The sequence below is a fragment of the Lactuca saligna genome, chromosome 4 (assembly GCF_052625555.1).
Source record: "Lactuca saligna cultivar CGN05327 chromosome 4, ASM5262555v1, whole genome shotgun sequence".
In the NCBI taxonomy this organism is placed as follows: Eukaryota; Viridiplantae; Streptophyta; class Magnoliopsida; order Asterales; family Asteraceae; genus Lactuca; species Lactuca saligna.
Window position 1 is genome coordinate 259,395,329 of NC_136420.1, and position 72,089 is coordinate 259,467,417.

Sequence of the window (72,089 nt, forward strand, 5' to 3'; positions counted from 1 at the left end):
ATCTGTTAAGGATGATGTGAGGAAAATTTGGGGTATAAATAGAAGGAATAGGAGTGATAAGGGTAATGATGATAGTGGAAATCAAAGGTAGTTTGGGGTTTTTTTTATTGGATGAGACTTGGGGAGACTGTGAATCAGATGCAGTGGGATAATTGGGTTATTCTTTGGAGAAATAAGTTGGTTGGCAATTATATTATCAATGGAATTTACGGAATATGTTACTTATTTGGAAGCTTGCTTCTGAATTTAGTGACTTGTACCAATGGGAGTTTTTATTTGACTATGATCATTTTTGAGATTATTCAAGTAAGGAGTCATGGACGCGTGATTGATGTCGTGTCTAGTAGGCAACTTTATGAGTTCATGTTATGGTTAACTAGTTGGTTTATCTCTGTTTGGCTTTGTTTGCTGTATAAGTTCACTTTGCATCTTTTTCAGGTATGGGATTGGTTTTTGTCTCAACTGGTTAGCTTGTGGAGTATCGGTGGTGGAATGTGTGACGCCTGTGTTTCTGGGCTTGCCATTTTTAGCAATGTAATAGTCTAGGTTAACCTTTGTAACCCGTTTTGAAATAATAGAAGTGTATTATTTGAGTATTATGTGTTTTGTTCTTAATTGCTTAATTATGTGGTTTGATTAATTAAGAATAAAAATAAGCGTCAAAATTTAAGTGTAAAATAAACTTGATATCTTTAGATAATGTTGTAGTGGTTGAAACTAGGTTTCCGAAGATATAAAGAAAGCCGAAATCCGAGTTATAACGAAGAAGTTATGACCTGTCGAAGTTTTGCGACAGAACCGACAATGCTGAATGACGTAAAAAGTGAAATTTATGTTAGAGCGATATTTAGCCTTAGTGATCTAAACGAGAATCAAAGATCTCGTTGTTAGTATCGAAGCGGTAAAAAGTTAGGCGAGAACGGACGTCAAACGAAGAAGTTATGAATTTATAACGAAATTTTCAGTCCCGGTCTATTAAAAATATATAATAAAAATAAAGTCAAAATTAGCCGACGGAGTCTAAACGAAAGTTGTAGAGCGTAGTCTCACCTTCGCGTGGATATAAAGAACGTCAAAAACGGAGTTCGTATGAAGGAGAATATGAATTTTTCGAAGTTTATTAAATAATTAATAATTAAATTTAATTATTAAATCCGGCATTATCCGAAGAGGAGTCACCGGACTCATCCGAAGTACGCCCCGCGTACCCAAGATATGTCGACATTCGCACTCGAGTTCTTCGGATGACGCATGCGCTTACGAACCAAGGCGTACGCCCCGCATACTGCGAGGCCTCGGCCTCCTATAAATAGGATGCGAGGGCAGCCGGCTCTTTTGCTATTTTTCTCCCTTCTCACTCCCGTTTTGCATCGATTTGCATGCCAGAAGTACCCCGAAGCCCCGGTAATATTCCCGAGTCCTGAAGCAAGTCCCAAGATCCCGAAGATCCCGAGAAGTTCGGTTTCCAAGCCGAAGCTCTGCCCGCGAGAAGTTCGATTTTTGTAGAGATCTTCCAGATATGCCGAAGAATACTACTTTTGCAAGTCGTAGTGCTGTCCGATCATCATCTGATCAAGTGAGTGTATACTACCTTTCATAAACACGATAATAATACAAGTATGGTTTGAGTGTATTAAGTATATTGTTGTTTATATGTGTGAGTGTGTAGTTACTTTCTTCTAACGCATAATTATGAAGTATTTTATACGAAATACGTGTTATGTGTATATTTTGTTGTTATGTGTGTGAATGTATATTCACTTTCTTCTATCTTATAGATCTGATTATTTCTCTATGAAATACGTGTTATGTGTGTGTGCCTCATCTGTTATGTGGAAAATGTATTGATTGAGCATGCTATACAGGTTTTGAAACTATGTATAAAAATGCATGTTTTATCTACTAATATGTTGGGTAGAACATGGGTATATAGTTGGTGTGTAATAAACAGATGAGAGGCCTCGATGTTGTTTTGATCCAGTCATCTAGCGGAATTTAGATGATGACCACGGACTTTTCTAGACAGTCCAGTGGAACGCTAGCAGGCTCATAACCTGTAGGTGTTAATGAACTTGGGTGTTCATTCGTTGTGTTCCATCCCCCTCATGGTTGCCTTATTTGACTTATATTGCTGAGGAACCCCCGAAGCATGTGTTGTCACCCCGATGAAATATTCTTAGACTAGGTCCCTTGTGTTAGTTATTTTAGGGACATAAAGTGAGAATAACGGGAATGGGTAATTGGGTTATTGTTGGTTGATGAAAATTAATTTAATTATTTATTGTGGGTTGAAAACCCTATATGTTCACCAGGCTCCCAAGCCTGACCCACTCAGTTTTATTTGTATTACAGGAAGTGGCGCAAGGGCGTAAGATGGATGAACCATCAAGTTGTTTTGTTTACAAGCCTGTATATCTATATATTTGTTGGATGACTTGTAATGTTATCGTTTATGCTTATTGGTCTGTATCGGAACATGAAACCCCGAGTTTGGATTATATAATGAAAATACATTTCTTTTTATGAAATGCTTTGGTAAACATTGGTTTATCATGTTTTGTTTTTGGGAACAAATTCCTCAACTCTTTCAAATCAAAAGGATTTACTCTGAAATTATTTTAAAAGCATAAATGAAAATCGGTCTTTTCTGGCCGAGATTTTGGGGATGTCACAGTTGGTATCAGAGCATTAGTTTAAGCGAACTAGGAATTTGTAGGATTTCTAGACTTAAACATAGAATGCTAAGTGAAATTTTGAGATGTGTGTCTGTTATATTTTAGACACGAGCACTAGTTTAATTTAGGAAAGTTGCCTAAAATGCTTTATGTGCTAAATGTTATATGTTGCCATATATGATATTATTTGTTCGGATCTATGGTCTGTTGCCGACCGGATCTAGAAACTTTATGTGTGTAGGATTCTAAGCGTACGTCTACGATATTAGAACTAGCATGTAAACGTTTCGGAGTGATAAGAATGATTTGAATATCTATCGTGAATGAGGATCTAATTTCACCTTATTCGGTGTGTAGATCAAAAATGGTGAGAACAAGAAGTGGAGTTGGAAATGCTGATGAAAACAGGAATCAACCACCAGTGATTGAACAAAGACCTGTCGTAGCAGCAGCACCTGAGCCAATAACCATGGCTGGTGTGCAAATGATGATTCAAACAATGTTGGATTGTCAGATGGATGAAACTAGGCGGTTGCTTCAACAGAATCGTGAAGAACTGTCAATTCGTGTGGAAGAGCCCGAATTAAACGAAGGGCACTCGGAAGGTGGAAACTTCAGTGGATCAGTTGGTCAAGCCAACCCACCGATAGTTAGGAAAAACAACCATGATGGAAGGAATGATGGAATGGGATGCAAGTACAAGGAATTTCTAACTTGCAAACCATCGACCTTCAATGGAAAGGAGGATCCGATTGGAGTTATGGATTGGATCTTAGAAATGGAATTGGCCTTCATGACTTGTGGCTGCAGAGGCAAGTTGCAGACTATCTATGCAGTGCGTCAATTCCGAGGTGGAGCCGTTCGTTGGTGGAACACTCTAGGCAAGACTTTAAGCCCTAATGAGCCACTACAATTGACATGGGCATAGTTCTTGGTTCAAGTCAAGCGCAAGTTCTGCTCGGCTCAAAATCTATTGGAACTAGAGAACAAGTTTCTGACATTGACGAAGGGAAGCATGTCAGTTGATGAATACACCAATAACTTCACCGATAAGATGGAGTTTGCCTTGCATATCGTTCCCGACAAGCTGAAAAAGCTGGACCGGTATGCGAAGGGACTCCCATGTGAGTACGAGGTGCCAGTACATCAGGCACATACTCTAGAGGCAGCTATCTGGGCTGCCAAGTCTGTTGAGAACATGATTAAGGGGATAACCACCAACAAGGTTGAGGTTGGTGAGAAGATAAAGTTTGAGGGAACATCTGGTTCCGGTAAGAAAGGCAAATTTTCGAAATCTGATTCGAAAAACTTTGGAGGAAAAGGAAGCGAAGCGAAGTGGTGTGATAAGTGTAAGAAAAAGCACTTTGGGAAATGTAGCGAGGATGTTACCTGCTACAAGTGTGGAAAGGTTGGGCATTTTGCCAATGAGTGTCCGAACAACAAAAGGATGTGTTTTGGTTGTAATGAAAAGGGGCATATTTTGAAAGATTGTCTGAAGAAGAAAGAGGCAACTAGACCCAACATTCCGCCAAAGCCAAAGGCGAGAGCATTCCAGATGACACTGGAAGCTGCTAAAGATGAAGTTGATGTCGCTTCAGGTACCTTTCTCGTAAACACATTGCCTGCCCAAATTTTATTTGATTCTGGAGCCAACTACTCCTTTATATCGCATGAATTTGGTAGAAAACTAGCTTTGCCTGTTGATAGACTAGATAATGCTTTATTAGTCGAAGTTGCTAGTGGCAAGTTTGAACCTGTTAGCCATCGTATGAAAAACATCTTAATCGACCTTAATGGGAATAAGTTTCACGAAGAATTATTACCTATCGAACTTAATGGTTTCGACCTCGTGTTGGGAATGGATTGGCTTAGTGCCAATGATGCCGAGATTTTGTGCAAGAAGAAGATAGTGAAAGTAAACCCGCCTGGGAAGGAATCGTTTATGGTGTATGGGGACAAACACCGAGTGAATTCTGGAATCATTTCCCTAATGAAAGCCAGAAAGTGTTTGACCAAGGGATGTACATCATATTTAGCATTCGTGATTGATGCTAAGAAGGAAAAAAAGGTGATGCAGAGTATTCCAGTGGTGTGTGATTATCCGGAAGTATTTCCCGAAGATCTTCCTGGATTACTGCCTGATCGAAAAGTGGAATTCCGGATTGACGTGTTGCCTGGAACAACGCCAATTGCAAAAGCACCTTATCGATTAGCACCGACGGAGATGAAGGAATTGATGATGCAACTTCAGGAGTTATTGGACAAAGGATTCATTAGACCTAGTTCATCTCTCTGGGGAGCTCCGGTGTTATTCGTGAAGAAGAAAGATGGGAGTATGAGAATGTGCATTGATTACCGAGAGCTGAATAAGGCAAAAATAAAGAATAGATATCCGTTGCCGAGGATTGATGACCTATTCGATCAACTACAAGGTTCGAGCTATTTCTCGAAGATCGACCTAAGGTCAGGATATCATCAGCTGAAAGTAAGAGAGCAGGATATAGAGAAGACTGCATTCAGAACCTGATATGGACACTACGAGTTTTTGGTTATGTCGTTTGGACTAACCAATGCTCCAGCAACATTCATGGATTTAATGAACAGAGTTTGTAATTCGTTCCTCGATAAATATGTGATAGTGTTCATAGATGACATTCTAATTTACTCGAAAAGCCAGGAGGAGCATGGCAGACACTTGCGAGAAGTGTTAGAAGTCTTGAAGAAGGAGAAGTTGTATACTAAGTTCTCCAAATGTGATTTTTGGATTCGTGAAGTCCAATTCTTGGGTCACGTGGTCAACCAAGAAGGGATAATGGTTAATCCAGCAAAGATTGAAGCTGTAATGAAGTGCGAACAACCGAAAACTCCCACAGAGATCCGAAGCTTTTTAGGATTAGCCGGATATTACCGAAGGTTTATCCAAGGTTTTTCTTCAATTGCTACTTCGTTGACAGCTTTGACCCACAAAGGAGCTACTTATGCTTGGAGTGAGAAGCATAAAGAAGCATTCAAGAAGCTAAAGAAGAAGCTATGCGAGGCACCGATACTTTCTCTACCCGATGGAGTCGAAGACTTCGCTGTTTATAGCGATGCGTCTGGTGTTGGATTGGGTTGTGTTTTAACCCAAAGAGAAAAGGTGATAGCATATGCATCTCGACAGCTGAAGGAGCATGAAAAGAATTACCCGACTCATGATTTGGAGTTGGCAGCGGTAGTTTTCGCTTTGAAAATATGGAGGCATTACCTCTATGGCACGAAGTGCAAACTTTTCACTGATCATAAGAGTCTCCAATATCTCTTTAATCAGAAGGAATTGAATATGAGGCAACGATGTTGGCTGGAATTACTCAAGGACTACGACTGTGAGATACTTTACCATCCCGGTAAAGCTAATATCGTTGCTGATGCTCTCAGTCGGAAAGTCAATCTTGAAAGGAAAAGGCCAAGAGCGTTGAGAATTAAAGTTGTCTCGACCATTGTGGAAAGTATAAAGAAAGCTCAAGAGGAAGCTTCTGAAAAGAATGACCGAAAGGAGGAACGTTTGGGCAAAACGTGGGTGTTCAGTGTAAGCAGTCATGGACTGAAGGTGTTCCAAGATCGGATTTGGATACCTAAGACAGGAGGAATCAGAGATCTTCTGATGGAAGAAGCTCACAAAACCATGTACTCGATTCATCCCAGTAGCACTAAAATGTATAGGGACCTAAAACCCTACTACTGGTGGCCGACGATGAAGCTTGATGTTACAAAGTATGTGGCTGAGTGTGTGACTTGTGCAAGAGTCAAGACACAACATCAGAAACCGTACGGGAGTTTAGAACCATTTCCTGTGCCTATGGGTAAGTGGGAAGACATTGCTATGGATTTTGTCACTAAACTGCCTAGAACAAAGAATGGTCACGACATGATATGAGTGGTCGTTGATCGATTCACTAAGAGTGCGCATTTCATAGCAGCCAAGGAGAAATGGTCTATGGAAAAGCTTGCAAATTCTTACGTGAAATAAATTGTGAGGCTTCACGGTGTTTCGTTAACGATTGTATCGGATCGTGATAGCCGTTTCACCTCAAGGTTTTGGAAAAGTCTACAAGAGGAAATGGGTACCAATTTATGTTTAAGTACAACTTACCATCCGCAGACTGATGGTCAAAGTGAAAGAACGATACAAACACTTGAAGATAGGCTGAGAGCATGTACCTTGGAACTCCTAGGTAATTGGGATGAACATTTACCATTGGTAGAATTTTCCTATAATAATAGTTTTCACTCGAGCATTAAGATGGCACCTTACCAAGCTTTGTATGGACAAAATTGTCGTACGCCGTCTTGTTGGCTTGAGGCTGGGGAAAAGCAGTTTATGGGACCGGAGTTGGTTCATCAAACTGCTGAAAAGTTGAAAATAATTAGGGAAAGAATGTTAGCGGCTCAGGATCGTCAAAAGAGCTATGCTGACAAAAAGCGAAGACCGCTGACTTTCGAAGTTGGGGATTCGGTTTTGCTTAAAGTCTCACCGTGGAAGGGACTTATAAGATTTGGAAAAAGGGGAAAATTAAGTCCAAGGTTTATTGGACCGTTTAAAGTTCTTCAGAGGATTGGGAACCAAGCTTACAAGCTCGAACTACCAGAAGAACTGAATGGAATTCATAACACTTTTCATGTGTGTTATTTACGGAAGTTCACGGGGGAAGTTCCCGACATGATTCCACTTTCGGAGTTGAGAATCGATGAGAACAAAAGGTTGATTGAAGAACCAGAGGCAATTGTTGACCGAAAGACTAAGAAGTTGCGACGCAATATGGTCGAGTTAGTGCTTGTCCGATAGAAACACACGAATGGGCCGAATCTCACCTGGGAGACGGAGAGTGACATGATGGGTCGCTATCCGCATTTGTTTGTTGATGTGTGATTCCAGGGATGGAATCATTCTAAAGTGGAGAGAATTGTAACGCCTGTGTTTCTGGGCTTGCCATTTTTATTAATGTAATAGTCTAGGTTAACCTTTGTAACCCGTTTTGAAATAATAGAAGTGTATTATTTGAGTATTATGTGTTTTGTGCTTAATTGCTTAATTATGTGGTTTGATTAATTAAGAATAAAAATAAGCATCAAAATTTAAGTGTAAAATAAACTTGATATCTTTAGATAATGTTGTAGTAGTTGAAACGAGGTTTCCGAAGATATAAAGAAAGCTGAAATCCGAGTTATAACGAAGAAGTTATGACCTGTCGAAGTTTCGCGACAGAACCGGCAATGCTGAATGACGTAAAAAGTTAAATTTACGTTAGAGCGATATTTAGCCTTAGTGATCTAAATGAGAATCGAATATCTCGTTGTTAGTATCGAAGCGATAAAAAGTTAGGCGAGAACGGACGTCAAACGAAGAAGTTATGAATTTATAACGAAATTTTCTGTCCCGGTCTATTAAAAATAAATAATAAAAATAAAGTCAAAATTAGCCGACGGAGTCTAAACGAAAGTTGTAGAGGGTAGTCTCACCTTCGCGTGGATATAAAGAACGTCGAAAACGGAGTTCGTATGAAGGAGATATGAATTTTCGAAGTTTATTAAATAATTAATAATTATTTTTAATTATTAAATCCGACATTATCCAAAGAGGAGTCACCGGACTCATCCGAAGTACGCCCTGCGTACCCAAGATATGTCGACACTCGCACTCGAGTTCTTCGGATGACGCATGCGCTTACGAACCAAGGCGTACGCCCCGCGTACTGCGAGGCCTCAGCCTCCTATAAATAGGATGCGAGGGCAGCCGGCTCTTTTGCTATTTTTCTCCCTTCTCTCTCCCGTTTTGCATCGATTTGCATGCTAGAAGTACCCCGAAGCCACAGTAATATTCCCGAGTCCTGAAGCAAGTCCCGAGATCCCGAAGATCCCGAGAAGTGCGGTTTCCGAGCCGAAGCTCTGCCCGCGAGAAGTTCGATTTTTTAGAGATCTTCCAGATCTACCGAAGAATACTACTTTTGCAAGTCGTAGTGCTGTCCGATCATCTTCTGATCAAGTGAGTGTATACTACCTTTCATAAACACGATAATAATACAAGTATGGTTTGAGTGTATTAAGTATATTGTTGTTTATATGTGTGAGTGTGTAGTTACTTTCTTCTAACGCATAATTATGAAGTATTTTATACGAAATACGTGTTATGTGTATATTTTGTTGTTATGTGTGTGAATGTATATTCACTTTCTTCTATCTTATAGATCTGATTATTTCTCTATGAAATACGTGTTATGTGTGTGTGCCTCATCTGTTATGTGGAAAATGTATTGATTGAGCATGCTATACAGGTTTTGAAACTATGTATAAAAATGCATGTTTTATCTACTAATATGTTGGGTAGAACATGGGTATATAGTTGGTGTGTAATAAACAGATGAGAGGCCTCGATGTTGTTTTGATCCAGTCATCTAGCGGAATTTAGATGATGACCACGGACTTTTCTAGACAGTCCAGTGGAACGCTAGCAGGCTCATAACCTGTAGGTGTTAATGAACTTGGGTGTTCATTTGTTGTATTCTATCCCCCTCATGGTTGCCTTATTTGACTTATATTGCTGAGGAACCCCCGAAGCATGTGTTGTCAGCCCGATGAAATATTCTTAGACTAGGTCCATTGTGTTAGTTATTTTAGGGACATAAAGTGAGAATAACGGGAATGGGTAATTGGGTTATTGTTGGTTGATGAAAATTAATTTAATTATTTATTGTGGGTTGAAAACCCTATATGCTCACCAGGCTCCCAAGCCTGACCTACTCAGTTTTATTTGTATTACAGGAAGTGGCGCAAGGGCGTAAAATGGATGAACCATGAATTTGTTTTGTTTACAAGTCTGTATATGTATATATTTGTTGGATGACTTGTAATGTTATCGTTTATGCTTATTGGTCTGTATCGGAACATGACACCCCGAGTTTTGATTATATAATGAAAATATATTTCTTTTATGAAATGCTTTGGTAAACATTGTTTTATCATGTTTTGTTTTTGGGAACAAATTCCGCAACTCTTTCAAATCAAAAGGATTTACTCTGAAATTATTTTAAAAGCATAAATGAAAATCGGTCTTTTCTGGCCGAGATTTTGGGGATGTCACGGAATGTTGACCGACTGCATTTTTGGTGGTGCCGATGTATTATTTGGCGGGTACTAAGGGAAACAGGAGTCTGTTTTGCAGAAAAAATGGTTGTGCAAGAATAGATGGCATTATGAAGTTTCAAAGCATGGTAGCAGAGGCTGTTTTGATGGGATTTGGTTGCTGATTTTTTATATTGGCTGGTTGACTAGTATGATTTTTATTAATCTTGGAGGATTTAGTTGTTTGCTTAAGATGTATAGGGTTTTGTGTTTTTTCTTTAGGTTAGTCTAATGGATTTTGGGTTTTTTTAAGGGCATTACCCCTTTCATGGTCTTTGTTGGTTTATGGTGGTCATGGAGGTGCAAGGGGATGAAGTTACCTTTTTTTCTCACCGCTAAAAAGTCAATGGACTAATCTTAGGAATATTAAGATCGATTGGAGAAATTGTGGGGACTATTTGATGGTTAGGAAATGGATTGGTAGTTGGTTATGGATTGGTTGGAATTTGTAAGGTAGTTTTGTTTTTTGTATTTTTTGGATTGTATTCTTTTATTCTTTTTTAATAAAGTATGCCGAGCTTGACTTTTTTCAAAAAAAATATTTAAAATGGATTAATGGTGTTTATGGTTGAATTAAAAATGAAAATTTTACCTTATAATTTTTGGGGCGTTACAACACTGTTGTTGTGCATAGAGTCACTCCACAATTTCATATCTACAATACTTTAGCTCGCCGAAATAATCTATTGAAGCTATGATTATTGCCGCACCAATGATTCCCCAAACATCCGATCCTAAATAAAATCATCCTTGTCACTCTATTGAATAAAGAGAAATCAGGTTATTAAATAGGTAAGCAAAACTTTTGATTTCAAAATTTGAATCGATCGAAAGAAAACTTTTGATTTCAAAATTTTGATTGGCTCAAACATTAACATGATATAATGTTTATTATTAGGCGTCGTGAACTCATGACTTACATTAGTTCTTTTCTATGATTTTAAAATGTTGGATTAGTGTCTAAATCCATAACTATTTTGGTATGTACTTGACCCTATGGTGCATGGTCCTTTTGGGTTGCCTTCACCAAAGCAACTTGATAGGATGAATTATGGAGAGAAATGATTAAATATGATTTATTAATATATTATGAGAATAATATATTAAAGGAGAAATCGTATTGTTTAATTAATATTAGTCAAGAATTAATAAGAATTAAGTTTGTGGCTAAAAGACATTAATTAAACTTAAGGGACTTGAACTGTTAATTGTATAATAGTTGAATATTGAGGTAATTGACTCCATATTAAAGGGGGTGGACGAATTCTATGGGGAAACCCATTAGAAATCATCCAAAGGCCTTTAAGTAAGGGTTCATGGATTGCTTAGGGCCTAAGCATCCGAATTAGGGTTTCCTTGTTAGATAACCCTAATAGCCTCACTATTTAAGGACCCCTTGGGCACCAAAAATGTGGGCAACTAAATCCTTAGGGTTTCCACACGTTTTTGAGTGTATCCTTCTCTTGTCTTCTTCATCCTTTTACTCTTGGTGTTTGTGAACCATTAGAGGAGTGACATTTGTGACTCTAAGCTTTCTAAAGTCAATACAAGAAGGATTTGAGATTGTTATTGCTACATAACAATCAAGGTATGATCTAAACCCTAATTTATATGTTATATTGATTATCATATGCTAGATCTAGGGTTTATAGTCTTGGATGAATTGCATATACAATAGAGAAACCTAGATCCAAGCATTAGGGTTTGTATGAGTAGATAGGATGTTCTTATGTCCAAAACCCATCAGTGGTATCAGAGCCTTGATTGGTTTCTATTGTATTGATGCCTAGTATATTCATTCTTGTTGCAAAATCGATTTTTTAGCCCCCTGACTGATGAACTCGGCGAGTTCCAATGTGGACTCGGCGAGTAGCTCCAACTCGGCGAGTCCATAGAGGAACTCGACGAGTTCGAGCATCAGTTAGGCGGATTTTCGGGATTTTTACCTATTTTGACTGAGGATAATTGTCATAATTGTTTAAAATTAATAAAATTCGAATTTTGTTAATCCCTTATGATTATCCTTGTCAAAATAAAAGATTTTGGTCATCTAATTAGATAATTGTTACCTTATTTGATAAATATTAAATTATGGAAATTATTTGATCATTATCTTGCAAGAATTTGAACTAGATCTAATTAGATAACCACCAATTAATAGTTAATTGTATTATTTGAATTATGTGATCTAGAATATTCTTGAGAAAGTTTGAAAAGATTTAATTTTTCCCCTTTAGATTTTATAGTTTAAATTTGAACTCAAAAGTTTTGTTTTGAAATTTAAATAGTTGAAACCCTAATCTTTTGAAATATTTCAAAACTTGCCCTCAAGTTTTGGAATTTAAAAGTTGATTAAAAGTTTAATTTAGGAATATTAAATTCTAAAACCCTAGTATTGTTTTGAAAAGTTCAAATCATGACACTCTTATGGTTTTATTAATTAATTAAAGTGTATAATTAAAAGAGATTTAGTAAATCCATAAGGTTTTGGTGTACGATTTAATTAAAAGTATAATTATTAAATTAGACCACCTAGTATTTTTAAAAGTGTAAAAGACACCCTATACTATATATAACATTAAAAGTCTAACATTATATGTATGAGTAAAAGTCAGTCTTACCGTTAGTAGGCCTCATTCACGAAGCTGGTCTATAAGGGATGTTTAAGGAAATTGCCTATAAAATGGCGATTGAATGGGTATCCACTCTTACCCACCGCACTCTTGACTAGTGGAGGGTCGTTAGCCACACGGGTATGATAGGACAAAACCTTCCATTATAAGTATAATGAAGTACAAAAGTAACCAAATGTTTTACAAATTCCCATTCTTAGTTACTTTAGGCAAAAGTGAATTGATGCAATTCCATGAAAGTACACTTTGTGCCCTTGCAAAGACGTTAGTGGAGCGTGTGTGGTTTACCGGCACACTAAATGGTTCTAAGCAAAGGTAGCAAAGGGTGACTCAATGTTTGTCATAGTTCGGTGGAGCGTGTGTGGTTTACCGGCACATTGAATAGGTGACCGTAACATGTGAGGGCAACATGTAAGTTTGCATGGTTATTCACACCCGCTTAGTGATCCTCGGTATCCCAATCACAAACGAGAGGGGCATATCAAGATTTAAACATGCCATTGAAAAGTTCAATGAATCTCAAAGGATCTATGAGTTTTCATAGATTTAAAACTTAAATTTCTTTTTCGTTTTTCATGGTGGAAAATTAGTGAATTGTCATTCACTTACCTTCAAATATTCTGCAACTAGATTACGACATCCCTTTTCTAGGTTGTAGCGTATTGTGTTGGGTCCTAGCCTTAATATCTCATTTGGGTGATTTTTTAAGGACTCAATCTATCAACTAACTTGAATTTATGTTTTCTCCCGTTTTGTAGATGTCAAAGTTCGACAACTATGGTCTTCCTAAATCCCATGGAACAAGCTTTCCACATGAATATGATATTCCACGATTCGATCGAGGAACAAGAAATCATGTTTCACTTCCACCTCCTCCTCCCGTTGTTCTCCCTAACCCACAAGATCGAAGCATTGAAAGGTTCAATGTCACTAAAGCCCTATTGGAAATGAAACATGAAGATGGTAAACCCGTGTGTGTCCACATTCTAGGAATGAAATCACACATTGATAGGTTGAAAATGTTGGGTGTGTCATTCCCGGATAAGTGGGCTGTGAACTGGGTTCTGTAGTCACTTCCCGAATCATATAATGAGTTCAAAAGAAAGTATTATATGATGGATCATGACGAAAACCTCATTAACCTAACCTACATGCTCATTGCTGCTGAATTAGAAATGATTTGGCAAAGCAATGGAGCATATTTGTTGAGAAAGTCAACCAACCATGCTTCCGAGGACGTTCTAGGAGAACCGACCTGCGTTTGCTGCCAAGAGAAAGGGTGTTGGATACAAGTCTGCCCTAAGAGCCTGAAGAGTCCAAAAGATGGGAGAGTCAAAGAGTATGACTGTGCTTCAGGTAAAATCCACTATATAACTCAATTAAGTTCCTATTCGTTGATTCTTAATGTGATAAGATTGCATTTGAATGTTCTGCAAGATCAATGAAAAAGAGAGAAAGCTTGATGAAAGATCAAGATGAATCTAATCACGAAGAAATGGATCTCGATTGCAAGAATTCGAAGATTAGATTTTGAGCTTAGAAAGTTATGATAGAGTTGTTAGAAAATTTTCTTTTGACTACATAGTTTTTCAATTGATTTTGCATTGTAAGGACAAATGTTTTCCGCTGCTTTTATGAATAAAATAAATTTTGGTTTGACTCATTTATTCATTTATTTATTTCCTTGCAATGAAATCGTTATGAAAAATTGGTGTTGACATATTTCTACAACGAATGGATGTGATTCTTAATTATGTTATTTGTGGAAAAGTCAAGAATTTACCAAATAGGAAGAGTTTCTCATCACCCAAGTTTCAATTGGATAGAGATTTGGAATCATACAACATGTATTGCATGATGAATAAGAAGTTTCATATTTGAAAATTAGACTAATTCATTGACAAAGTGTCAAGTGAAAGGACTAGGAGATCAAGTACACAAAGTTGTGTGTTGATCAAGTCCACCACAAGAGTAACAAAAAAATTCGTCATAATTTACTAAAGGTTTAGTAAATATGATTATACTTATAAGATTAAGTGTAATTCTGAATTGATTGGAAAAAGGTTTAAATCAATAACAGAACGAATAAGAAGAATCAAGTAGGCAGAAAGATAAAAGTTTCTCTATTCTAAGAAGAAGGGAGAGTACCTTTTATTATGTTTTATGATAAGTCTTAATGATTAAGAACCATATCTCAATTGGTCCTCTAAGTAAGTCTTAGTACAATTGTATGTCTAAGAAGAGGAATCAAGGATTAAAGAAATGGTTAAATCACAAAGTCAATCATACTTCGTTCCAAAACAAGTCTTAAAGTTAAGATTGTGATATTAAGTGAAAAATATTAAGAAGGTTTATAACACTCATCAAATGTAGAATATGAAAAAGTTTTCTTATTCTTGCACATTTGAAATTGGAAAGTTGTGATGTCTTGGAAAAGACAAAGACCAACTAGCACCAATTTTATGAAGTGTTTTGTCTTGATAAAAGCTACACTAACTCTTGAACATTTATTTGTCGAGAAATGTTTATTGACAAGAGAATCTTATATGTCAAGGAGTCAATGGGAGTCGTAATGATCTTGAAAGGTTTCAAAAACAAATCAAGAATAAACCTTATCGATCATCACTAGCACACGAATTGAGGTTTACAACCTATTGTGTTGACATTATCTTGTTTCTGTGACGTTCCAATCGAGTTAATTATGCATATGAGTTCTATGAGTTCTCATTTGAACTGCATAAAAGTCAAGGACCTTGATCAATGAAAAGTAAATTGATAGGAAAGGGTGAGCTGCTTAACTATTTGGAAGACATGGTGGGCAGCGTGTTACCATAAGGCAAGAAATCAAGATTGAGAAAGTTCGGTCCATATGAGTTTGAATTTGTCGTAAAATTTGTTTTAACAAATTCACATGGATAGGAACATATACACAAATAAAATCTAAGTGTCATAAGATTCCCTCCTTCATGAAAAATGACTGTGAGGAAATGCTTTCACTAAGAGATATTTTAAGAAGATAGTGATTGTGAAAATTGGATTCTCGAATTCGATTATGGTTACGGTATCCCTTTCCATGATTTGAATTGTGAGATTTGGCAATTAGTCTGAATTGTTTAGACACACATATGAGCTATCTAAAGGAAAGATGTATAAGCTTATATAAAGGATTATCAAAACATTAGGTATTAGAAACATGAACTTAAGAAATTCAATAAGTATTATTGAATGGAAGTTAAGTTGTTTTCTGAATACATGTCAAAGCTAGTAGAAGCATAAGTGTTATGTTTATAATAATCATCATGATAGTGGGAGCATAAAATGTTATGATTATATGATTATTAAGGCAAGTATTGCAAGTTAGCAATATTAATTATAGAAAACAAGAGTCATACTTTGCAAAGCTGTAAAGGTTGAATAGTTGTTTTGCTATAATTAAGGGAGAAAATATTATGCTTCATTTCAAATCTAAAGGCTTAGGTTGTGGAATGTTAATAAATTTAGTCAAGAGTACATAGTGCGTTATCAAATTTTCGATTATGATTGTGGCATCCCTCTTCATAGTTCGAATTGTGAGAACGTGACACATAAAATATTATAGCAAAAGATTGATAAAGTATCATATCTTTATGTAAGACATTATGCATCGTGTCCTATACGCTTTGGGTAAAGGATCGATTGCAAGTGCTATAATATTTGACCATTCAAAAATTTTCCAAATGTCTAGCACATTTAGAGGGAAAAGGACAAGAATCGGTTTTGACTAAGACAATTAAACAACTATCAAAGGACAATCCAAAGTTCGCAGAGGATTGGTCGCTTGTGAGTAGTTGGAAGTATAGTATTGGATGGACCATATCGACATTATTATGAATAGAAAATATTCTATTAAGAATGAGTTGTCATATGAAAAATATGGAAACGTTTCTATATTGGGAGTTAGACATTGAGAATCTATGTCTAGAATAGAAACTTTTATGCAAAAGGATGTTCAAAAGGAATGTACTTTGAGTGAGAGACATTACATATAAGGAATTGTATTGTAACAATCTCCGATAGAGAGATTTGTAATTCATTGGCAATAGTCATTGTGACTTTAGTGCAGTGATATTACGAAAGGATCATTGCATAGAATGTTAGAATTTAGCATATTCTATAAGTGGTAAGAATTTGATATTCTTCCACTTGTAGAAAGGATTGGGAGTTGTGAAATGAGTATGATTGGTAATGTGTTCATTTGATCTATTTCACAAATTAAGAACCATAGGTAAACATTGTGTGCATGCTAAGAGCATGGGACAAGTGTGGTAATAATTCAAGTACGAAGTTGATTACCCGAAACGAAAAATAATGAGTAATCGATATGGTGATAAATAAAAGGTGTTTTATTCATACTCAAAGGTTTGAGGCCATATGGGATTAGTATTATTCTTGTGTTTCACTTTGCATGTTTTAACTTCCTGAATAATTAAATTGGTTCAAAACAGTCAAATTATTCAAACGGATCACAGTCGTTCATATGTTGGAAGTAGGTATGAATGAAGACTATCATGAATTGGTGTGTGGATTGTCTAAAGAGCATTAGACATAAGCAAATGTTTGCTGCAACGTTCATGAGAGCTTATGAATCTAATTTGAGCATTGGATTAAACCCACGCTCACTTGGATCACTTCATGGATTTTATCACGAGTGATTGGTGAGACGATAATATCTTATATTCTTGAAACCGAGATGTGTGAGTTGTATCTTGCGAGTCGGTTGCACATTGATAATATGTAAACGCACCAGTAACTTGGTGTTATAAAACATATTGTTGTGTGTGATTTGGTGAGTGAGTGCAAGCGAGCATTGAGTCAAAGTTTATCCATTCCTTTTATCCAAAGTAGGATAAAATCGATATCTGTGGGCCCCTCGATGATTTAGTGATGGCACTAAGCGCTTGGCCAAGCCGGGACTAATTTGATGTGTTCAAATTGTAGTCTGTTGTCAGTCGTCATAAATCTGAATTCGGGAAACAACACATAGACAGAGAGAATGATTTAGATCCATGTCTCAGTCTATACGATAATATCTAGAATGGAGGAATATATAATCCCTTATCTTAAGGACACGCGTATCTGATAAGATCAAGGTTGTCAGCGGCTTTGGAAAGCTACGATTGCAGATCAGGATCTGAAGTCATACGCGAAATAGTTATTAGACTTATCCAAGTGGGAGATTGTTGGATTAGTGTCTAAGTCTATAACTATTTTGGTATGTACTTGACTCTATGGTGCATGGTCCTTTTGGGTTGCCTTCACTAAAGCAACTTGATAGGATGAATTATGGAGAAAAAGGATTAAATATGATTTATTAATATATTATGAGAATAATATATTAAAGGAGAAATCATATTGTTTAATTAATATTAGTCAAGAATTAATAAGAATTAAGTTTGTGGCTAAAAGATATTAATTAAACTTAAGGGACTTGAACTGTTAATTGTATAATAGTTGAATATTGAGGTAATGGACTCCATATTAAAGGGGGTGGACGAATTCTACGGGGAAACACATTAGAAATCGTCCAAAGGCCTTTAAGTAAGGGTTCATGGGTTGCTTAGGGCCTAAGCATCCAAATTAGGGTTTCCTTGTTAGATAACCCTAATAGCCTCACTATTTAAGGACCCCTTGGGCACCAAAAACGTGGGCAACTAAATCCTTAGGGTTTCTACACATTTTTTAGTGTATCCTTCTCTTCTCTTATTCATCCTCTTACTCTTGGTGTTTGTGAACCATTAAAGGAGTGACATTTGTGACTCTAAGCTTTCTAAAGTCAATACAAGAAGGATTTGAGATTGTTATTGCTACATAACAATCAAGGTATGATCTAAACCCTAATTTATATGTTATATTGATTATCATATGCTAAATCTAGGGTTTATAGTCTTGGATGAATTGCATGTACAATAGAGAAACCTAGATCCAAACATTAGGGTTTGTATGAGCACATAGGATGTTCTTATGTCCAAAACCCATCATAAAATACATGTATACATAAATTACAACAAACATCGATAATACAAAAAGATAGTTATTGACTTAGTAGCTAACATGCCCCACCATTCAAGGAGAAGTCACCGTTTTGATTATTGTCTTCGTATTTTTCCTTTTTTTTTTTTTTTAATTATTTGAAGTTATTACATTTTAAAATACATATTCAGGATTTTCGGCCAATGGCTAAAATGAATTTTTTTTCTAAAAAATAATAGCAAATGGGGAACAAAATTTTTTGGGGCTAAATGCAAACTCATACATAAATATTAGGGCTAAATACAAACTGTAAAAATACAAAACCGATACATGAAACAGTTTTAAAATATATAATGAAAAATAAAAGAACAAAAAGCTAAAACAAAATTGGTTTTAAACATAATAAAGCTTCCTTATTTTTTGATCGAGTAAATTACACAAATCGTCACTTGTCCAGATGCTAAAAAGCATATTCAGTCCCTATTTTAAAAAATTAATGCGGGCCATCACTCGTTAATTTTAAACTTGCACGCTTCATCCATCGGGGCATTAAAAGACCATTTTGCCCTTATTTATTTCCTTTTTGATTTATTTTCTAATCATTTGTTATTTATTATTTATTTATTTATTTATATTTGTTATAAAACAATTATTATTTCCTTTTAAAAAAAGAAATATCCCCTGAATACATTGATAACTCGTCCGGTTGTCCCCTCACCCCTTTTTTCTTCATCACATCATCTTCTATCCATAATAACCACCCCACCGACGACTTCTGTAACATCTCCGACCGACTCCAATATTCTGATCGCGAACTAACCCAACCAAAACAACCATTAATCGCCTCCTAGGAAACCCTATACTCTAATTTTCTCGTTTCATAAACCTAGCAGCCATTACCCACCGACCAGTCGAGGAGTTACAGATCCAGAAGGCTACGAGGTATCGTACATGGGTAGGGGACAAAATCGATGTTCAGATGGTTCAATTTCACCACATTCACCTCTGCTAAACACCACTTCTCACCCCTCTTCATTTTTAATACTTTGAATCTAAAGCTCTGGTGCTGATTTGCTTTTCCAATCTCGTCTTTTTGAAGCTTAAGTTTTGGGGTTCGTTTTTGAAAGTGAAAATAAGTTCTTGCTTAAGGTAATGGTGATTCTTTAAGGAGATATGGAGTAGAGAAGAGTGGTAGTGATGATGGCCTAGAGGCTACCGACGAGCATCTGCTTGATGGTGAAGGAGGTGGTGGTGACGGTGCTAGGGTTTCATGAAGGTGAAGGCTTGAAGAGATAGTACTTAGATAAGAGAAAAAAGATGAGAGACATGGAAAAAAAAGGGGTTATAGTCCATTGATGGTGGTAGGCGGTGATCCGACGTTGGAGGTGGTCGCCGTGGTAGTGGTCCGGTAAGTGGTGGTGAGGATGTTTCATGATGAGAGGAAGAGGAAAATGTTGATAAAATATATGAGCTATAATTTCTATTTTTAGATATAAAATGAATTATAAATAAATTAAAATAGAATAGTAAGGGTAGTATAGTTATTTTAACTATGGAAATGGATGAAGTGTGTAAATTTAATCCAATTAGGGATTAAGCGTGCAAGTTTAAAACATCCAATAGACGTTACGAGTTAATTTTTAAAAATAAGGATCAAATGTGCATTTTGCTACATACACAAAGGATGATTTGTGTAATTTACTTTTTTTGATCGTATCAACCTCGAGAATCCAACCAACAACAACACGTGGGTATATGCCACAAGCAAGAACAGAGCATGTTCTTCTGGCCCTAACACATTGGGTTTTACGCAGCTCTTGTTTCCAATTTCCACCCCTACCAGACTCCGCCCTCCACCGCCGTCCTACCAAGTCCAACGGCACGCCACTGAATCTCAGCCTTTTGAACTCCAGCAACAATTTCACCGCCATCCTTCTCCATCGGTACTTCCGTATCCCCCGCTTTTTTATTCTCCGCGAATTATACATCTCCTACAATGCTTCGCGTTCGTACTTCTCTTTTGATGCAACTAGCTGGTGTTATCTTGAATTACTGTTGATTATCCCTTGTTATTTCAAGGTTCCACTTACTAAATTTGTGTCACGATGTTATACCGCTTCAGTCCCAAAATAGCAAGGTTTTGAGTATCAAATGGAGTTAGATTTAACTTCAAAATTGACGAGATAAATTCTATTTACGTACAAGAATTTGTTAATTACACTCAACAACGTGTTGGAGATAAGACAATTTTCGTCAAATACAGTTTACGCAGTACTCTTCTAACCTTTCTACAGCTGGTTATAACAGCAGTTTACTAAAAAGAGCTATTCCTGCAAGTTAACGTAGCACAATACTACATTTCAGAGACCAGTTAGGGTTATTGTAGGATCAATAAGCATAAGTATCTAACTTGCGTTCAATTTCAGGATACAAGATACACTTCAATTTGTGTGATCAAAAGGACTAATTTTCAACATCTAGATTTCTACAAGTTCTTTCATGTTGGGAGAGAAGTTTGTAATATATATAGTACAAACAGAGTTACACTATGAGCTATTATCATCTATTTTGAACATCTGTTCTTGGTAATTGCAGTAGATTGGTATGGCAGAAGTTGACAAGAGTACTTCTGGTAATGGGATACAAGAAAATCCACAGCTTGAAGAAACACAAGAACATGTAGATGCTCAAGTCACTAAAGGTGGTGAAAATAGATGGCCTGGATGGCCTGGAGAGAGTGTTTTTAGGATATTGGTTCCTGCACAAAAAGTGGGAAGTATTATTGGACGAAAAGGCGAATTCATCAAGAAAATGTGTGAGGAGACAGGGGCCCGCATCAAGATTCTTGATGCTCCACCAGGAACAACAACAGAAAGAGCTGTAAGTTTCTTTTCCATAAGACCATAACTATTTCTTGTAGAAATGTTAGGTGTTCGATCATGTTGATGATGTGTATGTAATCGATTGATTGATTGTGTTATATAAAAGGTGATGATATCTGGAAAGGAAGAACCTGATGCTTCTCTTCCCCCTGCTGTAGATGGTCTTCTTAGGGTTCATAAACGCACAGTGGATGGTTTAGATGGTGAATCTTTTCCTGTTCCTGTTCCACCAGGGTTCATAAAGGTCTCCACAAGGCTGCTTGTGCCAGCTGTACAAGCAGGAAGTTTGATTGGGAAACAAGGAGCAACAGTAAAATCTATCCAAGAAGCATCCAGTTGTATTGTTAGAGTTCTTGGTACTGTTTCTCAACTTTTTTCATTTTTTGTTTTGAAGTTTTACATTTTTGTTAAATGCGTATTTTGATGTTATGTCAACTTTGGAAACTGTTATTGCAGAAGATTTACCAAGTTTTGCTCTTCAAGATGATAGAATTGTTGAAGTAGTTGGGAAACCTGGTGGGATACACAAGGCAGTTGAATTAATCGCTTCTCATTTGAGAAAATTCTTGGTTGACCGAAGTGTTATTTCGTTATTTGAAGTGCAAGTAAGTCTTTTATACTTATCTTGATTGCAGAAAACTAAGTTCCCTAAGGCCCTATTTGTTACATATAACAGAACAGGTTATACTGTGTTTGACATGCAATGTACCAGGACTGTGACAGATGTCAACGGGACAAAAATTGCAACTTTTTGTCCCACCCAAAAAGGTGTGACAAGGTGGGACAGGGACTCGCTCTCGATCTCTTGTCTGTGTAAAAGACGTAAATACCCTTCTCATTCTCATCATGAAAAATATCCTACAAAGCTTGTCCTGTATAGTGTCAGAAACGCAGCCGTAGGCTGCGTTTGTTACTCAGTCTGGACTGGACAAGCTTTCTAAGGCTATTTTCCATGATGAGGATGAGAAGGGCATTTACGTCTTTTGCACAGACAAGAGATGGAGAGCGAGTCCCGGTCCCACTTTGTTGCACCTTTTTGGGTGGGACAAAAATTGACATCTGTCATAGTCCTGATACACTGCATGTCAAACGCAGTATAACCTGTTCTGTTCACACAGCTAACAAGCCTAAGGTGGAATTAAGGACTAATTTAGGAGTAGATTAAATTTTCCGTTAAAAAAACAAACAGGCCTAAGTTTTATTGGATAATTATAGTTACACTAATTCATCAGATGCAAGCACCAAAGCCTCAAATGGAACAACAAATACCCCCTCCTGAATCCTGGGGTCCACCACCACATTTTATGGCACCTCCAAGGCAAATTGATACTTACTATCCACCACCAGAGATTCAGCCTCACCAAGGAATATCAGCCTACGGAAGAGAAGCTCATGTAGCCATGCAAGCAACAACAACAGCTCCCTCCGTTATCACACAGGTTAGTTTACGATTGGATAAAATAGCAATGTGGTTTTTGAAAGCGGTTGACCAGGTCAAACGTGGTGACATGGCAATGACAGGTGACACAGCAAATGCAGATTCCGTTATCATATGCGGATGCTGTGATTGGTACAGCTGGATCAAATATAAGTTATATACGTCGTGCCAGCAGTGCAACTATCAGTGTACAGGAAACAAAGGGAGTTCCTGGGGAGATGACTGTGGAGTTTAATGGAACTGCTTCACAAGTCCAAACAGCTCAGCAATTAATTCAGGTTATAAATTTGTACTTTCTTGATGATTTCGGTGAAATATGAAAAAGCACAACTTATTAAAATTCTTATATTCCAGAATTTTATGGCTGATGCCGCCGCCTCCACCGCCGCCGCACCACCACCACAACCACCGCCACAAATCCAAACAAGCACATCGGAACAAGGATATAATCCTTATGCCGCCCATGCTACAATGTATGCATCACCACCAACCACCAGTTATGGAGGACAAACAGGAGGCTATGGTTCAATCTATGGTGCTAATTATGGTTATTAAGGTTAGTGGTTTAAATTTTTTTAATCTTTTAGATTTTGTATACGTTTATATATAAAATAAGTGTTAACTTTATCTATGATTAAAAAATAATTAACAATGTCACATTGACATGTTTGGTTGTAGTATTTCATTTTTTATAAATTATAAAAGATGATATATTGAATTTGTCTATGGTGTTGTTTCTCTTAGAGTTAATGTACTTAATGTATATAAGATATTTAATGAGTTAAGCTATATATAGTTGTTTCTTTTTTATTTAATATTAATAAAATGTTTTGGTTGGTTAAGTTAGGAAAGGGGTGTCCTTAGTATTAAATGGTGATTCCATATTTTTAGCTAATCTACTTTAATGAATATTTGGATTCAATTCTATTATTCGAACTTATTTTAAAACTATGTTTAATTTAAGTTGGTAAGCATGTTAATGTTATCTTTTTAAAAATCTAAAAATTTTAAGGGTTTTTTTTTTTTTTTTTTTTTTTTTAATGTGATAATGTACAATTTTAATGTATAAAGGTTATTAAATAAAGAGTAAATTACACGAATGGTCCCTATGGTTTAGGGTAATTTGCGTGTTTAGTCCCTACCTTATTTTTTTAACTCGGAAGGTCCCTACTATTTGTTTTTGTTACACGTTTGGTCCCTGTCTTATCTAAAAGGATTATTTTCCATTGTTTTTTTAATTTATTTAAATAAACACTCACCTAACCCCACCCCTCTAGCATTACCTTGTCTATCCCATCATTTTTCTCTATTTAAATAATAGTTTTTTAAGGTAAGACAGAGACTAACAGCATAACAAAAACAAATAGTAGGGACTAAGCGCGTAACAAAAACAAACAGTAGGGATCTTCCGAGTTAAAAAACAAGTTAAGGACCAAGCACGCAAATTGCCCCAAACCATAGGGACCGTTCGTGTAATTTACTCTTAAATAAATGGTAATTTCTTATTTGTCAATTTTCAACGGGAGAGCAATTGAGTCATTTATTTAGATTCAGTGTATTTGTATTTGGTCCAAAAAAAAACATTTATATCTGTTAGAAAATCGGGATATAGATAAACTTGGATTAGAGAGAGTTGTGAAACACTTTCAGATTAAAGCATTTCGAGGGTACACTCAAAATCTCTAATCGGATGAAACTCACTATTTTTCTAGAATATAGAATGAAGAAGATGTTATGAATCTGTACCCAATAATAGAATCCGAAATTGATCATATATAGCAGAAAACTAACTTTCTATCTTAAACTGCCATATGGTAGTTATATCTAAATAATTTCCTGTCCAAAAACGATCATATTACCTGTCATAAACTACCATAAAACCGGGGGCTCTGCCCCTTGGGCCCCGCCAGGGGCTGCCGCCCCTTGGACCCCGCTCCCAGGGACGCTGCCCCCAGACCCCCGTCAGTTCAGAGGCTTCGCCTCAAAATAGCAGTATACTTTCAACAATGACAAAATCAAACAAATGTGCACTCCGCACCATACTAATTTATTCGATAATTGTCAAAGTGACATTGATCAACAAATTAACCCCATTACACTTAAATAGTATTAGTGATATAAAATCACCAACAATATTAACACCATTTTATCCATACATATGTCATCATATGTGTTTAAATATTTTTCTCTCTAGACCAAATAAACCATATGAATAAAACTAAATGACCATTCCTTACATTCCTACAAACAATTTCTATAATGTTAACCAATTTTAACATGTGAGGAGTTGATAGGAAAAAGGAAGAGCAAATAGGTAAATGGTTAGTGTCTTAATACATTAATCAATATTTTTTTGGCTTAACCCATTAAGTCATTTTATCTGGACTAAGTAAAAATAAAAAGCCATGTATTGTTGTCTCGATTAAGTTCTTAACGCATTAAACTTAATAATTCCAAAAGAAAAAAAAATCCTTTTTGAGTGTTTTTTATGGTCAAGTGTAAAGTGTTTTTTATGGTCAAGTGTAAGCAAAAGTGATATGCTTTGGCTATGATTGGATAGAATTTGCCTAGTAAAAATCTACACAATTATAACAATTCAGTTGCAAATTTGAATAGCTATGATTGGATAGAATTTGCCTAGTATAATGTTATAAAAAGAAAAAGACAAAACTACATAATTGGTCCCTGTGGTTTGCAAAAAACTTTGGATGGGATCCAAAAACTTTCCAACGTGCATAGAAAATCCAAAATCAAAACTTTTCTTTGGTTTTGGTCCTAAAAAGGATAAAATGACTATTCTACCATTTTTATTCCTTTTTCACATTTTTTATTTACTTATATATATTTTAATAATTAAAAAAAAAAAAAGAAAAAGAAAACACCCTAACCCACACCCATCGATGGTTGATGAAGTTGAGGAGGTTAATGGGGGTGGTGAAATTGGAAACCAGCTTGTTGGTAATTTACGCAGTTATAAAGGGAGCAACGATCCGATAGGTACTTTCAATACTCCTAGTGTACCTCAGTTTCACAGTGTTGCTGAAAATGTTAATGTTAGTTATTCACCTATTCACTATGTGGATCCTGAGAATTACAAGCATGTTGGTGATGATGATGTTGGTACTTATCTTGATGATGTGGGTGGTCGTTGTGATGATGTTGCCGAACAAGAAGTTAAAGTTATAAGTAGGCGTGCGGTAGATAAAACTAAAAAAAAAAAAATTCAAGTCAAAAAAATGAAAAAAAATCATGTTTACGGGCATTATGTTGATGTTGGTGATGTATGTTTAGATATAACCGAGCTACAAAGCAATTCCGATAGAGATGAGTTGGGTGATGAAGTTAAAGCTAAGTTTCCCGATAACCTTTTTCACGGTATGCCCCCTGTACCAGCATGGCCAGTTGATATTAATGAAGATATCCCAACACAGATGGTAGACATGAATCTTCAAAAGATTCAATGTGAGAGTATATTTAAGAACAAAGAACTTTTAAAGCGATGTATTGGTAAAAAATGTCTTCGAGAAGGTTTCCAGACGAGGACAAGTAGATCCACCAAATCAAGGTATGAAGCTGTGTGTGTTTCGAAAAATTGTTCTTGGTTACTAAGAGCAAAAGCAATTAAAAATTCTGATGGACTTTTCCAAGTGAATAAATTTGTTGATGTACACACATGTTCTTCAACATTGTTGCAACCTAATCATCGGCAAGCAAACAAATATGTTTTGGGTGAATATGTTGCTGATGTTTTGGCTGAAGACTATAGTAGAGTTTATCGGGGAAAAGAAATTGTTAATGATATGAATGCTCAATTGAATATCAATATCTCATACCATCAGGCATGGCGTGCGAAGCAATATGCATTGTTGTCGTTAAGGGGTACGAAAGAGGATTCTTTTACCAAACTTCCGGCGTATTGTCACAACTTGGCCAAACATAATCTGGGTACTGTCACACATATTAAAACAGATGCTGATGATCGCTTTGAGTTTTTGTACATCGCAATCGGTTGCTCGGTTAGTATTATCATATTATATTAATTTTTTTAATATTTATTTTGGTGTATTTGAATAGATATACAATGTATTGTAGGTACGCACTTTTGTCAATTTTGTAAGCCGACCCTAGTAGTAGATGGAGCTCACCTAAAGGGCGAGTTCAAAGGTACCATGTTACTTGCAGTTACTAAGGACGGACAAAACCAAATATTATTGGTTGCATATGGTATATGCAAAAATGAGTGTACCGATTCTTGGACATGGTTTTTTCAAAAACTACGTGATTGCATAGGAAATATGCAGGAGCTTACAATTATATCTGATAGGTCTCCATCTATAGCAACATCCGTTGCCAACATTTTTCCTCACGCTCATCATGGAATATGTGGTGTCCACTTGTATTTCAACATAGTATCTAGATTCGGCAAGAGTAAGACGGTTAAAGGAATTTTTTGGGAGGCGTGTAGGGCGTACACAGTTGATGATTTTGATACTGCCATGGATGTTATGAAAAAGACAAAAGAACCAGTATGGGAGTACTTAAAAAGTAAAAATCCAAAAACGTGGTCAAGAGCACATTTTAAAGGGAACCAATACAATCTTATGTCGTCCAACAGTGCAAAGTCTATAAATGCATTATCTAGACACGCACGTAAGGTGCCAATACTTATGTTGATCGATTTTTTTTCGTGCTACAATGCAACAATGGTGGTTTCAAAGACGTAACTTTGCAGGTATTAAGTAAATTTTTAATATTAATGTTTTATTAATTTTGATGTTATTGATCTTAACTTCTTCATTTTGGCTCTTTTTTTAGCGGAAGCAACAACACTTACCCCTTGGGCGGATGAAATTGTAAAAGAAAATAAGAAAACTTTTACCAAATGGGATGTTCGCATGATCTCAAATACGAAATGCGAGGTCAAAAAGGGGGCACAAAATGTGATTGTTGATTTCAAACATATGACATGTACATGTAGGCATTGGCATTTTGATGGGATCCCTTGTGGTCATGTCATAAGATGTTTAACAGTGAACAACTACCAAGACTGCTCGAGGTATGCATTAAATGCTTACTTTACCGAAACACTGAGGAAAACATATGAGGAATCAATAAACCCTCTGCCAAAGCCATCCGAATGGGAGATCCCCGATGATTTGATGATTGTTAAGCCACCAATAATGGATAAACGTCAGCCAGACAGGCCAAGAAGCACAGACCGCATTCCATCCCAAGGCGAGGGTCCAATTATAAAAGAGTGTTCTACATGTGGTCAAATAAGACACACGAGAAATAATTGTACTGGAAGGGCGTCCGGTAGCGGAGCACGTCACATAATTTCTACTGCAGAAATGGCATTTAATATTGGTGGTTCAACGAGTTGCTCACAAACCTTTAACGCTGATTTTGATATAAAACAACCTTGAAATGAAGACTAATGACGAGTTGTTAACTTATTATGTATTGTAATATTTTTATTAAATCTTACAAGACATTGCTATGCTTTCATATTTTTGTTTAGTTTGTTGATTATAACAATTAATGAAGCTTTTATTTTATAAAATATAGTTTGCAGAATTTTTTTAACAATTACAACTTGTTATTTAAAAAAAAACAACAAACGATCCTTTTGCAACCTAATCTGTATCATGATAATATAACAACAATTTTGTAACTAATTTTTAATAAACTTGATCTATAAGCGGTATTTATACATACTAGACAGTAATGACAAGTCCAACTTTGAAATGACTAGACAGTAATGCCAAGTTACTGTAGTAACCTGCAAATCGTAGTGGAACCCTTAAGTGACATGACATAAATGATAGTTTGACATGATAAATCACTGCATAAAGCTGAAAATCGTAGTCCAAATGTAACCATTTCATAGTCAAAGTTTTAATTCGTAGTCTATTTATTTATATAAATAGATGTTTAAGATCTAAAAACCAAACACCCAAATCACCTAAACGAAACGAACTCCCATTATTAGAAATGTCGTCGAATGCAGCAAGTTCTTCGAATGAAGTACCTGGTTCCAATTCTGAAAGGCCATGGACGACAAACGAGGTGTTAGTTCTAACACGTTGCTGGCTAAGTGTTAAGGATGGTGTATCGTTACTTGCTCCCCCGCATTGCCTAATTGGTGATGAATGGACTCACATAACATCTTTGTTTAACTATGAGATGGGAAAAGGACAAAAAAGAGAAAAATCAGATGTTGTTACTAAGTGGATGGATGTAAAGGAAGAAGTGACATGGTTCAATCGAGCATGTAATTATGCGAAACGTAACAATGTTCGTTATCGGGATGAAGAAGAGTTCTTGGAAGTTGTTACAGATTTTTACATCTGTGAGCATGACGGCAGAGACTTCGAACTAACCCATGGACTTGTGTTTTACGTTAATGCTTTGTTCGCATTATGTCATTGTTTTTCATGTAATTGTTGTAATGTTTGTAATGGTTCATGGAATCCTTGTTAGAAATGTATTCTGATGTATTGTGAAAACTAATGCAATTGGCATTTATTAATTCAAATTAATCATACGAGTTGCTCACATAATAAACTAATTTAGATTTTAAACAAACGAAATACATACGAAATACATGAAAATAACCTAGTACATGAAAATAACCTAGTACTCACATAATAAACTAAAATAGATTTTAAACAAACGGGATATATTTCAAAATATTCCTAGGGGCTTCAAACTGGAATTCCAACCCGTTACTTAATGACTTGTACTCCTCCTTAGCAGCTTCCAAGATGACCTCCTCAGTAGCATTTAAACGGGTGTCGTCAATTTTGGTATAAAGATCGTTGAATAATAGAACTTCGGTTTTCATTTCATACCATCTTGCTAAGATGTCTAGTTCGTCACGATCGTTTCTTGTAGCCATTTGGTTTTCAGCATTGAAAATATTGGTTAAACGGCTCCAAAACATTGGATCGTTCAACTTGCTTGTCTCGTACACATGAATATAAGCATGTGTAAGAACCAAGAACTCTTCATTGCTCCATGATATAGAACTCATTTTGATTGAAACTAAGAGAGTAGAATATAAAAAACAATATTTGAACAACTGTATTGGTTTATTTAATAAAGTATTTATGTAACATAAGGTCAATTTATAGTAGTTTCTACACAAAATCGCAGTCCAATCTTCTAATATGTCTGCAATTCATAGTCAAAATTAACTAACGAATGCCGTGTACTATACTTATAACACAACAGAGCACTGTTCGAGTTGACAAGTCATCCCCGGTCGAATGACAACACAATACATTGCTGCTTGAATTGACAAGCCATTGCAGCAGGAAAGTAAGGAGTCGTTATAAATAGATTTTAATATCCATTGTAGTTGTTTCGTATTACTTCCCTCCTTGCAATTATGGACTCACCACATACATGGAGGAACGCAGAGGAGGTCGCTTTGGTTCAAGCTTGGATTATAACTGTAGAGGAGGATTTTCCACCGGGTCGCCCACAAGTTCATGCTGGATCATTTTGGTCTCGTGTCTGTCATTTGTTTCACCATTTAATGGTGCGTACTCAATATCGAAGAAGAAAAGATGTCAAAGCGAAGTTTCTGGATTTGAAAATGAAGGTGAAAGAATTTCAACGTATTTACAACGAGTTGGATAACGAACATGCAAATACGGATGAAGACATTCTACGGAAGGTGGCTTTGGAACTATACCGTTTTGAATATGATGGTAGCGAGTTTACCCACTTACATGCATGGAATCTTTTAAAGAATGTCCCTTATTTTTAATATGCATGTTGGTTAAGGTAATTGATTTTCGTTATTTAAGTTGCTTGTTGTTGTATGTGTGTAGTCGTCACTATTTAATAAACGTCCATTTCTTTTAATGTATGTTGTTTCCTCAATAGCCAATACATAATACGACATAAATTAAATAACTAATACATAACACGCCATAAAATATGAATGAGGTACATAAATAACTAATACATAATACAACATAAAATATAAGCAGGTTTCATGGATAACTAATATGTAACACGACACTAAAATAAAAATGGGGTACATAAAAAACTAATACATAATACTACATAAAATATAAAGGTGCTACATGAATAACTACTGCATTGAGGGAGGTAACAGGACGACCGTTTCATTTGGTATTTCCCAATGCACATGTGATGGTATAGTATTCACCAACTCAGATCCATATGCAAGTCAATACACATAATTAGTGAACTTGTAATCAACCATTCTGTTAATGGATTCAGATGTACGGGTTCTTAGACATGCTATAGCGTGGGCACATGGTATACCGCTTTTTTGCCATTTACCACAACTACATACCCTTCGTTCAAGTTGTACGTTGGTGGTGGAAAAATTGTCATCGACTTCATATGTATCCCCATACAAACGTCTTGCATTCCAATTATAAGACTTGTTGACACATTTTTGAACCTTACTCTCAACGTAAGGGGTCAACCCACCAGACAACCTCCCTGTAAAATTTGATATTTTAATAAAAATAATAGCACATTAAAAAAACTAAATATAACAATCTCCCTTACCCGCCACGTCGGCCCGTTCAACATACTTTGATTGTATCGACGTGGTGATTAACTCAATTATCGTTGTTATAGGAAACTCACGTCTGGATATAATTTGCAAAATTTCAGGGACGTCAATCGATTTAACATTGTAGCGTATTTTTGGGAAAAATGCTTGTGTCCATTTTGAAATCGGTATATCGTCAAGCCAGTAAATTGGACTCCTAAGCAAGGTGAAGAAAGGTGATTTCCTACATGCACTTTGCAACCTTTCCAAACACAAGTAAAAATAATCAACGCTATATGCATTGCATGACTTCCAAAACAACGATTCAACTTCCGTATTGTTATGTCCCACAGAGTCACGTATCTTTCGAGCTATATCTTTAGGACAATATCCATGATAGGAATCCGGGTAGGCACTCTGAACACCAAATTCTATTTTATCACACAGATTGCTTATGAAACCAACCTCTATGTCCTCACCTAAACAATCTTTTAACCTCATCATGAACCATCTCCATGATTCTTCACACTCTAAGGTTCCCAAACCAATTGCTAAGAGTAGTGGTTCATGATTTCTATCTAAAGCCACTGCGAAGTACATTGTTTTCAGATAGCTCCCAATAAGGGGTAAATAACCCACATATATTAGCGGTATCATGCACCTAAGGAAGGTACGAATCTACATAAAAACGAACACATATTAGTGATGAGTAAAAACTAATCGAGATACATTACCATGAAATATTATATAACTCAATAAAAGAAGTATGTTATACCACGCAACCTAAAGCCACAAAACAGAATTGAAAGCAGTTTGTATCGGTTTTCTTGATGGCTGTGAAGGTATTAGGATTTGTTCTTTGAATGTTATGCAAGAAAATTGGTAGTTGAGAAAAGCTTCTTTCGGTGTAAGTACTCATTTTCAAAACCGATGAAAGTGCTCTACAATCATCACACAAATGCAATATCAATAAAATGCGATTATAAATAGAAAATATTGTATCTCTACTGTTCAAAATTCGTAGTTTAACCTTTTAAATTCATAGTCAAACCAGTTCATTTCATAGTCAAATTTCACTGACCGACATGACAATACTACAGAACGTACTTGTCTGGATTTCGTAGTTCAAAATTTTGAATTCATAGTCAAACCATTTGATTTCATAGTCAAATTTCACTGACCGACATGACAATACTACAGAATGTACTTATCTGGATTTCGTAGTTCAACTTTTTGAATTCATAGTCAAACCAGTTCATTTCATAGTCAAATTTCACTGTCCGACAAGACAATACTACAGAATTTACTTGTCTGGATTTCATAGTTCAACTTTTTGAATTCATAGTCAAACCAGTTTATTTCATAGTCAAAAAGAATTGTCTGTAATATGATTTCTTCTATAAAAGGGTGTCACTCAGTATGAAAAATTTATCTGTGAAAGCAACTCCTATTTATAAGAAAAACAAGGCTAATAGCACACTGCAATTGCAGAGGAGAACGTATCGTTAGGATTTCGGGAACATCTAAAAACCCAGGAAGATTGTTTTACGCTTGCCCATATTTGGTATCATGTTGTTAACGTCATTCAAATTTAAACCCTCGTGTTTACATGACAAAAAATTAATTTCTTACTGTGAATGTTAAATTTAACAGGGACCAAAATGCGGGTTTATCAGTTGGGTTGATGAAGAGAAGGACCAATCATCTATGGTAATAGCTAAAGTAGCTAACTCTAATAAGCTCTTTCAATCAGAAAATAAGAAGTTGAAGATAGCGTTGATTTGTAGTTGGGTGTTGTTCTTGGCAGTTCTTGTTTACAAGTTGTAAGCTTTTTAATATTGTTTTTATGGTTTTGAAGTTGTTAGGTCAATAAATTGTTGTATTTGTACTTACGTTTAGAACAGTGTACTCGTAACGTTAAAACAAATGTTGTAGTTGTTCTTATGTTGTATGTATTCATAAGTTATTAGTAGGTCATTAATTTGTTGTAATTGTCGTAACGTTAAATTTTTTGCCATCCGTTCACGAAACTGAAAAAATTAACTAATAATCATATCCAACATTAATTTAGATATACAATTGTATAATCCAACTACATAGGACCAAGACTAGACCCCCAAATTTTTTTTGTCATCCGTTGATGGAACTCTAAAGCTGCGTTCTTTGGGTTAATAAGAACACATATTGGTTGACCTGAAACGAATTGCTCCATAAACATACAAACAAAAACACCGCAATCTCCCAAATGACTACTTTGTTGGGGAACATTTTCTTCATAAATGAATTGCATATTCAATGGAATCCTTGGGGTGTTCCTCCGGGCCCAATACTTAATCTTGTCCAAATAATTTGTCACCCGACGTTCAAATTTGGAAAAGATTCCTTCAGAGTAGAATTTTTCATAAGCCCCTCTACCAAGACTGTCATAAATATGGACTTCCATTGACGCTAATCGTAGTTCCCCAAATAGCCAATGATTAGGGGATGAATGAATCGGCAATAAGACCTGTATAAGAATCATAAAATAAAATTATGTTTTTTTACATCACAATACAAAAACATAAGAAAAATAACGATATTATTTTCAATATAAACAATTAAGTTTACCGTATCAACATCCCACCAAGCAACCATGAAGTCGGGGTACGTAGTTATACCAGACATAAACGCCCTCCAGTCCTGTCCTTCTTCCAAAGCATGAGAAACAAAAAAATTTGGAGGCATTATTGTATGCCGGTCACTCTCAAACTGTCTCTCCATTAATAGTCGCTACCAAATGGTTATATGCTGCACACATGATACTTTTATTATTGACTAAAAAACAATTAACTTTTAAAATAATAAATTAACAATTAATTTACCGATGACTCCAACCATCCGTCGTGTGTATGCCCAAACAATGAGCTCCAAAAATCTCTATCTAACACGAAATTTAACAAACGATGCTGGCCATCATATGAATGAAATAAATAATTTTGGATGACAACCTCACCGCCTGCTACGTAAGGTTGGAGGCGCAACATGGAGAAGTCATGAGCAACACCAAAAACTGGAGGAGGAATGGGGCTTGTTGATTTGATATCAACCTTCTTTTTTGTTCTTCTTTTTGGCTTCGATGTCGTATGCAACTAAAATCAATATTCAAATGTTTAAATCTATATCTTTCAGATAATTCACATAAATATAAAATCATGAGTTTATAAATAAAACGAATACCTCGGTGTAAGGAGTGCACAAATATTGTGATGGTTTTCGAGTCCTCATTTTATCGTGTGTAACTTCTTTGCCATCATACTCATTAAAATAATCTACAACTGCCGTAATTCTTATTTCATCTTCGTCCGGCACCTAATTTAATAACCAATAATCTCTAATTAAAAATAACTTTCAATATACTAAAAACAAAATATAATTTAATATAAGTATAAGAACCTCTTTAGCTTCACTATAATCATTTACGTCAAACACCTCATCATCAAATTTGTTCCCCGCATTGTCATTCCTCTCCTTCGACTCCTACATTAAAAATAAAACTTTATACTTAATAACGAAATACACATAATTTAATAAGCAATAATATCTAATTAAATAAATGATTTAATCTACTAAAAACAAAATATAAATTAATGTAACTATAAGAACCTCTTTAAATTCAGTATAATCATTTACATCAAACACATCATCATCAAATTTGTTCCCCGTATAGTCATTCCTCTCCTTCAACACCTACATTAAAAATATAACTTTTTTACTTAATAACGAAAGACACATTATTAAAAAGTAATTATTAAAATCGTAAAGGTAATATCTATAACAACCTTGTCGTCTTGAATATCACCAAAAACATTTTCAGTTGTATTGTTTTTATTCATCACTTCATCTTGCACAACCTATATTTTCAAATATAAAATATGAACACAAGTATTCATATTTGTTAATAAAATTTAAAAAATAATGTAGCGTGTAACTAACCTGTTCATCATAATTTCTTTGTGACACTATCGGATCATCAAAAGCAATGTCGTTCCAAAATTGTTCAGTATTCACTTCTTCACCAAAAAACTCTGTAGGTTGTCAGTTCATAAACACATGCTGCTCCAGTGCATGTAGCCGTTTTAACACCTCGTCTAACTTGTGTTTTCCACTGCCCCTACCTCTACCATGAGAGCGACCACTGGACAACATACTAGACGAAGATTCGTCTTGTCTCCTAAAATGGTCCCGTACTGGGGATGGAACTGCTTTCCCTTCACCATATACATACTCTTGAAATGACATATAATAACAAGATGTCATCTCACCATCACCCGGTAACATGTTTTGTCTTGGTGGTAGACCCTCCTAAAAAATTAAACATATTAAAAATGCATATAAAAGTATAATAATCAAGTTTATTAATAATAAACGAAAAATTTATAAACCTTCATCTTTGACCAAATCTTGTTCACGTCAACCCATTTTAATTTTTTTTGTTCCACTCCATCGTTTCATCCGAGGCAAGTCTTTATTTTTTTTCAATACAAATCCACATGCGCGAACAGCCGGAATCATCTCATATATCCATATCTACAATTTTTTACAATTACAGTAATAAAAGTTAAAATTAAAGTAAAAAACTTAACAATAAAACAATTTAAATATTAGAATATTTTTATACCCTAATTGGAGCCGTAAATCCTGATACGGAGTACTTTAAAGTTTGACGACGCTCAGAAAGTGATAAATAATGATGTATTTTGTTCCATGTATCCTCAAGGTCAATATAAGTAAAATCCCAAAGATAGCTACCCCAAGCGAAACTAACAAAACAAAAAAACAATATTAGTTTTTATATATATTATAACTTTAATAAAATATAACTTTTAACGTAAACAAAATATACCTGTTCCAGAGATCCAAATTCTCAGCCAAAAAAACCAATCTTGTGGCACCCGATCATTAACTTCTTTACCCAAAAAACCTTCACACAAAATGTATATCAAACATACTCTAACTGCATCAACGTCGTCAAGTGCTAGGAATGTTCGATTTAAAATTAAACGTTTAAGGTCGCCGATTTTCACCGAACTATTGGTATGGTCTGGAAATAGCCGTTCACGCAATAAACATCTTTTTTTACTGCTTAATAATTTTTCCGACCCTTTTCTCCCAATGTTTTTTGGATACTCCCCAAAATTGAAGCCGGTTATCAAACAAAACTCTCCCGGCCCATAAACTATTTTTGTATTGCCTACTCGAAAATATAATCGATTTATTCCATCTGGAGATAAAACAGGGTCCGGCCGGATCTGATGAAGGAACATTTTATGGAACAACAATGTGTCCTCTTGTAAACGAAGGACATCAATAAAATAACCAAATACGGTATCTCTGAAAATAACACGTCTGGCATCATCTAAAACTTCAAATACTTCCCATATGTTACCGCCAGAACCTTTTAAGTTCGCAAACGCTTTCACATTGATAAAACTAAAATCATGCTGCAAAAAAAACACAAAAACAAATTAGATAACTAAAAAATATTTTGTTTTTAAAATATATGATTACGAACTGCAATAAGTACACAAACAATCAGTAATGCAAATACTATTTCTTAATTAATAATTATTTTTATATTTCCGATAAAAAACAATAACATACACATATATAAACAATTTTCCAAGTTATACAACAAATATATTTACGATAAAAAACAATATCATACATAATTATATAAACATTTTATTAAACATATTTTCAACTTAAACAACAAATATATAAACGACAATTTTTCAACTTAAACAAATTTTCAACTTAAACGACAAATATATAAACAATTTTTATCTTTCTAATTATATAAACTAACATTTTATAATCATATAAACAAACAATTTTTCAAATAAAACGACAACCAAATTAACAATTTTGCAAGTTATACGACAACTTTATACAAATTTTCAACTTATACGACAAACACAAACAATTTCTAACAATATATATACGACAAATTTTCAACTTATACAAATGCTATACTTATAAAACAAATATATATACAAACGACTATTTTGCACATACTATAATTTAACTATTTTTCACTTTATATAAACAATTATACGATAACAATATACAAGTTTTCAGGTTATACAACAACTAAACAAACAACAAAAATAACAAATTGTAAACATTATCTACGCAGTCTCTACTTGTACATTCAAACAAACACTAACAAAATACCATTTAAGCTTCAAGTATACTAAAGAAATATTAAAATTATCAAAATACAACAAAATTACCATTTTTTAAACACTAAATAATACAATAAATGATAACAAAAAAAAAGCTTAAACATTTAAAAAGTTAAAATCTAACCATATCTGCGGGATTGTTGATATAATCCTCTATTTTCTTCAAAAACTAGCCAAAATCGCGAAAAAAACCCAAAGATAGAGAGAGTTAGAGAGAGTTTTTGTGTAGAGAAAGGTGAAAAATGGAGAAAAAAAACGTTTATATAGTGAAAGAAGGGGGATTTCGCAGATAGGGTCTTAATTTCGTAGATGGAGTAAGCCATCTGCGAAAGTACAAGCAGCTAAAGCACAACTGTGCTTTAGCTGCTTGTACTTTCGCAGATGGCTTGCTGATTTCGCAGATGGGGTATTTCCATCTGCGAAATCGTTGGCTATTTTTGTAATTTCGATATTTTTTGGCTATTTTTGTAATGTAATTAGTGTAAATGGCTATTTTTGTCATTTTCTCAAAGAAAAATTATTAGAGCACTAACTCTCTAATAAGAATATAAAGTAATAACTCCACTGTTGCAATAAAAATAAAGAAAATAGGATGCTATTATACATAAATAAATGAAGTTTTTGATATTGCTATAATTTGGTAGAATTTATTATTATTATTATTATTATTATTATTATTATTATTATTATTATTATTATTATTATCTAATATTTATTTTAATTTTCAAATGACGATTCCAAGTTACAACGTATTTTTCCTGTACCACTCATGTAACGTCTTTAAAAAGAAAATGTCACATTATGTTTCAGTTTGGAATTCCGTTCATACCATATGGTTAATATGCTTTATTTTGCGAACAAAAATACATCAAACTTAAATTTAATGTAAACTACTTCTATAGTGAAGTTCTACACCGATTTTGGTTTTTCAAAAAACATTATTTATTTTCCAACATAGACTACCTTTACATGGTTTTATCATATTTCAAAAATGCAACTAAAAACAGGGGATATTCACGAAAATACCCACTTTTCAAACTCTATTTAACATTTTGACAATCTTTTTAGACAAATGACGAAAATGATCATCAATTACAAAACGTGGTCTATTTCTATATAGCTTTTATGACGTGCTATTTTGAAACTCGCTTTTATTGACTAGTGCGAAATGTTGCACATTAGCTTTCTTAAAAACTTTTCCGTCGCACTCTTTATAATGCCAGTTTCAAACTAAATTGTTGTGATGAATATTTTTAGTGTTTATTGTGCTTTCTTATCGTAATTAAGTTTTCAACTGCTCTCAAATTACTTTTAGTTTATTTTTCAACTCCTTACGTTGACAGAATATTGGTCTATGTCTAAGCTTCCAACCTAGTACATCATTTTTTGGAATTTGAAGATCTGTTCAGAAACTCGAAGCATTTTTTTTTTCAATTTTGAAAGTCCAATTTTATAGCTCTGTATGTTGAAGCGGCTTAAGGGAGGTGCTTCTGACAATTGAAACGAAGTTTACAAGTTTTGTAAATGCCACAATCAAAGTTTTTTTTTTGGAAAGAAGAATTCTCTAACGAGGGTTTCCGGATCAACTTTCACGCACCGACTAACCATCCGCTGCAAACATTAAGCTTTGCTTTATGCCCTGAAGTCACTGCAGACGAACCTCCATGGCCACAAGGACTGAGTGGTGCCAGGATTTGAACATGAGTCAATAGGTTATCCACAATCAAAGTTTATAAAGATAAACAAAATACTTTGATTCATATAACAATAAAATTACAAAGTAATTCAAGAATACATTTTTTTTTCTAATTAACAGATACAAAATGAGAGGGAGGGAGACCTAGGATTTAAGATTGCCAAACATTTTAAGCTAATGGGATAGTTGTTTCGAAAATCCATTTTTAGTTTGCCAAACATTTTTCTTTTGGCTTATTAACTTTTTAAAAATGCAATAAGTAAATAAGTTGTTTTGCAAAACAATCTCAAACACCCCTTAAAAGTTCAGATTTAACAAATGATGCTATTCAATTGTTCTTTTGTAGTGGACTTGTATATGTCTATATGATATGATTGATTGTTCTTCGTTAATCTAGTAATCAATATTTTTTTATGGAAATTAATTCACTTAATTCTCTAAGAATGAACTTAATATAGGAATCAGTTCACTTGATTCTCTGAGAATGTGACACAAACAAAGAAGAGGCACAAAAATTTTAGAAATTGGGAAGAAAAGAAGAATAAATGACCATGGGATGAACAAGATGAACATGGGAGGAACGAAACATGTGAGAAAAAGAATTATGGGAAATTACTTAGGTTGCAAGTATCTTATTGAAACAAAGCTGGAAAACTTACAAAACTTGAGATAGAAAACATAAGACATCTAACCTATTTATACTAAATGGATTGAAATCCTACTCCAATACAAAAACTCATCAATAAAGTTTCTTATTTCACCGATAAACATAAATTCCAAATTTCTATATTCTCCAACATATTCCCCCTAATTCAAAAATGGTCAATATATTTGCTCCTAGCATCTTTCTCATATCTTCAAACTTTTCTTTTCCATTTATTTACTCAACTTTTCTTTCCTTCCAATAAGAACTTCGAACCCAAAGTTCAATCCTTGGATCAACAAGTGACATTTCTTTCATGGCCCTTAGGAACAAATTAGTTCCTAAACTACAAACTCGAACCTTTTCTATGAATTCCAACCTTTAATTCTAAGCGACTATGTATAATACGACCCATTTAAAAAACGAAAAATACGACAAAAAAATAACATAAATACTTTAGTAACAAGGATTTATGTTTACACTTTTCCATGAATTTCAACATGTTTAATGGACAAAAAGGGGGTCAAAAGCCGAGAAAATGGACCAGCAGGTCTCTAATCCTATCCCTCATAATAAGGATATTTTGCGAGCCCCGACCAAACACAATTCTTTATTGGGACATCCTAGAACTTACGATCAATGAGTCTATAAGAATGGATCCATTTGACCCAACGAGAATCCTATAACTTAAACCATAAATACACTTTCCTCTTTGTATACATATGACCAATAAAATCATATGAAGTGTTAAAAAAGACGGTTATAACTATAAATTAAAGATTTTATCTGTTTTTAACAATGTCTCCAATGACCAATAAGCTTGTGAGTGTAACCAACTTTTGTAGTTGTACATATTTAGCAATGTTTTAAAAAGCTTGTCATGGTTCTATCATGGCTCGTCATGATGGCTTCAAAAGCTTTTACTTATCGCCAAAAAATTTTGACAAAATGATGTCTTAAGTCGCGTATGTATATAAAAAAGAATAATAGCAGAATATATATATATATATATATATATATATATATATATATATATATATATATATATATATATACACACACACACACACACACATACATACATATATAAAATTACATTTTTAAGTCACGCTTTATAAACGAAGTGGCTCGCCACGACTTAATAAAGTTTCATGTTTAATATTGTCGTCAAATCACGTTTTACATTATTTAGAACCTTGATATTTAGTGACTTTAATTTGTTTTTTTACATAATTGACCAATAAAATTGTATAAAGTGTTCGAAAAATATTGCTCTCACCAATGGACTATTTCAAATCTATTCTAATAAATGAATTTTTTTTTTACCACATGTTACACTCTCATTGAATTTGCTAAATGTTATTTTGTGGTTATTTTGAATTAATTTCTTTTCCACATGTCATTTTATGAGATTTTCCATTTTAATAAATTCCACATAATACTTCAATCAGAATGTGACGTATGGAAAAAAAAAATCTTCGTTTGTTAAAGTAAATTACAATAAATGTATAAATGTAGTAATAAATGAATATCAATTTCATTAATGGACTTACCTTCTTATTTCAAAATTCCCAAATTAAAGTTCATTAGTTTATTTTGTTTATTTATTCAAATTTAAAAGAAAAATTAATTTTAATAATTCATTATTTTTCTTATTTTCTTATAAATCCAAAGTTATTAAATATTTAAACATTTATATTTATTTTTTTAATTAACACATATTTTTTTTAATTAACCCATATAATCCATGGATCTTATACTTAGTGTCATTAATATACCAATTTACATAAACCATCCTCCATTGGTCCTTGTGGCATGATATATCCAAGTTTATTTTTTATAGTTTTGATGGAAGTTTTGTTTTTTTATAATTTTGATCGAAGTTTTAGTTCTTGTTATACATTCGGTCGGTCTAGACATTTTTTTCAATTTTGCCAAGAACTTTTACATTTTTAACAAATTATGTTATCACCTTTTACAATTTTTTTACAAATTTATAAACGAAGAAAAATTTTAATGGGGCAAAAGTTGTCAAAAGAAAAACATAATTTTTATTTAAGAAAAGAAATAATAAAGGTTGTAAAAGTTGTAAAAATGTAATTTTGTAAAAACGAAAAAAAAAAAGTTATACAAAAATATAAAAGAAAACTCTAAATATATGTAACAAATTAAAATGGTTTGTCAAAGAGTTAAAAAAAAAAAAAAAAAAAAAAAAAAAAAACAGCAACAACTAGAATCATGTGTAAACAATTTGGAACAACTTTTATTGTTAGTTATTTTTTGATAAAATAAAATATGGTATTTTTTTTAAAATTTATGTAAGTTTGTTGGTTAAATATATAAAAATAAAAAATAAAGGCACTAAATATATATAATTTTAAAAGTTGGCTACCGTCACAAGTTTGTTGATTGCCGAAGAAAAACCTTTAATTTCCGGTCACAACGAATTTTTTTAGAAAAGTCGTGTAATTTTATTAGTCAAATATATATAAAAATGACTAAGCATCAATAGGAACTTATTCATATTCTTTTTCAAAGAGTTTTTTCAAACCAAAAAACTCAGAAAAATTAAAAAGGCTATAATAAATGTTTTTTTTGTCAAGTTGTTTGTGAGTTTCATTTTTGTTTTACCAACTATAACTAAACAATATATACAAAAATCTCATAAAAAAATAAAATTGAAAAATCTTACCTATTATTGAAGATACAATGATTTTTTTTTGAGCATAAGAACTGATTAGTTTTCAAGAGGTTTTTCAAACCAAAAAAAACTCTTTAAAATTGGAAAGGCAATAAAAGAGGGGTTTATTATTATTATTATTATTTGTATTTGTAAAGTTTTTCAAGTTGATTGTGAGTCATTTTTCTTTTACCAATTGTAACTAACATATACAAACATCTCATTAAAAATGAAATTGAAAAATCTCACCTGCTATGGTAGATGCAATGAAGTTTTCTTTGAGTGTCCACAACAGGAGTTTACTCATATTTTTTTCAAACCAAAAAAAATTTTGAAAATTAAAAAGGTAGAGTTTTTTTTTTTTTTTTTTTTTTTTTTTTAAATTAAATAAAGTTTTTTTTCAAGTTGTCACTGAGTTTTATTTTTGTTTTACAAATTATAACTAAACAACATATACAAACATCTCATATAAAAGAAAGAAAAATCTCACATATTATGGAAGATACAATGATTATTTTCTTTGAGCATCCGTAATAGGAACTTATTAATATTTTTTTTTTTTCAAGAGATTTTTCAAACCAAAAAACTCTTGAAAATTGAAAAGGCTATAAAGTATTTTTTTTATTAAAAATAAAGTTTTTTTCAAGTTGTTTGTGAGTTTTATTTTTGTTTTACCAATTGTAACTAAACAACATATACAAACATCTCAATAAATAAATAAATAAAAACTGAAAAATCTAACCAATTATGATTTATTCATATTCTTTTTCTAAGAGTGTTTTCAAACCAAAAAACTTTTGAAAATTAAAAAGGCTATAAGATAGTTTTTTTTAATAATGTTTTTTCAAGTTGTTTGTGAGTTTTATTTTTGTTTTACCATTTTGTACCCAACAACATATACAAACATCTCATAAAAAAGAAAAATAAAAAATCTAACCAATTATGGGAGATACAATGATTTTTTTAAGTGTCCACAATACGAGCTTATTCGTGTTTTCTTTTTCAAACAAAAAAACTCTTTGAAAATCGAAAAGGCTATAAGAAATATTTTTTTAATAAAGTTTTTAAAAAATGTTTGTGAGTTTATTTTTGTTTTACCAATTATAACTAAACATACCAAAAAAGTATCATAATTTTTTTTTTTTTTTAACCTCACTTATTACGAGAGATATAATGATTTTTTTCTTTGAGCATCCACAAGAGCGGCTTATTCATATTTTTTTTTTCAAACCAAAAAACTCTCTGAAATTTGAAAAAGCTATAAGATAAGTTTTCTTTTAAATAAAGTTTTTTTGTTTTCAAATTGTTAGCAGTTCCATGTTGATATGCATAGTTTACAAGTATATTAATGTGTTACATTCAAGTTTAATCCCTCACCTATATATCATCCATCACTTGTAACCCTTCTTTTTTGTAAGATTATATTTTCCATCCCATGACTTTTTAAAATGTCATTTTTATCTTCTCTATCTTTAACTTTTCGTTTTTTAGACGTTGGTGTTTAAAATATGATTTTCCTTCATTTGCTTTGTAAAATACATTTTCAGCCAATCTATTTTTTTTAAATGTTAGTACAAATATATATCAATACGTAAACTGCAACCATAATTCTTCAACTTTATATAATTTGTCACGACTCTGTTTTGTAAAATGATTTTTTTTCGACATTTTACCTTTTAAAATGACATTTACCTTGTTATTTTCTAGACTTTCACTTTCATCCCCTCCACCTTGAACTTTGTCAAATCACTTTTACTTCTTATGTTTTCTAGACTTTAGTGTTTACTCCCTGGACTATATAAGTTTCCACACAATCTATTTCTTAAAATGTTACTTTTACCCCCCCCCCCCCCCCCCCCCCCCCCCCCTTCAACTTATAACATTGTAAAATATCACTAGTTTAATCAATTCTTACTACTAATGCGCAACAAAAAAACTTAAAAACCAGCAGTAAAACGCAGGCTCAATTGCTAGTTGTTACTAAACACCATATACAAACATCTCATAAAAAAGGAAATTGAAAAATGTCACCCGTTATGTTATGGAAGATACGATGCATTTTTTTTTGCGCTTTTTTATGAAAAAACAGCATTAAAAAGCTTTCGTGTGGTTGATACCACTACATAAAACCAAGTCCAATCTTTAAACTACAATAAGTTGTTGATTATTAGCTTATTACATTCCCTTTTAACTAATCATCAATCCCAAACTCATCCCCAAAGTTATTCATATCCTGTTCTTGTTCAATTCCAATTCCATTCCCAATTCTACTTTTTGTTTTTGATGATTTACCCAAACCACCTTTCGCTTTCGGCAACGGTTTCCTAACTTTCTGTGCTTGCAATTCCAACACCTTCTCAGACGGCTTTCGCCTTCTCTTCAAATATGTCATTCCCCCATCTTCACCACCGGAATTCTCCATTCCTGCATCAAAGGAATCACAAAGCCATACTAAGATAATGCCAACTCATTTAAGTCCTAACCTTTTTACATATTTGACTTTTGTATTAAATACAAGAAATAGCAACATACTTACACTTCTTCATTTATTAAAGCATCCTACTTCATTGTTTTTTGGGTTAATCTCATAAAAGACCATATATTTTGTGTTTTTTTTTTCCAGATTAAACCTTGATTTTATTATTTTCTTGACAAAGACCTTGCATTTTTTTCATTTTTTTATCCTACCCTTTCAGTCATTTTTTTTCCAAAAAACCTGTAAAACGAGAGGGTTTTTTTTCGGAAAAAACTAAAAAATTTGAGGGTTTTTTTTGAAAAAAATACAAGATCTTTTTCAGGGAAAAACTAAAGTAAAGGTTTAATCCGGAAAAAACACAAAATATAAGGTCTTTTAGGTTGTTTTTTTCAAAAATCTAACGATATAAAAAATTTGGGTTGATTTTCAGTATAATTTTATACTTCATTTGTCGCACAAATATTGTCCACTTTTTTGACTTTTAACGTCTTTATTCTTCAACTTTGACCTTAAATATTTTTACCTGTGTTATATATCACTTGAAGAAACTTGTAACAATGAGAAGATATTTAAAACACAATCCATCCATATAATTTTGCATCAAATATCATATATATCAAAAAAGCAAAAACATTTAAGGTCAAAGTTGACGAACAAAGACTTCAAAAATCAAAAATGGACAAAAAAATTGAAAGTAAAATAACGGAATGGAAATAAGTGAAAGTGTGTAGCCCAAATTTCAATTTCAATTTCTTGCATTGAAATTGAAATTACCTTCGATTTGACTGGAATCATGATTCATTGCCCCGGTTTCTTCTGAAAGAGGGGAATCAGAATTCTTGCTATCACCGAGTTTGGAATTACTTGCGGTGTGTTTCTCCTGCTGCTCGGAAACATCCGGAAACGGATCCGCGGGTAAGAATCGGAGTTCCTCTTGAGAGAGATCGGAATCACTAAATGCAGAGTCTTTCTCCACAGTTGTAATGTCAACTTCATCATCTTCATTCGTTTCCAAATCTTTCACCTATCAATTGTCAATTGTCAATTGTCATACTTGATATATTTATATCAAACTCATATGCTGTTTCATATGATAAAAGTACACACAACAAGTAATCCATTTTACCTTTTCGGTTTCAGGCATCAAATCAAACTCATCTTCTCTTTCCACATACTCTTCATTCTCCTCAAGTTCTTTAAAATCCGGAGCAAATGCACTCCAATTTTCTGTATAATCTTTAGCCCAAATATAAACCAAACCCGTTAAAGAAACGGATACAACCATTGGATGAACCGGATGCCATGCCAAATCCATCAAAGCTTCTTTTGGACCTTCTAGAATCTTCACCAAATGTCCAGCCCTATCCCATATATAAATCTTATGCTCCCCTTTACTAGCAGACCCACCCACCACCCACTCCCCATCACCACTAAAACACGGAGCCTTCCAATGCACTCGCGTGATCGAATCTTGAAACTCCCGGAAAAGCAACAAACTTTTCACCCCTGCGCTTTTTACGATTTCACCCTCATCAAGAGTGTTATCAAAGATCATCTCATTGAGGGATTTGAGTGAATCTTTTAAGGGTAAGAGGTTTTCATATACACGAATTGTCCGGTCGCTTGAGTTTATGAGAAGGTGGCGACCGTCCCGACTGAACACTATGTTCTTTATCACCGCCCCACCGGAAACCGCCACCACCCCGCGAACAAGATTCTTGTTGTGATCGATTATAAGAATTTCTCCGATTGAATTCCCGACATAAACTAAATCCCCGTGTTTGTTGAAACAGGCGGCGGTTGGCGTGTAATGTGCGGACCCGTCGGAGAATTTGTTTCGTGGTGGAGCTCCGGTGGTGGCGGTGGTGGTGCCGCCAGAGAATGAAATTGGAAGTGTTGTGGTGGTTTCGGTTTGGAGATTGACGATCATGGGAGCGGAGGAGAAAGGGCAAACGAGGCAGAGAGTGGATTCCGGTGAACCGCCGCCGGGGTGTAGGCGGGCTTGTAGTGGTGTTTGTTGAAGGGTAGTTCGGTAAATTTTGTCTCCTTTCATGACATCCCAGAGATTTAAGGATTTATCGGCGGCGGATATGAGGATGTGGCGACCGGATTTTGACCAGCAGACACTGGTGATGGCTGCAACACAGTCTTTATCGCGGAGCTCTTTTGCGATTCCTCGGGTTTCAAAGTCCCAAATTACACAGCTTCCATCGGAACATCCGGCTGGAAGAAGGGTATTATGGGTATTTCATGAAATTAGTAAAAGAGTTGAATCAATGCAAGAAATGGGGATGTAATTTGATTGACTTGTTTACAGAATTGCAGTGTAAAGAATCTGTCCAATTATAGCAAGAAATGGGGATGTAATCTTACTTTCATTTATTTGTATTACAGCATTGTGTTGTTTAGATACATGATGTGTAAAAATATTCAAGAAAATGAGGGCACAGTAAGTGGAAAGAAAAATTTAAATGAGGAAAAATATGTAAAAAGTTGAGGTTAAATGAGGAAAGCCTTTGTTTCTCTGACTTTTTCTATTAAGTCGTTCTCATTGTAATAAGTCAACAAGAAAATGTTCAGCAGTAAATCAGTAACCACTTTCTTAACACAAGAGTTTTGTAACCTTAATGACAAATTTGAAAAAAGAAATGTTCAGCAGAAGTATAAAATGACAATGCTTGACCAAATTTCATGCTAACAAATCTAATAGCCGAATGTAATCACCATTAATCATGACTTGTACTGAATTTGGTCGACAAAATCATGGCAGGACTTGCATAGAACTCAGGGTATGTAGGGTTTGCAAAGTAGAGAGTTATTTTACTCGTTTAACTATCAATTAGCAGTTTAGCACTTAACATATTTGTTTAAACAAACGAAGTGTAAGATAATGGAGTATCAAAGACAAGGAGTGTGGATAATTACCAGCAAGAAGAGTTCCCCTGCGATTAAAAGCTATGCATTTCATGATACCATGTTCCAAATACTCTTCTATCACTTCTGGGAAATCCCCCTGCAACGGATCTTTTCCCCAACAAAAACAATAAACCGATCAAACACAAAACCCACAAACTCCTTATGCTAGAAAAGAAGGGATTAATAATAATACCTATAATTGTGGCATTCATGGCGTTCGTTGATAACTAGCTAGAAACTGTTAATTTGAAAGGGGGTGTCAGCTTGCATTGAAGGTGTAAATGCGCAAGGGGAAGCAAGAAGCTTTAAGCGAAGGTGAAAGGAGTGAAGAATGAAGAATTTGACCTTGGAGGGCAAGTGGTAGATTAACGGAAGAACCCTAATACAGTGCGTGCAGAGAGTTTGGTCGATATTAGTAGGATATATTCCACAAGGGCATTAGCGGATAGAAAGAAGTGTTTTGGGGTTGGCTTCGGACTGTTAACATCGCCGGAAGAACGGAGTAGAGAGGATAATCGAATTTGATCGATGGAGGTTGAATTGAATACCGCTGTTTTGAGCGCAGGTTCTCTCGGCTTCGTTTTGGGCTAGAAACGTGAATTGTGATTTCGATTTGAACCTTTTTAGCATTTATAATTCATTCTACCTCTTCAAAAAGATTTAAAAACAAGATTTGTGTTTTTTTTAAAAAACCAATTCCTAGTGCGGGCACTTGGTCATTAGCAACTTAAAAACTCTTATTCTACTTCAAACTTCTTCACACATTGTTTTTAATTTATTGTAGCAGTTTGCACATATTAAAAAACAATCAAATTTTTTATTAGATGTTGCAGTCGTTTTGTCCCCTCTTCTGCTACTACATGCTATAGAGGGTTGCAGAGGTAGTCAACAGACTTCAGACATTTTCGTTTAAAAAAAACAAACAACACCTTAATGTTTGTATATTTAATAATTTTATAAATATAAAACGGGAAATTTTATAAATGTAAAATGGGAAATAGAGTAAACTAATCATTTTAAATGAGTTTTTTTTGAGAAAATAACATTTTTTTTTCAATTTTAGAGAATGGATTATTTCTCTTCAATGTTTTATTTCGGACGTATTCTTCAAATTTTATAGTATTTTTTTCCATTTCGTTTTAAAGAAATTATTGCTATTTATTTTTAAAATTTATCTCAAAATGTTTAACATCATGGTTTTTAATCAAATATTTGATTTTAAGCTCTAATATTGTGTGGGTACACACACACACATATATATATATATATATATATATATATATATATATATATATATATATATATATATATATATATATATATATATATATAGAGAGAGAGAGAGAGAGAGAGAATACATTTCTTATTTCAAAAAATTCAAGAATAAATTTGAACGATACAATTTTTTTTTTAAATAAAAATCATCAAATCAACTATAATAAATAAATGAATATTCATTTTGCCATTTGTCAATTTCTTTTGAGTTTTCATTTTATGATACTTTTGAAATAAATAATATTCACATGTTAATTTCTAGGTTTTTGCAAATTTTAAAATTAAAAAATCACATAATTCTTGTATATTTATATATGTAAGTATTAAACGATTAATGCTATAAAAACCCTCAAAATTTCAAGAAATGTTCGGTTATATCCTAAGTTCATTTTTATATCCATAAAAACCGCACATTTAGGCAAAAATTATTATAATTGCCCTCTTTTTCGATTTTACCATTCTATGACATTAGGGGATGTTTGGTTATAGGATTAAAGTGTGTTTGGTTTGCTAATTCTTTTCCTTCCATTGTCGGTAAACCAAGGAAGAAAGGGAGGGCTGCCACCTCCGTTCCAGTCACATTTAGCAGCCCCTCAACCTTCTTCCTTCTTCATTAATTTCCAACCAAAAAGCCCTCAATTTGTTGCTTCCCCTTTTCTTCATTCTGACAACTGCCAACCACGAAGAACGAGCCATGAAGGGCTCGCCAGAGACGCCTACTTACACCTTGCTCCGCCACCATCTCCGTCCTGTTACTACCACCACCAGCTGCTAACTTCAACCCTTCCTACTTTTGGTTTGTCAAGCACCAATACAACCCCTTTGTTGTCATTTATGTTCTCATTCTTTTTTTAGTCATATTAAGCACCAATGGTGCTATGCATTGGATGGCTGTTGTTGTTGCGTCCTTTTCGGTTCGATTGCTGCAGGAGACGAGGACGAGGAAACCAAGGGGAGCTCACCGAAGACCAACTCATTTTCCCTCCTCACGATCTGCTTGGCAGCCTTCCGTTCGTCTTCTCTGATCTACCCCGTCGCTGCTTCCTTTTCCCCTCGATTGGGGGTAGCCGACGACAAGAGAAGGACCAGGAAGGGTCGCCGGAAGTTACAGGTCGTCAGAAGTTGCAGACAGTGCCCAACTTCGTTTCGACATCGCCTAATGCCAAACATCCCTTAACATGTGTCGATCTGTAACCAAACATCCCCTAATGCCATAGAAGGGTAAAATCGAAAAATAGGGCAATTATGACATTTTTTGCCGAAATATGCGATTTTTGTGGACATAAAAATGGACTTAGGATATAACCGAACATTTCTTGAAATTTTGATGGTTTTTATGGCATTAGCCTAAGTATTAAATATAATAAATGTGATAGTAATTGTAATTAATATGTTTTTTCATTCATTATATCAAAATTTTATTTAAAAAAAATAATGTTTATATTTTAATATTTAATTTTTTAATCAACTTGTGTATTACACAATTTTTAACACTCTTAAAAATACAACCCGAAAATTTCATTTTTAAATTGATCAATCAATAACATAAACCATATTGTTTTTCCCAAAACCATATAAACATAAATAGTCTAGTTGTGCAAATCAACGATACATATGAAATCATCATGGGAGTCATAATCCCAAAATCAAATGTGGAAAATCATTGTGTGATGCGGTGCAATCAAGCTGGTCCTTTCCCCTTCGAGCTGGAAATACCTTAAACCAAAACTGAAAACCGTAAGCACGAAGTTTAGTGAGTTTTCCCCACCACACCACATACAAATCATAAACATATTGTTAAACATATATGGGTGCCCGACCTACCCTGTTGAACATACCTGGGTGCTCAATCTACCCATGTCAGACGTCCCGAGGTGTCCGACCTACCCCTGTCAAGCATACCTGGGTGCCCGACCTACCCATTGGTTTTATTCTAACCGATTACAGGATCTATTTCACCCTACCACTACCACATAAATCATGTATATCACACATAAGCATCAAGCAATACATACCACCTTAATAATTATCACGAAGACAATTACTAAGTCATATAAATACTAGTGGTCGGGATTGGTGCCTTCGACCCACGAGTCTACGAAGGGAGACTCACCTCACTGCGCATGCCGAAATCGTACTCCTCAGCTGGCTCGTAACTGCTTTCCCTAAAGCATAATAAATTCCCTAATCGATCATTGGGTCTAAATAGAACTCCCTTGTGGCCTAAAGTTCTAATTCATGGCCCAATGCGAGGTTTCCTAATCCTTGGTCTATTAGGCCTCTTTCTCTCAAGGCCCAACTCCTAATTAAATTAAAGCGTACGTCCATCCAGTTAAGTTTCAAGGCCCAATAAGGCCCATTAAGGCCAAATACCATATATCCTAGGTCTAGGCCCAGGAACCTTACTCCACAATGGGTCATGAGGCCTAATAAATCTAGGCCTAATCACCTAAGTCCCAAAAAGCTCGTTATCCATTATGTATGCATACGCACGACGTATCTGGCACGTACGCTGGTCTTGACCGCGTTAGGGAGGTTGACCCAGTACGCACAAGGTACCAGGGGGTACGCCCAGTGTGCTGTTCAGTTTCCTTAGAACTTCCCTTGTGACTTAATCCATTAAGTCTTAACGTCCAAAACATAGATCCATGTCTTTAAAGATGTCCTAAACCATAAAGTTATAAACTTTATGTCTTTGCATGCATGGATGAGGGTTAATACATGATTTAAGTTCTTAAACATACTTTGTGTGTGACATCCCCAATTTTGTTGGCCAGAAAAGACCGATTTAGTTTATGCTTTTAAAATAAAATCAGAGTAATTTTCCAAAAGATGTTGCGGAATTCGTTCCCAAAAAGAATATAATAAGAATTTAACCAAACATTTCTTAAAGAAATAATTTTTTTCATTATATATCAACATCGGGATGTCATGTTCTGAAACAGACCAAAAGCATAAACAATAAATTATAAGCCTTACAACAGGTATTTACAACTACTTGCTTATAATTCAAAAATCCCTCTTCAACCTCCAAACTACGCTCGGGGTCCACTACCTGTAATACAGAAAGCTAAGTGCATATAGAGTTTTCAACCCACAAATAATAAATTTATTAATTTTCATCAACCAAAAATAAATTTATTAATTTCATCACCCAATAATAAATTTATCAATCCAAAATAAATTTATTAATTTTATCAACCAATAATAACCCTGATTACCCATTCCCGTTATCCTCATTTTACGTCCCTAAACACTTATCACAAGGGACCTAGTCTAAGGATTTTCATTAGGGTGACAACACTGCTTTGGGGGTTTTCCATAAATTTATGTCAAATAAGGCAACCATGTGGGGGATGGAGTACAACAAATTAACACCTAAGTTCATTAACACCTACAGGTTGTGAGCCTGTCAGCGTTCCACAGGACTATCTAGAAAAGTCTGTGTTCGTCATCCATACTCCGCTAGATGACTGGATCACAATAACATTGAGGCCTCTCATCATTTTATTTCATCACACATCAACTATCTACCCATGTTTTACCCAACATTTTTGTAGATAAAAATACATATACAGTTTAAAACATGTATTAAAATTCATTCAACATTCATATGAAATAAACAAACAATATGATTATACATAGCACATATTTTATAGAAAATACTTCATATCTATGTGTAAGATGAAAATAACTACACACTCACTTGATAAGACGATAATCGAGCAGCACCTCGTCTCTTAAAACGATCGTTTCCGATAAAAACCAGGATGTTTTCCCAAAGACCGGGCTCTACACGGGCAGAGTTTTGGCTCAAAAACTCTTTTTCTCGGGATCTTCGGGGCTCTCGGACTTCAGGAGTTGGGGATAATACCGGGACTTCGGGGGGTTAAAAGTAGGCTAAAAGGAGAGTAGAAAGTGAAAGGAAACTGAGATTGTAAACAAGATACGACAACCTTCAGTTTCTATTTATAGGGTGCAAATTCGACATTTACGTCGTGAACCAGGATTGTTCACGTCGTGAGTTTTGATCATGGTCATCCCCTAGGATTTTCGGGTGTCTTTTAGGCTCGAAATGCGTCATTCACTGAGTTCACGTCGTGAACACTGTGTTCACGTCATGAACATAGTTAGGTCTCGAAGTTTGTGCTCTGAACTTCAGAAATTCATATCTTTCGCATACGAACTCCGTTTTTGACATTCTTTATATCCACGCGTAGGTGAAATTATGCTCTACAATTTTCGTTTAGACTCCATCAGCTAATTTTGACTTTATTTTTAATATTATATTAATATTATTTTTAACGGGCCGGGACAGGAAAAGTCTGTTAAAAATTCATAACTTCTTCATCCGACGTCCGTTTTCATCTGTCTTTTTACTGTTGAGCTACTATCAACAAGATCTTCGATTATCGTTTAGATTGTTTCGGCTAGAAATCACTTGATCTAAATTTCGAGTTTTGGGCTGCATACTACTAAGTCAAAACTTAGAAAAATCATAACTTCATCATACAAAGTCAGATTTGGGAGTTCTTTTTGTGCATGCTCTCGGTTTAACGAACTCTACGACTTTCGTTTAGATCAAAGGCTAAAAATCGTTTGATCGTAAATTCACTATTTACGTCACGTAGTGTCGTACCAGTTCTGCCGCGAGACTTCGACAGGTCATAACTTCTTCGTTATAACTCGGATTTTGGTATTCTTTATATCACTGGAATCCTTATTTCCACCACTACAACTTTCTACATATATATAAGCTTTATCTAATATTTATTTTCGACGCTCATTTTTATTCTTAATTCATTAAATTATAATAATTAAGCAAATATACACATAATTCACATAATATTCACATAATTCCTCTTTATTACTTCAAAATGAGTTACAAAGGTTAACCTAGACTATTACATTATCTTTAGTGCTTAGCCCAGAAACACGAGCGTTACATTGTGACCATCTAACACTTGCATGGTTGTGGCTTAACCATCAAGATCTGATTTTTATGGTCCTAAACATCTTCAAGAACCAAAAAGGACAACTCATTTGGACAGAATCTTCTGAAACTCAAAGGATCTCAAGTATGGAACCAAAATGTGACATAAAACACCCCCAAAACTAGATCTAAGCATGCAATGATCAAGTTTAGAGCTTTATACCTCGATTTGTTCAGAAATAATGCCAAGCTTTTGGATCTACAAGCCTTCTCCAAGTTCTTGCTCCTTCTTCAAAACCACCAAAACAACACCAAAATGTTCAAAGTAAGCTCAATATACATGAAATGGGGTTAGGGTTCGAGTTAGGCACTGAGAGGACAGGGAGGCTAAAAGGATAAGGGTTTAGAGGGTGATAAGTTGTTTAAATGGTGGGCAAACCCTAAAATTTAAGGTTTACATCTGGTCACCCTACGACCAGTGTACGCATGGGGGCTCCCCGATCCGCGCCTCGTGCATGTACGCCGTGCATACATCATGTATGCCTAGCGTACGCTCCGCCCAAACATCCCAACATTTAAATAATGAACTTGAATACTTAGTAACATAATACCTGTTAAATATTGGGCGTTACAAATCTCCCATACTTGAATTAGACTTCGTCCTTGAAGTCTGCTGTTGTTGCTGCTAGGAATAGCTCAGGTATTTCTCCCTCATCTCTTCCTATGGCTCCCATGTCCATTCCGAGCCCTTGTGGTGCTGCCACTGCACATTCACCAAATCTACCCTCTTGTTCCTTAAATCCTTCGTCTTCCTGTCGAGGATGGCTACTGATCTCTCGATGTAGTTTGGTCTGTCATCCACCTTATGTCCTCCAAAGGAACCACTGCAGAATCATCGGCTAGGCACTTTCGCAGCTGCGAAACATGAAAGGTGTTGTGGCTAAGCTCTTCCGGGAGATCCAACCGATATGCTACCTTGCCCACCTAGGCTATCACTCTAAAGTGTCTAATATACCTGGGGGCCAACTTGCCCCGTTTTTTGAAGCGGATGACACCTTTACAAGGTAACACCATTAGAAGGACCATGTCCCCGACCTGAAACTCCAAGTCCAACCGACGTCTGTCAGCATAACTTTTCTGCCGACTCTAGGCTATCTGGAGTCTACTCCGAACCTACTGAATCTTCTCGGTCGTCTTGAGTACCACTTTGGTACTCCCCATAACCCTCTGACCAACCTCACCCAACATATTGGGGTCCTGCACTTCCTTCCGTAAAGCATCTCGAAGGGAGGTTGGTTGATACTGGCATGGTAGCTGTCATTATCGGAAACTCTGCCACGGGAAGGTAGGTATCCTAACTACCACCGAAGTCTAGAACGCATACCCGTAGCATCCTCCAAGGTCTGGATGGTCCGCTCACTCTAACCACCCGTCTGTAGGTGGAAAGTCATGTTGAAGTGCAGATGAGTACCCAACTTGTCATGAAATTTCTTCCAGAATCTAGAAGTGAACCACACATCTCTGTCAGAAATCACAGTAACCGGCACCACATGCCGAGCTACTACCTCTCTAATGTAGATGACCGCTAGCTTCTCAGCCGAAATACTCTCCTAAACCGGTATGAAATGGGCACTCTCGGTTAATCGATCCACGATGCCCCATATCGCGTCAACTCCGCGCGCCATCCGAGGTAACTTTGTAATGAAGTCCATGGTAATATCCTCCCATTTCCATAGAGGGATATCCAACGACTGCATCTTGTCATGAGGTCTTTGGTGTTCGGCCTTGACCTTCCTGCATGTCAAGCACCTCTCGACGTACCAAGCTACATCCCGCTTCATGCAGGGTCACTAGTAATCAGGACGAAGATCTCTATACGTCTTCATCACCCCGAGATGGATGGAAAATCTAGATTTGTGCGCCTCATCCATCAGGATTTGGCACACACCACCCGTGTACGGAACCCACATTCTACGATGGAGTGTTAATAGCCCGTGACTATCATAGTCGAATGAGAAATTCTGACCCACGATATGCTCACTCTTCTAGTGTTCCTCCTTCATAGCCTCTTATTGAGCCTCCAAAATCCACTCCAAAAGCGGAGTCACTAATTTCATCCTCAGGCAGATATCTCTGATCAGGGCCGTGAATACCTTGCGGCTAAGTGCATAGACCACAACATTGGCCTTCCCCAGGTGGTAGAGGATCTCACAATCATAATCCTTCACCACGTCCAACCACCATCGTTGTATCATGTTCAGATTTGGATGGTCCATCAAGTACCTCAAGCTCTTGTAATATGTGGAAATGGTACAACGGACCCCATAGAGGTAGTGTCGCCAAGTCTTGAGGGCAAAAACAACTTCCCCCAACTCCAGGTCATGCATCGGGTAATTCACCTCGTGAGGCTTCAATTGCCTCGAGGCGTAAACGATGGCATGCCCTCTCTGCATCAACATTGCGCCCAAACCTAAGATAGACGCGCCACAATACACCATGAAATCCTCAACGCCCTCTGGCATGGCTAATATCCGTGCCTCGCACAACTTCTGCCTCTAAGTCTCGAATGTTGCCTGCTGCTCAGGCCCCTAGTGAAAGGCAACAACCTTCTTCGTCAGTTGGGTCAGGGGTACCGCTTTCTTGGAGAAATCCTAAATGAATCAACAATAATAGCCTGCTAAACTGAGGAAGCTCCAAATCTCAGATGGAGACCTCGAAACCTCCCATCTCATCACGGCCTCCACCTTGGCCGGATTGACCAACATATCATTCTAGTTGATAAGGTGCCCCAGAAACTGCACCTCGCGCAACCAGAACTCACACTTAGAGAACTTTGCATACAAGCTCTCCCTCCTCAGGGTATCCAACACCTCACTCAAGTGCCCATCATGTTGCTCCTGGGTCTTGGAGTAGATCAGGATATCATCAATAAACATTACCACTGACCGGTCAAACATCGGCCTGCACACGTGGTTCATGAAGTCCATGAACATGGCCGGGGCACTGGTGAGACCAAAAGGAATCACCACAAACTTGTAGTGCCCATATCAAGTTCGAGACGCCATCGTTTGCATATCCTCCTCACTGACCCTCATCTGGTGGTATCATGAGCGCAGATTAATCTTGGAAAACCAAGATGCTCCCTGAAGTTTGTCAAATAGATGATTGATCCTCGGGAGTGGGTAGCGATTCTTCACCATTAGCTTGTTCAACTCCCGGTAGTCTATGCACATCCGGTGCGACCCATCCTGCTTTTTCACAAACAACATTGGTGCACCCCACGTTAAGTTACTTGGCCAGATGAACCCCTTTTCTAACATCTACTGTAGCTGCGTAGACAACTCATGCATCTCTGGTGGGGCCAATCGATATGGTGTCTTGGCTATGCAAGCTACACCGGGACCAAATCGATCCGAAACTCCACCTGCCTCTCCGGAGGCACCCCAGTTAGATCCTTCGGAAATACATCCGAGTACTCATGAATAGCCGGTACCTCATCAATCGTCACTATAACCTGCTCCCGTGTATTCATGATGTAAGCAACAAACCCCGAACAAACCTGATGGAGATAACGTCTGCCCCTAGCAGGTGATCATAAAACGGGGTTGCGCTGAGCTCTCTCTCCTTGGACCACGAACTCTCCCCCACTTAGGGTCTATACTCCTAGCAGCTGGTGCTCGCAACCAAACACTACCTTATTGGGGCTCAACCAACCCATCCCTACTATGGCTTTGTTCCCGCGCAGAGGGATAGGAACCAAGTCGATAGCATAGCACTCATCATACATCCTTAAAACACATACATAATGAACCCTTGATTCCTGAACAAAACGCTCATCTTCAATATCCACCTCTAGACGGTACCATAACATGCTTGAAGACTTAGGAAACTTCTTGCTGAGCGCATGAGATATGTAAGATCGGGTGGCCCCCGAGTCAAATAACACCCAAACAGGAATATCGTTCATGAGGAACAATCCTAAAATAAGACATATATAAAAATCGAAGTACTGACATAACATAACATAAGAGATAAGGGAAAGAAAAATACCCGTCACCACATCTGATGCGGCCCGCATCTCTTCGGCGGCCAACTGGAAGGATCGGCTCCTCACCACTGGAGCATCCATCTTGCCCTGTTGGCTATATGTGATCTGCAGGGTCGCTGGATTCAGCACCACCAATGGTGCTCCTGATGCTAAGATTGGACAGTGGACCTTCCTATGGCCCTTCTAATTGCAATGGAAGCAAATCAGATCTGATGTTGGAATGGTAGGAGGGGGAGTGGTACAATCCTTGCTAAAGTGTCCGGTCTTGCCACACATATAGTAGCCTGAGCTTCCCAACCTACAAGCTCCCTCATGTGGCTTGCTGAATTTCCTGCAATGGCCCCGGATCTGATGTCCCTTCGACATCGAGTCAAATCCCTTAGGTTTCTTCACAAAAACCCCTCCTGTCTGGCCAGACTCCGCCTTCCTCTTCCTTATATGCTCCATATCAATCTCCCTCTCACGTGCCCTGGCTATCATGTCCTGCATTGTCGAGCATGTTGAGTAACTAACAAACTCCCTGATCTCCAGTCTCAGCATATCATGGTATCGAGTCTTCTTCATCTCCTCATTAGATGCGTACTGGGGCACTAACAAAGCCCTCTCCCTGAATTTAACGGTGATCTCCACCACAGTCTCAGTCGTCTGTCTCATATCCAAGAGCTCTCTGGGTAACTGCTGAATCTCCACAGTGGGTGTAAACTCGGCTCAGAATCATGTCACAAAATTTGGCCAGGTCATGGTCCCTGTAACACCCCATTTATTAAATAAATAAATTAATGATTGTATAATAGCCCTAAAATCAATAATCATATAGCATGGTGTTGGTTTCAAGGAGTAATTGTCACAGTTTTAGTAGTCAAGGGTTAAAAATGTAAGTTTCGGATTCACTTTGTAAATATTTATGAAGGCACGGGCTCCATAGTCATTATTGGGACCTAATTTGATGATGGAATTTGATATGAGGGACTGGAAGTGAATTATGGACAAAGTTCCCATGTGACTGGGTATAAACCCGTCACTTCCTCCTAACCCTAAACCTAAGGTGCATCGGCCGTCACTTGTGTTCTCTAGCCACCATCATCCCGACTCCCTTCTTGCCTTCCCGATAAGTCGAAGCTCCAAGATTCCGAATGACCACCAGTGACTCATGTTGACGGCAAGCTGAAGACTACCAGATTGCATGGATGTCGCAACAAGTCATGAGAGAAAAGAAGAGAAAGGAAAGGAAAACAAAATTTTCTTTTGTGTTCCCGAGTTGGAGAGAAGTGGAAGGAAAATGAATCATTTCATTCTTTCTTTCCAAATCCTCCCAAATCGGAAGGAAAGTTAGGAAGGAAATTGATCCTCCCATTTCCCTCCACTTCCTTTCACTTCCCTCCTTTAATGAAACTCGGGAACACCAATTTATTTTATTTTCTTCTCAATTCCATCCATTTCCTTTCCTTTCTCTCGTTAAGTTGAACTCGGGAACGGGGTGTAAACCTAAGGTGCATCGGCCGTCACTTGTGTTCTCTAGCCGCCATCATCCCGACTCCCTTCTTGCCTTCCCGATCAGTCGAAGCTCCAAGACTTCGAATGACCACCAGTAACTCACGTTGACGGCAAGCTGAAGACTACCAGATTGCAGGGATGTCGCAACAAGTGAAGGGAGGCGGATTAGTTATCGTCGTGTGCTCGTCACCGTTGATGGAACAGGAAAGACCATTCAAGTGATGCTGGTTGCTGCCAACGAAATCAGGGATTGCTAGGCCGACGTTCGTCCGATGGGTGGTGAGAAATCGAGACAGTTGCCACTCACAGTTGTTTCCGGTGGCGAATGAAAACCCCTAGCTCCATCTGCCGCCGCTGTTGGGATCGTTCCAACAGCCGCTGAGCCGCCTCTCTGTGTTTCTTTCTTTCTTTCTTCTTCTTCTATTCCTCAGTCAGCCATGTCGCCGATATCGATTTGATGGGACACTACCATGGTCATGGTGGTGTACTGTCGGCGATGTTGTGAGCGTCAAGAACCACCGGGAGCTGTTGCCCGCCTCCCTATATCCGCCGCCGCCTTTGCGGCTCTTCTAAGTTACTCCGGTTGTGCTCCTCCATCCTTTCCCATCGTCACAAGCTCACTGCCGCCGGAAGATCTCACGAATAGTATAGACTAGCCACTGCCGCCACCGTGAGGTGGTGGCTGCCATCGCAGAGTGCCATCAGGTGGGTGGCTGGAGTATAGTATGAGATTTCTAGTATAAGTGTGTGTGTTTTGTCTAGCCGGAAAGTCAAGAATAGCCACCGCGGTGGTGGCTGCCGCCACGAGCCGCCGTCGGCCACCATGGTGTGTGTGTGTATGGTTATGTTTTGATCAAACATTGTAATTGTACTTAATTTGGATAATAATAAAAATAATAGAAACTACCACCGTAAGGTGGTGGCCACCGCCGTGAGCTACCATTGACCACCACTACCCGAGGTAGTAGTGGGTGGTGCCCCGCTAGAAAACCCTAATGGGCTTAGAGATTGGTTTTGGGCCATGTTTGGGTGGAAAAGCCTAATTATGAGTATTGGGCCGTAGAATAATTGGGCCACTTGTGGGCCATTGGGATTGGATTGTGAATTAAGCCCAAACTATTCCAGGCCATTTATCTAGTAGAGTAAAGGTGTGACAATCGTCAATCTTGAGTCAAGTCAAGTCATCAAGTCAAGCCGGTCAACTCTATTAAACCTTGTGTATTAGGGTTAGTGTTATGTTCGTATTGTATAACTTGCTATGTTAATGGGAAAACATCACAGGAGAAAAGTTTGTGTTAAAAATTTCCTAAGCCTTCGTACTAATCAAGAACTAAACTGTGTTCGCATCTGGAATGAAAAATTTTGTGAATCGCATTTGATTAATTAGGTTAAAATGCGAAGGTGATTAATGCGAAGTTGGATTTAGCTTTGCTATAAGTTTCAATCGATTTTGAAATTGAGTATTGTTCGCATTTGTATGAGTGTAGTCGATGAATCGATAAAGCAAGAACATATGAGTTTTTGATTCGCAATTGGATTGATGATTGAGGGATGATTCGTGAAGAAAAACGCGAAGTCAAGGACTATGAAATTGTTGTTTGCAAGAATTTAAAAAAACTCGATTGTGGAGTTGTTGATGCTCATTTTGCGAAAGTAAAACAATCGAGTGTTCGCATCTATGAATCAATTTGAAGTCAATTGGGTTAATATTCGCATATGGGTTCAACATATGAATTTTTGATTTCGCAAGTTTAGAGTTCAAGAACTAAACTGTGTTCGCATCTGGAATGAAAAATTTTGTGAATCGCATTTGATTAATTAGGTTAAAATGCGAAGGTGATTAATGCGAAGGGATGCGAAGGGTGTAAGAATGAAGATGCGAAGTATTTCACAGTAGAATGCGAATTGGGGAAGAAAACAGAAGATTTCAAATATTGTCCCTGGAGTTTCGCATTTTTGGAAATAAATACTCAACTTCGCAAATGGGGGTCATAAAATGATGAAATTGCAGAATTTTTAAAGAGATACACACACATAGACAACCACACATATATTTAGAAAATTAAACTAAAAGATGATAAATTACAGATTATAGCATTGTTCTTTGAGAATAAATTACTAAAAATGGGATATAGACAATTATAAGACATTGTTCTTGACTTTTGAGTCCAAAGACGTATGATCCGAACTTTAATTGTGAAATCGTCCTTGATTGAGTCAATTTCCTTTATAGGAGTAATATATTCCATTGTGCCTTGCAAGTTAAAAAAAAAAAATCAAAGTCACAAGCAACCACCCCACACCCACTCTATGACCAGCCATACCTCCCCACCTTACCTATGTCACTTCAATGTTCCCTTACACTCACATTTCACTCACTCCCACGTTTTTGAGCTGGAACAATCAACCACACTCCTCATTTTCTCTCATTTCTCTCATTCCACTAAGTAACAAACATCACTTTTCTCTCAAACTCTTCTACACAAATTTTCGAGATCCAAGGCTGGATTCAAGTGTTTCTTCCACACTTAGTAAGTAAAAATTCATCCTCCCTATTATTATTTCACTTCATTCTACTCAAATCTTTGGTTGCTTACACAAACTCCCTAACTATGATGTTAGATTCTCGAAAACCTTCAAGGCATCTCCAAGTGTTCTTGAATTAAACACTTCCATTCTTCAACAATCATCTACTGAAATCACTCAAGGTGAGTTCATACCCCTACATTTTCATGATTTCTCAAGTTTTCAGGGGGTGAATACAAGTTAAAACACTAAGAACCTATCAAAAGTTTTCTAACAGCCTTCATCAGAAAAGTTCAACTCCATTCACGGACTGTTTTGGGCATCTTACACATTTTTGTTTTCAAAACTGTACAAGGTGCAAATAGTTCAAGTTTTTAGCTTTAAAATGGCTACTTGCACATCTCCATACGATTTTTCTACAATTTATGGCGATTTTTACAAAACTGCCTATCATTTCAAACAACAATCCGGACCAGTCTGTGATTTTGGACTTTTTCACCCAAGTTAGAGGTCATTATAAATTGAGATAAAATTTATGAGCAAACTAGACACATTTTGTGAACTCTCAGAATTTACGGATCTAGTTTTCGACTTCGTATGATTCTTCTATGATTTTTTTTCCAAATACAGGGCAGAATGGCTAAAGTTAGCCAACAGCATGTAAATATCATAACACTTTGTATTATGTTGAGCAAAGTGTATAATCATAAGTTCTAATATTCGAATGTGTTTCCGTGTTAGTTTATCATTATGAACTGGAATTAAGACATTCATATTAAATATTAAATATTATTCATTCATTTTGGAACACGTATTATTAGACTATAAAATGTATAGTTTGATAAATTCACAATACTAATACATTTCCATAAAAGAATTCATACATATTACATACATTTTAGATAAACTATAATAGGTATAGTTTATGATACATCACTCAACGCACTCGTACAAAAAAGGTACATTCATACAAGAAAGATTTATATTCACACACATTTCAAGTAAACTTGTTAACCTATGTTGTGAGACTCTCTCTCTCTCTCCCCGTACGTCCGAGTGCGGGATATAATTCCTGGTAGTTATAATCAGAATCTCCTCGAGGGAGAACGTGATACTTGTATATAGATCTATATTGGGTTTGACACCCCACACCTTGCTGCTAGCTACAGTGGGACCTGCAGGTCTACGGGTGACAAATGTCATTTCATTTTCGCGACGCCTGAGAAACGTTGTGGCAGGTTCACATAGTCACAGTATGATTATAGCGACTCACTTAGGGAGACAACAATTCATAAAGTTTACGGGTTGCATAAAAACCAAAGTAGGTTTTAGGTTGATAAAATAAATTTACTTTCCAATTCATTTTAAACTCACAACATTCCTACTAAGAAACGATGACTTTTCATACATTCTAGTCCTTGGTTGTAAGGCTACATTTTTCGGATTTCAAGGAAAATATCGGATTTTTCTGAAACAACGCGACATTTACATGTGAAAGACTTCTAATAAGATTATTAATAAAAGCTTATGAACTCACCAACCCTTGTGTTGACACTTTTCAAACAACTTGTATTCACAGGAAAGCATTAATCGTGTTACCAAGTGCTTTTGAGGATGGGACGTTGAGGCGTCAAACTTTTCATATTTTGACAACATATTGTAATTGATTTTGAAACATGTAATTCATGCAAGTGATGTAACTTTTCAATTATATATATGTTGGTTGTGTTTGCTTGAATTACTATTGAAATTGTGGTTATGATGCTATACATGAAGTCCTCCACCCCCGGACGTTTCCGCCATCCTTGGTTTGGGGGTGTGACAGATTGGTATCAGAGCACGGTTTATAGTGAATTCAGTATATCAACCACATAAGATATACAAACTATAAACACATTTGGGACTAAAAGTCTCTGATTCTTAAAGTGATTTAAAGAGTTGTACTTTTAGAAAACAAATAATTTCTTGTTTTAAAGTATACTTGCATGCATTCTATACTAGCATGGTGTCATAACTTAGGAGAACGTAAATTGAAAGAGGAGGAGTCGAACATTATTAATACGCCTTAGCATGTGTAATCAGTTCTGGGAAGGATATAGCCTGATCAACTATATCCGTCCAAGAAGTAACTTACGCACACTAAGGAATAGTCGTAATGAGCGACAAATCTGAAAACCTAATAACACTCCATAAAGAACACGCTAAGAACCAAATATAAACATTTAAAAATACTATAGGAGTATTTGTACGTTTCTATAGCGCCAAATTATTATTTTCCGATACATACTTCTTAACCCCGTTTCTCGTGCAGACGACATGGCCGGATTTCACATACCCGGGGACCCCTACTTTCCCAATCAGGGAAACGCGGGATGGATTGAAGACGAGCCCGAGGAGAATCCCGAAGAGGAACCCGAGGAAGATCCCGAGGAGGATCCCGAGGAGGAGCCCGAGGAGGAAGAAGAAGAAGAGGAAGAAGAAGAAGAAGAGGAAGAAGAGGAAGAAGAGGAAGAAGAGGAAGGTGATGAGGTAGTCATGGTTGGGAACGAAGCGGAGGAACCACCAGAAGTATTCAACCCTCCCTACATCGCGAGGGTACCCGCGCACCGTTTTGGTTACAATGGACCTGAACCCCCTTGGGTAACAACGATCGAAGGATGGAGCCGACAACAACGCCAACGGTCACCATATGGCTACCAACGAGGTTACTATGATCTCACTCATGGTGGACCGGCTGATAGGGCTCTCCCCGTCACGATACAACGAATGGCAAGAATGGATGATCGTGGTAGGACAACGACAGATCAGGTCCGGGAGTTAAGTGCCATTGTACAGTCTACTACGGATCGCACCAGAAACCTGGAACGAGACTCCCACCACCGAGACCAACTCATTAGAGACCTTCTCGCGGCTCAAGCAGAAACAAGAGAGTATCGGGAAAGATACATGGCACTCGAAGAGAGAATGGTTGCAGCCGAACGCAAATTGGCGGAACTACAGGGCGCATCGACATCATCGCAGCCTCCGTCAAAGAAGGGTCGCAGTGATTAGAGCTCGTTGCTATTCTCCCGTCTAGGTAGTAGAATTTTATGAGTACGCGTTGGTGCTACTCCTCGTATGTAGGTCGACCCTGCGATTATGTGATTACACTATTCAAAGGGGTTTTGTAATGCCAAAAAAAAAAAAAAAAAAAAAACTACCTTTTGTAACGATGTAATGTAGACCCCTATGAGGTCAAACTTTTCTCTCTAAGCGTTATGTACTAAAAGTTATCAATGGAATTTGGCATGTATTTTATTTATTGAATGTTGGACACTATACATCATAACCTGATCACACAAACAATTACGAATAATAAAGTTATGATAAAATACAAGAGGGATGAAACCAGTAACACTCGACTCGTTATCACTATTGAAGTCTTACCGACTAGTCATTTTTTTTTATGACAGAACCATGCCACCAAGGAAAAGACCAAGGCCTTCCAACAACCCAGTGCCGCCTCCACCACCACCTCCGCAGTTTGATCCTGCAATGTTCCAGGCTGCAGTGACGGCAGCCGTGGCGGCAGCAATGTCGCAAATGGGAACCCATGGTTCCGGCGGTTCTGGATCCGGAGCTACCAATTCCATTCATGGGGACAGCACGGGGCGTACGAGGGAGTGCACTTACAAAGACTTCACGAATGGCAAACCCGACCCTTTCAATGGAAGCGGGGGCGTCATCACACTGGTGCAATGGTTCGAAAGGACCGAGGCAGTTTTCGAAATCTGCGCTTGTCCCGAAGCGAGCAAGGTCAAGTATGCGGCATTCACTTTCACTGGAAAAGCACTCACTTGGTGGAATGGCCGAGTTAAGTCACTTACTCCTGCAGTAGCTAACGCGATCAGCTGGGAGGATTTGAAAGCTCTAATGTTGAAGGAATACTGCCCGAGGGGCGAAATACAAAAACTTGAAGAAGAACTTTGGAACCTCAGGATGACAAGCACTGATCTTGAAACTTATACTGCCCGTTTCAACGACCTAGCACTCCTCTGTCCAACAATGGTCACTCCAGAAGAGAAAAAGGTGGAACGATATCTCTGGGGCCTATCATCCCAGATTCAAGATAGTGTCTTGGCCTCGAAACCCACTACCTTTGAGAGTGCCAAGGAATTGGCACAACAACTCATAGATCACAGGGCTAGCCGTGGTACCGTGATAACCACCACCGACCGAACAAAAGGAGGGAACAACAAGAGGAAGTTCTGGGGAAATAAAAGGAAACAACCAATTCAGGACCCCGCCAAAAAGCAACCGATTGTTGCTGTTCGCGCCGCCACTACTGCTGCCGCTCCAGCGCCACCGAAACAGTATACAGGAACTCTTCCCAAGTGCAACAAGTGTAACTACCACCATAACGGTGCTTGTCGTGAGTTACACTGCAATAACTGTAACAAAAAGGGGCACATTGCACGATTCTGTAGAACGACTACCCAACCCGCCACACAAGTCGCTACGACCGCCAACACTGGAGCAAGCCAGGCCTGCTATGGGTGTGGTGAAACGGGACACTTCAGGAGGAACTGCCCCAAGGCACGAGCCCCTAATGCTGGGGGTGTAGGGAGGGTCCTAACTTTAGGGCAAGGAGAAGCAGTCAAGGATCCCTCTGTGGTTACTGGTACGTTCCTCCTCAATAACTCTTATGCATGCGTACTTTTCGATAGTGGGGCAGAAAGAAGTTTCATAAGTCACCAATTCAAACATATACTTAAACAAAATTCTCAACCACTAGAAGATTCTTACATCGTAGAAATGGCAAATGGAAAAGTTGAGCGCGCTAATGATATTTACATAGGGTGTACTCTCACTCTAGACAACCATTTGTTCAAAATCGACCTTATGCCGGTCACCATAAAAAGCTTCGATATAATCATTGGTATGGATTGGCTAAGCCTTCATCGTGCCGACATTCTATGTTACGAAAGGGCCGTCCGCCTCAATCTGCCGAATGGCAACGTTCTCACCGTTTATGGCAATAAACCTAGTGCGAACCTACAAATCATCTCTTGTGTTAAAACCCAAAAGTACCTCCGAAAGCAATACCATGTTTTCTTAGCCCACATCGTAGATAAGAAACAGGAGGTGAAGGACATCAAAGAAATTCCAGAAGTATGCAACTTCCCTGATGTTTTCCCAGACGATCTGCCTGGTGTACCACTCGCAAGACAAGTCGAATTTCGGATCGACTTAATCCCAGGAGCTACCCCCGTCGCCAGGGCTCCCTATCGCTTAGCACCGGCAGAAATGCAAGAACTATCCAGCCAATTGAATGAACTATTGAGCAAAGGGTTCATCAGGCCAAGCTTCTCACCTTGGGGAGCACCAGTCTTATTTGTAAAGAAGAAGGATGGTTCTTTTCGTATGTGCATAGACTATCGAGAACTAAAAAAACTCACTATCAAGAACCGTTATCCCCTACCCCGAATCGATGACCTCTTCGACCAGCTCCAAGGAGTCAGCTACTTTTCAAAAATCGACCTGAGGTCGGGCTATCATCAACTGCGAGTTCAAGAAGAGGATATCCCCAAGACGGCATTCAGAACTCGCTATGGGCACTATGAGTTTGTAGTGATGCCATTCGGGTTAACTAACGCGCCCGCGGTGTTCATGGATTTGATGAATCGAGTGTGTCGACCCTTCTTGGATAAATTCGTCATCGTATTCATCGACGATATCCTGGTCTATTCGAGGAGCGAAGAAGAGCACAGACATCACCTACGACTAGTTCTGGAGGTTTTAAGGACCGAAAAGCTTTACGCTAAATTCTCAAAGTGTGAATTTTGGCTCCGAGAAGTAGGATTCCTTGGCCACGTAATAAGCAAAGAAGGAATACATGTGGACCCCTCGAAGATCAAAGCAATCGAAGATTGGTCAACACCTACAACGCCGACAGAAATCCGACAGTTTTTAGGACTCGCAGGCTACTATCGAAGATTCATACAAAACTTCTCCAAAATCGCTAAGCCTCTCACCACCTTGACTCAGAAAGGGGTGGTGTTCGAATGGGAAGATAAACAAGAAGCCGCCTTCCAGACACTAAAGCAAGCCCTATGCAGCGCACCAGTCTTGTCTCTTCCAGAAGGAACTGACGATTTTGTGGTGTATTGCGATGCTTCAAATCAAGGCCTCGGCTGTGTGCTCATGCAAAGGGGAAAAGTCATCGCTTATGCATCAAGACAACTGAAGACACATGAAGTTAATTACACAACCCACGACCTTGAATTGGGAGCTGTGGTGTTCGCCCTGAAGATTTGGAGGCACTACCTCTACGGCACCAAGTGCACCATCTTCACTGATCACAAAAGTCTTCAACACATTCTCAATCAGAAAGAACTAAACATGCGCCAAAGAAGATGGGTGGAATTACTGAATGACTACGAATGTGAAATTCGCTACCACCCAGGCAAGGCTAATGTAGTAGCCGATGCCTTAAGCAGGAAAGAATACTCGGGTCGCCGAGTAAAATCCCTAGCCATGACCATCCACTCCCAACTGGCCACTCAGATCAAGGACGCCCAATTTGAAGCCCTGAAACCAGAAAACGTGGCAAGCGAAGCACTAAGGGGGATGGATAAGAACTTGGAAGTCAGAGGGGATGGAGCTCGTCATCTCATGAATCGAATCTGGACACCGAAGTTCGGTGGATACTGAGACGTTGTAATGGATGAGGCCCACAAGACTCGATACTCCATTCATCCGGGGTCAGATAAGATGTATCTAGACCTCAAAAGGTTATACTGGTGGCCAAGCATGAAGGCTGAAGTTGCTACTTATGTGAGCAAGTGCCTCACTTGCGCCAAGGTCAAGGTGGAATATCAGAAGCCATCAGGACTACTTCAGCAACCAGATATACCCGAGTGGAAGTGGGAGCGAATAACCATGGACTTCGTAACCAAACTGCCTAAGACATCAGGTGGGATGGATACCATATGGGTGGTTGTGGACAGATTGACCAAGTCCGCGCACTTCCTGCCAATAAAGGAAACAGACAGGATGGAAAAGTTGACCAGGACGTACATTAAGGAGATCGTACGACTACATGGTGTACCAACATCCATTATCTCGGATCGAGATAGTAGATTCACCTCGCGTTTCTGGCAGTCCCTACAAAAGTCTCTGGGAACCAGGTTAGACATGAGTACGGCCTACCATCCACAAACGGACGGACAAAGCGAGAGAACCATCCAGACGTTGGAAGACATGCTGAGAGCCTGTGTGATAGATTTTGGTAAGGCATGGGATACCCATCTACCGCTTATCGAATTCTCTTATAATAATAGTTATCACACTAGCATTGGAGTCGCCCCATTCGAAGCTCTCTACGGCCGCAAGTGTAGGTCGCCACTGTGTTGGGCCGAAGTTGGAGATACTCAGCTAGCCAGAGGGCAAGTCCCTGATAGCACCCTTACGGGGCCGGAAATCATAAGGGAAACCACAGAAAAGATCATTCAAATTCGGGAAAGACTAAAAGCGTCTCGTGATCGACAAAAGAGTTACGCGGATAAGCGACGCAAACCTTTAGAATTCCAGGTCGGAGACCGGGTACTACTAAAAGTTTCCCCCTGGAAAGGGGTGATACGTTTCGGTAAACGGGGGAAACTAAACCCAAGGTACATCGGTCCGTTCGAGATCCTTGCTAGGATTGGTCCGGTGGCGTACAAACTCCGACTACCACAAGAACTTAGTAATGTGCACCCTATCTTCCACGTGTCCAACTTAAAGAAGTGTCTGTCTGACGAGACACTCGTAATACCACTCGAAGAAATTGAAGTTAATGAGAATCTCCACTTTGTGGAGGAACCCGTCGAGATCATGGATCGAGAGATCAAGAGAACAAAACAAAGTCGCATTCCCATAGTGAAGGTTCGTTGGAACGCGAAACGAGGGCCTGAATTTACCTGGGAACGTGAAGATCAAATGAAGCAAAAGTATCCACATCTTTTCCCAAACCCTCGAAGTCCCAGCCGAATTTAAATTTCGGGACGAAATTCCCTCTAACGGGGGGAAGATGTGACAATCGTCAATCTTGAGTCAAGTCAAGTCATCAAGTCAAGCCGGTCAACTCTATTAAACCTTGTGTATTAGGGTTAGTGTTATGTTCGTATTGTATAACTTGCTATGTTAATGGGAAAACATCACAGGAGAAAAGTTTGTGTTAAAAATTTCCTAAGCCTTCGTACTAATCAAGAACTAAACTGTGTTCGCATCTGGAATGAAAAATTTTGTGAATCGCATTTGATTAATTAGGTTAAAATGCGAAGGTGATTAATGCGAAGTTGGATTTAGCTTTGCTATAAGTTTCAATCGATTTTGAAATTGAGTATTGTTCGCATTTGTATGAGTGTAGTCGATGAATCGATAAAGCAAGAACATATGAGTTTTTGATTCGCAATTGGATTGATGATTGAGGGATGATTCGTGAAGAAAAACGCGAAGTCAAGGACTATGAAATTGTTGTTTGCAAGAATTTAAAAAAACTCGATTGTGGAGTTGTTGATGCTCATTTTGCGAAAGTAAAACAATCGAGTGTTCGCATCTATGAATCAATTTGAAGTCAATTGGGTTAATATTCGCATATGGGTTCAACATATGAATTTTTGATTTCGCAAGTTTAGAGTTCAAGAACTAAACTGTGTTCGCATCTGGAATGAAAAATTTTGTGAATCGCATTTGATTAATTAGGTTAAAATGCGAAGGTGATTAATGCGAAGGGATGCGAAGGGTGTAAGAATGAAGATGCGAAGTATTTCACAGTAGAATGCGAATTGGGGAAGAAAACAGAAGATTTCAAATATTGTCCCTGGAGTTTCGCATTTTTGGAAATAAATACTCAACTTCGCAAATGGGGGTCATAAAATGATGAAATTGCAGAATTTTTAAAGAGATACACACACATAGACAACCACACATATATTTAGAAAATTAAACTAAAAGATGATAAATTACAGATTATAGCATTGTTCTTTGAGAATAAATTACTAAAAATGGGATATAGACAATTATAAGACATTGTTCTTGACTTTTGAGTCCAAAGACGTATGATCCGAACTTTAATTGTGAAATCGTCCTTGATTGAGTCAATTTCCTTTATAGGAGTAATATATTCCATTGTGCCTTGCAAGTTAAAAAAAAAAAAATCAAAGTCACAAGCAACCACCCCACACCCACTCTATGACCAGCCATACCTCCCCACCTTACCTATGTCACTTCAATGTTCCCTTACACTCACATTTCACTCACTCCCACGTTTTTGAGCTGGAACAATCAACCACACTCCTCATTTTCTCTCATCTCTCATTCCACTAAGTAACAAACATCACTTTTCTCTCAAACTCTTCTACACAAATTTTCGAGATCCAAGGCTGGATTCAAGTGTTTCTTCCACACTTAGTAAGTAAAAATTCATCCTCCCTATTATTATTTCACTTCATTCTACTCAAATCTTTGGTTGCTTACACAAACTCCCTAACTATGATGTTAGATTCTCGAAAACCTTCAAGGCATCTCCAAGTGTTCTTGAATTAAACACTTCCATTCTTCAACAATCATCTACTGAAATCACTCAAGGTGAGTTCATACCCCTACATTTTCATGATTTCTCAAGTTTTCAGGGGGTGAATACAAGTTAAAACACTAAGAACCTATCAAAAGTTTTCTAACAGCCTTCATCAGAAAAGTTCAACTCCATTCACGGACTGTTTTGGGCATCTTACACATTTTTGTTTTCAAAACTGTACAAGGTGCAAATAGTTCAAGTTTTTAGCTTTAAAATGGCTACTTGCACATCTCCATACGATTTTTC

General features: G+C 36.7%; 3 protein-coding genes across 4 annotated transcripts; 2 read left to right on the forward strand and 1 right to left on the reverse strand.

Annotated features, from left to right (window-relative positions):
* The first annotated feature begins 20,217 nt into the window (after positions 1-20,217).
* On the forward strand, positions 20,218-23,516 carry LOC145043523 (flowering locus K homology domain-like). Its single transcript, XM_078992209.1, has 7 exons — positions 20,218-20,415; positions 21,068-21,352; positions 21,461-21,710; positions 21,811-21,959; positions 22,587-22,793; positions 22,876-23,070; positions 23,147-23,516. The coding sequence occupies exons 2-7, from the start codon at positions 21,077-21,079 to the stop codon at positions 23,345-23,347; spliced, it is 1,278 nt and encodes a 425-aa protein (XP_078848335.1). The 5' UTR covers positions 20,218-20,415; positions 21,068-21,076; the 3' UTR covers positions 23,348-23,516.
* Positions 23,517-23,835: 319 nt separating this feature from the next.
* Positions 23,836-28,287, forward strand: LOC145043524 (uncharacterized). The gene is made up of 3 exons (XM_078992210.1): positions 23,836-26,808; positions 26,885-27,524; positions 27,608-28,287. The coding sequence occupies exons 1-2, from the start codon at positions 25,501-25,503 to the stop codon at positions 26,918-26,920; spliced, it is 1,344 nt and encodes a 447-aa protein (XP_078848336.1). The 5' UTR covers positions 23,836-25,500; the 3' UTR covers positions 26,921-27,524; positions 27,608-28,287.
* Positions 28,288-44,611: 16,324 nt separating this feature from the next.
* On the reverse strand, positions 44,612-48,582 carry LOC145043526 (Transducin/WD40 repeat-like superfamily protein). Of its 2 annotated transcripts, XM_078992212.1 has the most exons (6): positions 48,315-48,582; positions 48,163-48,207; positions 47,979-48,077; positions 46,180-47,276; positions 45,828-46,077; positions 44,612-45,001 (listed from the first exon to the last, which is right to left on the reverse strand). In XM_078992212.1, exons 2-6 carry the CDS (start codon positions 48,179-48,181, stop codon positions 44,769-44,771), a joined length of 1,698 nt encoding a protein of 565 aa, XP_078848338.1. In that variant the 5' UTR covers positions 48,182-48,207; positions 48,315-48,582; the 3' UTR covers positions 44,612-44,768. The 2 variants fall into 2 exon arrangements, with proteins under 2 accessions (XP_078848338.1, XP_078848337.1); XM_078992211.1 differs by having other exon boundaries at positions 48,163-48,582.
* Positions 48,583-72,089: the final 23,507 nt, after the last annotated feature.

Excerpts from the sequence above, each read along its gene's own strand:
- LOC145043526 (XM_078992212.1), bottom strand. Across the intron at positions 47,277-47,978 it reads CAGGGGAACTCTTCTTGCTG|CCGGATGTTCCGATGGAAGC; the intron begins GTAATTATCCAC and ends CCCTTCTTCCAG. Across the intron at positions 45,002-45,827 it reads TGATTCCAGTCAAATCGAAG|GAATGGAGAATTCCGGTGGT; the intron begins GTAATTTCAATT and ends CCTTTGATGCAG.
- LOC145043524 (XM_078992210.1), top strand. The coding sequence starts at position 25,501 with ATGGGATCCAAAAACTTTCCAACGTGCATAGAAAATCCAAAATCAAAA. Across the intron at positions 26,809-26,884 it reads ACATCGCAATCGGTTGCTCG|GTACGCACTTTTGTCAATTT; the intron begins GTTAGTATTATC and ends AATGTATTGTAG.
- LOC145043523 (XM_078992209.1), top strand. The coding sequence starts at position 21,077 with ATGGCAGAAGTTGACAAGAGTACTTCTGGTAATGGGATACAAGAAAAT. Across the intron at positions 21,711-21,810 it reads TTGTATTGTTAGAGTTCTTG|AAGATTTACCAAGTTTTGCT; the intron begins GTACTGTTTCTC and ends CTGTTATTGCAG. Across the intron at positions 21,960-22,586 it reads TTTCGTTATTTGAAGTGCAA|ATGCAAGCACCAAAGCCTCA; the intron begins GTAAGTCTTTTA and ends CTAATTCATCAG.